Below are 72089 nucleotides of genomic sequence, written 5' to 3'. Positions count from 1 at the left end.
TAATTCCATGATACACCTCTTGCGGCTGTTTTTTCCCTGCAATAACGTGTCTCTTATGCCTTCCAACGTGATAATATGTTCTGTTACTGTGTTCATGTGGTAAAAGTGTGCAAATTGATTAAATCCTAAAATTAACTATTGATCTACTTAATAAAAACAAAGTGGTCCTCATGTGTTAATGCTCCTGTTGATGAAATGATCCCTGTCCATTGATGATTTTCGTAGCAAACAGATCCTGGAATGGAAATACCTCACCTCGTAACGTACTTGTTTTGCAAGTAGTGGCGACTACTCGCTCATAAATTATTTTGCAGAAAGCTTCGTCCATTTCGTGCTCAGGTGAACGCCAAGTCAAGTTACAAATGTTGTTTACATTGGTGCTCAGGTGTACTCAGAATACGTTACATTTCGTTTGAAAGAAGTGTGCGCAAGTTGAGAAAATGGTCTACTCCATTATTGTCAACTAGCTATAAAGTCATCAATTGAGGGAAATAATTACATTCATTGCTTTATTTTTTATCGTTGTTCTGCACAAAATCTCGTGAGACTTATTGTGATTACGTCGAAGCAATGTCTTTTTCCGCTTTTCATACACGATGCTGTTGGTGTACCCAGCACGCTATGTAGCACATGTTGGAGTGTCTTCCAGCACTCGTGACGTTGTAACAGCTCTCCAAGTGAAAGCGTCGTATCGTGACTGTGTGGGAGGCGGCTGAGAGCAGACTTGGTGCACTCCGTACGTGTCAGCAACAAACCCAGTGACAACTCAGGGCCAGACCGCTCACAGAAGGTACCTCCATGTTACTTTAACAAAATGTCTGTTAAGTCATCTACAATCACGGTAATCGATTTGGCATGTCGTGATAAAAAGAAAACTTTCATAATACGTTCAACTTTCTCACAGTGCAGAGAATAACTCTACTCAAGTCTATCAATGTGCTGCTTTCACAAAGTACGTATATTCTGTCACAATACAGTGAAAGAAAATAAAGCCAAGACGTTTATCTAAAACTACGTATGGTAGATTCTCGGATTAAATGACAAAGACTAACAAACATTTGTCACGAATATCGACATTGCAATTTAGACAGATGTGTCCGTAGTAACATGTCAAACAGAAAAATCATAATCGAAATTTGTTTTACTGTGCTAGAAAAGAAACATTAAAATACAGTAATCATTACATGTATAATGCATTACGAAAATATCAATAGGTAAACATTGTGTTGTTATGCAAGAGTACAATAGTGATTTCTGCAGAGTGCGTGTTTCTATGTACTCAAGTAAATGCGCCGAAGTATACAGGCTAAAGGAAAGGAACAATGTGTTGCTGCATTCTCTGTTGTCTGTCAGTCACAAAAAAAAAAGATAAAGCAAATGAAGATGTGTCCACAAAACCTTAACCTATGCACGTGCCAGTTACTTATAATTACCCCAAATGCAAAATTTAAGTGTTATCAAGGAGAGTACTTAATATCTATGAACAACTAAAGTCAACGTGCAGAATGAAAATAATTAAGAAATTCTTTTTCCGATGAAGTCGATTAAATGTGGGTGAAAAGTTATGATAAATGATATTATTCTGTGAATGAGAAGAAAATCGATTAGTGGAAGCAAAGTCACAAATTTCATCAAAGCAAGTAAATCGTAATAAGCGTCTTCAATCCTTCAGGTTGTTATTCCCAAAGAAAAACATGTAAATGTTTGAAAGAAAGTGTTTATCTTCCTGTAAATTCACAGTTTTGTCTTGCCGCTTTGTAACACCTTATCGCAAACCATTAGACATTCCAGAATGAGAGTTTCACTCTGCAGCGGAGTGTGCGCTGATATCAAACTTCCTGGCAGAGTAAAACTGTGTGCCAGACCGAGACTCCAACTCGGGACCTTTGCCTTTCGCGGGCAAGTGCTCTACCATCTGAGCTACCCAAGCACGACTCACGCCCCGTCCTCACAGCTTTACTTCTGCCACTACCTCGTCTCCTACTTTCCAAACTTCACAGAAGCTCTCCTGCGAAAGGCAAAGGTACCGAGTTCGAGTCTCGGTCAGGCACGCAGTTTTTATCTGCTGGGGAGTTTCATTAGAAATTCTATTCATCAGAGAAACACACCAAAACACAATCAACAAAGCATGCTCCAAAGGTTAAATCATCACGCAATACCTAATACTCCCAAACATCAGTGTGCCACACTTCATATTATAAATCATAAACATCTGCATAATAATCATGAAAAGTTCGCTATCCTCACTTCCTGTTGTCTCACCATATCTTTGTTGTAAAAATCCGTAAGTCATTGCTGCACATGCTCCATCTATAATTAATCCTTAAGTCTTCACATACGACGCAGAGTAAAATTCTTACAGTCAATGAAGAAACCCTGGTTATAGCTCAGGATTAGAGTATCCCAGTGGAAGACGAAGAAATTAAATATCTTCTCCGATAGTTGACAGTACGTGTCGAACCTGTACAAATATTCATACTCTACCTGTTTTATCAGTACTATCTGGAATCCGTTATCGCATACTTCTGTACGTTAGCCTGTAAGAGAAAATGCATTATGACGCGCAAAATTCGATGTTATTGTTTCTCACGTTGCTTTTATCTTTTGTGATGCCTTTGTCTTTGGCGAAAGAATGTTCGTCTTATTTTACGTAACCTTTGTTTTTAAAATGATGCACTGTAACGATCGGGGTCAGATGTTAGAACACGGAATGATATATATACTCTGTAACAATCATGAAACAGAGAAAATAAACATCCGAAATGGCTTGTGCTGTATGAGATAAAAATGTTATTGTCATGCACACATACATGTCAATGAAACTACGTACAAACGGTTGGCGTCATAGGGAAACGAAGTGTAGTATATCGGTATGGTGTTGTCTTCATGAGGAGTACAAAGTCAAACAATTACACAGTGAACGGTTTTGTATTGGTGATGTGATGAAGACCTGTCGAAGCTTTCGTTCTGAGTGTTTCAAGATGTCCTACGTTCCGAAGTGGGATTCGTCGATTCCGAAATGGTCCGTTATAAGGCAATGCAAATTTGTGACACCTGTTCTTTGCTTTACTAAGACAATGGGCGTGTTTAACCAAAAAATTACTGTCCAACTTGAAATTTTTTAGTGTGACTTACCTTCTGTTGTAAGCTTTTCCTCTTCTCAGCTGCCTCTTTTGTATTAACTGTTCCAGTGTCTGTCAGTTTACGATGACGTAGACGCTGTGACTTGGGGAGAGACACAAGTTCTTTTACTTTGTCTGGCTGATTTTTATCCTTCAAAATTAAATGTGGCGAGAGCAAAGTTGCATCAGTAGGGACAGAATTAGTGGTGATCTGAAAAATCTGTCCAATGGAGTGTGTTGTTTGGTTCATCTGTTGCTGCTTCACGACTGTCTTCCTTGGCTTTGATTGTCTGCGAAACGTCGAAATTTAATCCTTCATCCGCATTGACTGTGGCAAAATACGTGTCAGTTAAAAATGATGTGTACCATTGGTTATTTTTTGTGTATGAAGAAAGCTCTAATCTGTTAATTTCCCATTCGTGTATTGAAATGCTCTGCTGAAAGTGTAATGCATCTTCATAGTCCGAAATGGCATCATGTTCTGTTAAAAAACCCATACGCAGCTTAGCGTCAGTTTTTAAAAGTGGGACGATCCAAAATTCTGCGTAAATTGTGTGGCTGTGAACAGCAAATTTTAAGTGTGTGTGAGTGGTTTTTACATCTATTCTTTTTCCTGAAACTGCTCCTCTAACTTTAGTCCTTTGTAATGGGATTGTAGAGCAAGAATTATTCGCATTGTGTTTATTGCCCGCTGCATCACTAATCGATGTAACTGGAGATCCATAGTCAGTCAGTGTGGTGAAATTATGTAAGTCAGTTGGTATGCTTCTAATCGCATGATGCACATTCTTTTGTGGCTGTCCTTTTCCCTGCAATAACGTGTCTCTTATGTGTTCCAACGTGATGATGTGTTGTCTTACTGTATTGATACCGTAAAAACTGTAAACTGATTAAATCCTGAACTTTACTATTAATCTCTTTAATAAAAGCAAAGTGGTCCCCGTGTGTTAATGGTCTGCAAGTAATGCTGTTCGTGAAATGGTGCCTGTCAGTTGATAATTTTCGTAGCAAACAGATCCTGAAATGAAAACATCTCACCTCGTAATGTAATTGCTTGGAAACACAGTGCTTGGCTGCCGTCTGCGCTCCAGTTGCAAATTTCTGACTCCAGTGCTGAGGGCCCAGTGCAATGCTCCAGCCAGCGAGCAAACTGTTTTATACACACCACTGAGTGAGACACTGCTTTGAATAAAAATGGCTTGGACCGAGGATGTCGTGAAATATGCCTTTAGCAAAATGTTTTTACATTATCAGATATATTAATACCTGTATGCACTTCATATTACAACATTAACACTGTCAAAGGAAGACACCGATACCAAAATCTTCCTCCCACAAACGTCAGTGAAATAATTGACAGACATGAAAAAACCCTCAGAGTGAAAATTAAACATTCTTTAATGAAAAATCTCAATTTCCTTGATATGGCTGCCTAATTCAACAATGAAACTAATGTAACTAGCGCGACTGCAGTGCCACTAAATAAAAAAATGTTACCTTCATTCCTCTTCACACTCTCTTCTCATGTCCTTACACCTCATTTCATTCTGAACCGTTAATCGTATCTCTCTCCTCTGTTTCACAGCATTAAAACACAAAGCACTTTACTTAAACGCAGGTGCTCTTAACTTTACGCCTGCACTGCCCAGAGTCCCCTGCTCGGCGTCTCAACTCACAAGTACCCTCCTGGCGCTGGAACTCCAGCGCCCCTCTCTCTCCCCGGCAGCGACGACAAACACGTGGACACCCTCCAGTGACGCAGCTACTCCTCCCTTCTTCCGCTTGGTAGGTAAACAGACCTGGTTAGACACTGTTCATATGGGACCCTGCTGCCTCAAATGCTGTCTCCTGTTCCTTACCAGCAGGTTAATGAGCGCCACGTCGCTGCCGCCATTTATTCTGATATCGACTGCATTTTATTATTATTATTTTTTTTTTTTTTTTTCCAAGGAAAGATGCCCTGCCCTGCTCGAAAGGAGGCTTTTAAATGAAGAGAAATAAGTACTTCCTTCCAGCACTGGGTAAGTAATTACATGTGGTTAACATGTTTTGATATTACTCTCTGCAACGTCAAAGGCTATTGTCTACACCTTCCTATTTGGAATGTGGTAACGGGGGGTATTCTGCTGTTCTTTATCAGCATTTAGTCTACTCTGCCGACGACTGCATTTTATCTGCAAATGGAAGATGCCCTACTCGAACACTCTTTTTGAGAACATCTTTTTTATAACAAATTACATCTGGTTAACGTTTTAAACATCACATTCTGCTGCCTCAGGTGTTTTCTACAGAGCCCCACATGAATTGTAGTAATAGCACTGTTCTTTTCCAGCAGGTTATGAATGTGTTCTGGCTGCCACCATTTCCTCTGTCAACAACTGTGTTTTATTTGCAAAGTGGAGATGCCCTGCCCAAAAGCACGCTATGAAACGTACAGAAATCAGTACCTCCTCCTTTCATTTGGTCAGTGATTACATCTGGTTCACACTTTCAATACTACGTTCCACATATTGAAAATGTTACAGTTCTCTTGACGACAATGGAAAAGAAAAACGTTGTAATTTTATCTCACGTCACCAAGACCTCAGTGAGTGTCCCTGCAGTTTCTTTGCCTCAGTCTGTCATCAACTGGAGGCCGCGGCAGGCGCCTCTTGCTGACACACTGTGGTGACGTCACAACACCACCGCCACACACGCTGGCCCCGTAATCGAGTGAGCCTGGCCTTGTTGCCTCTCACCGGAACAACAAGTCAACACTTTAAAGTCTGGGACTCAGTATGACACACTAGCACGCCAGACTGGGGTCTTCTGTCGTTTTTTTAAAAAAAATCACAATTTACGAACGGTTACAGATAAATCGTTGCACTTTGTCCGTTTCACCCTTGTACATTAAACTTTAAAATGAAGTAACATGTTATAGTAAAAAACTCCGCTTAAATTTACACTGTTATCGCAAGTTTATAGCTGAAACAAAGAAAATAAAGTTTTTACAGTAGGGTTTATTATAGGTAGAATGAATATTGGACTTCATTCCATGTAGGCTTTCACGGCCGGCGTCTTTATCAGTAAACTCTTCCGGGCTAAGTTGCCGTGGTCGATCTGTAGAACTTCTTCTCCCTGACGTTTCGTTCTCAACTACGGAGAACATCTTCCGAGGTGAGTCGACGACTTTTATAAAGATGTTCTCCGTAGTTGAGAACGAAACGTCAGGGAGAAGAAGTTCTACAGATCGACCACGGCAATTTAGCCCGGAAGAGTTTACTGATAAATATTGGACTTGTTTATGTTTTATAAAAACAAACTGAAACGGGTTTATTAAAAAATATCGCAATACACAACTAATTACAATTTTTTATAAATAATTTGTATACGTAAATGGCTTTCGTGTTGTAATGGTTCTTTATTTAACTGACCATTACGGCACTCCAACTCCAGTTGTCGATACCAGTAATATCGTACTACTTTTCTGCCAAGTAACAGGCATATTTTTGTGACAATATTCACATTTTTTTTATTAATGTATAGCTACTCTGATGTATCGATATATTACAGTGATATGGTTCTTGTGTGTATTCTTTTCTGTGAGACTGTCATAATCTTTGACTTAATTGTAACCATTTTGGCGCGAATGCGCACAGAGCAGTCTTTGTTTCGCTTTGGCAGAAGTTGTTATTTCGCTTTATAAAAGAACAGTCAAGTCTTGTATTTCGTTAAAGTGGAAATCAAGTATACGAAGATTGATACAAAACTGTTGATTTGACAATTAAGAAGAAGTATATGTGAATTTACAAGAAGTTTAATAAAAACGTGCATCGTGAACATCAAGTTAAAAATTATTTCTGCCATACCATTATTGTGATCTGGTATTGTTTGATCATTAAGAACTTCCCCAAAAACGCATTTGTTAGGTCTTCAAATATTGCTAAAATACAGATCTGGACCTTCTAGCAGTCAAAGTGGAATCACCCTAGAATCAACAAGATGAACCATAACGAATTGGACGAAATCTACGTGGGAATCCATTCAAGGTAAGTGCCAAATTAATGACTCTTTTTGCAGTGACCTCATTATTTCCATTCTGACAATACCATCCACAGTCAATAACTTTGATGTTGCCCGATAAAGGGAACATATGTTGCGTGAGCAACATTATTAATCTGATTTCTAACTTACTTTGCAAGTGGTGGTATTGTGAAACGATTCAAAGCATTCTGACATGCACAGCGCAACATCACACACTGGACAACAGTGTGTTGATTCTTCCCTTTTCCACTCTCCAGTTTCTTTTTTAGCTTTGCTACCACACGCTTTACACCATCTCCACGGCCTCGCTTTGCTGTCAGTTGGAGGAAATTTTCTTCCAAAATGTCGCCCAGTTAGTCTGTCGCCTGCAGTCGAAGGCTTCGCCACTACTTGTTCCTTTCCAGCAACCGTGGCCAGTGTTTCTCCACATGAGTTTATCTGGAGGACATGGTTGCCTGTGTAGCATTTTATACATAACTGTTTACTATTCCCCAAATGAAAATTCTGTAGATAAGTAAGTCGTATGTAGGACTTGCCAACATGTTTTGTATTATTTACAGTCTGATATGTCACGTGAACGAATTATTTTTTTGAATGATGTAGTGAGAATTACTAATTATTCTTACAAGTTTCAAATAATTCAAAATGAAATTCACGCTTTATTTCAATCCTGTAGGTGACATTTGTAAATTAATTTTCGAACACCGGATTTTGCAAGATTCAGCCGCCACTCACTCGCGTTACGGAAGAAACGTCTGCGGTTAACCCACGATTTGCACCGAGCAATGAAATGTATGTTCACCGATGTTATGTGGAGGAGGTTACAATTTAATTTCCATTATCCTCCGCGAATTATTTTGGGACGAGGTAGACCTTTTACTTTCTCAATTACAGTGTCACGGTCGGAGAACCTGACAGGGGCTGCGTCGTAATCCTGCACAGTTACTCACAGCCCGCTGTGGTGTGGAGTCTGTCAGGCCTCGAAGCCGACACTGGCGAGACGTGCGTGCAGTGAGTACGTGTGGCGGCGCGCCGCTCAGCTACGGCTCCCGTGTCCAGACCTGCAGTCAGATTTTGCAGGGCAGACACAGAAGGGTGTCGCACCTTCTGAGTCAGTCGCCCTTAAAATACAATTAAAATGTCCTGCGCTGACGAAGCCGCCTTTTGCCTGTCTCAGAAAGTACGGGATTCTATCGCTGAAAAATCTTTCCCTTGGAGCTCTCTTGTTTGATGCGGAAGGAGTGCAGAGGTTTAGAGAGGTGACCACATTCGCAACGCCTGTCACAATGCGTCCTCCCTGCTCTTTTTCTGCATCCTTTAGTTACTGCGTTCGTGAAGAGTCACTCACCGCAAAAGGCCCAAAATCTGCATTACGAAACTCAGCACTTGGCCGGTGGCAACCCGAGCGAGAAGCAGAAGGCGTACTTCTGCGCATGCGCGGGCGTAGCGAATCCCTCTGCTGATTCTGTGATGCTGGCACCCTTTCTGCCTCCAGACGGCTGTCGCGCTGGACCTGTACCGTACGTTTTTGACGGTTCCGTCACTCTCTTAATAGTAACTGGTTCCAGAACAGAGGAGCGTTCCCTTCGCACAGCTAGGCCAACAAATTTAATTACCATCACTGTAAGGTACAATGATTGTCCCAATCTATCTGTGAAAATATATCATTTTAGATGTTTCAAACGGGTAAATGAACTCTAAACACAAAGATTAACAATCTTCAGGGCCAACATTTTAATCAGAGTCATTTGTTTTGGAGACAAATGACATATACAAATTAGATTGAAATCGGCCTGCTCTCTCGCAGGCGAATTGTTTGACGTACTGACTAGCCTCTAATTTGCATCGTGTAGCGTGTGCTTCACATGCACGTATTTGCCAAAAGACGTGGGACATCCTGATTAAAAAATAAACCGATCGTGCATGTGTAACGTCAGTCCCGCATGGCGGGTAAATATTTAAGCGGAATGTCTCAGCGACAGAACATGCAATTGCACGTCTGCTGGGATAAAGTTACACGTTTTCAGCTGTAAACCCATCCCCTAAAAGAACTGCCGTTGCGCTGTTTATTTCTGGATCGATAGTAATGACAGGTTGAAAGTCAGCGGATGTTCCTACACCTGTCATTGAGACTTGCTGCAAAAATAATACATTACATGTATTAAATCATCCAGAGCACTAATTGTAACAGAGGTTGTTATCGGAATAATGTTTAGTGTTGGTATATAGTGGACTACCATTAGACAGATGTATCGTGCTGTGACATAACTACGAAACTGCTGGTAGAGCGGAAGAAGATATCTTAGTAATATTGGAGCAGTAAATGGCAGCCGGACACCGGTGTCTGCGATCACCACCGACTTTGAAACTGTTGAGTACAACTGGAGCAGTAATCGCTAATCAGTATTACACATTTTATGCGAAAAGTGATCGTTCCGATTTAGTTTCGGCCCCCCTGTCGTGTGGCCGGTCTTTTCTCCGCCGCCGTGGTCGGACCGCCCCTACCGCCTGCTCCCGCCCCGCCGCTGCTTCTGCGCATGCGCGACCCTCTGCCGGATTCGCTGCCCGCATTCTGCGTCGCGCCCCCACCTGCGAGTTTCCCATCGGCGACTGCGCCGGCCGTCTGCGCGGGCAGTCTGACGCCACCTGTTGCTGTTTGCACGTGAATAACAGTGTCGTAAGCGTTTCTGCCTTACAGACAAGACCGAATGTTTACACAGCTTTCGTTACGTAGAGAGTAATGCAACATGTTACAGATATGGTGCTCTTTCCAGAAACAACTGTTTCTTTGGCGTCATTTTCATCGATGAAATTCGGATCTCGGAAATTCCTTTGTCATCTCGTGATCTGGCGTGCGCAGACGCGCGCTTAAACGGAAACAAGTGCTGTAAACTCATCGCTGTGAAACCGGGCTTGAAACGCATTTGGTCGGTACACACCCGTCTGAAGCGTATTTCACAATGCTCTTCAGCTGCTTCCACTGATACCCGCGCTGTTGGTGCTGCAGAGGAAAGGAAAGGTAACCTGAAGCCTGTTTCTCGTCGCTCTTGCTAAGCACAATAATATTCCCTATTTATTTTCTATTTATGGTTACGGTCGTATTGAGTAACCCTGTAACGGTCTTGGCATAGCTGATTCCCCGTTCTACCCTAACAGATTCGAAAAGTTCGGGTCTATTTGTCACTTGCAAGTCTAAGATGCTGTCTTCACGACTCATTTCTCAGATTAATGGCCCGAGGTAGTTTTTGAGTAAAGCACTTGTATCACTTTATCACGATTCCCTGGCCCTGCCAACAGTCTCAGCCACCTATGTCGCCCACTGCAGAGATGGAAGGTTAAAGGTTCCACCTAAAACTGTAACATGGCGAGGAAATGCACGCCAGATGTTCTCCGGGTTTCTTACTTTCCATTCAGAGCTCTTCATAGACGATAATTCTCGCATCGTCAGTGAGGACTAACCTGAGACGGTCTTTTAGTTAATATTCAACAATCCTCCATTCCGAAATCACTGATATCTGGGAAGCATGTCAATAAGAATGGCAAAATTTCAGCTCGGTTCTTGATTGGTGGCTGACTTAGAGTAAGCCTGGTTTGCGAAAGGACCCTGTCTGCTACTGTTCTGAGGCAGCTTTTAGGAAAAGCAGGACAATGCAATTTCACAACCAGTGTTTGAAAGACGTACTCGGCCCTTCTGCTAGTCTTAACGGGAACCGATAAGTTGAGCAAAGACACATCAAAACTGTTTATTCTTGTCGACGTGAAATTTTTCAGTCGATTGCAAACATTTTTATGAGAGTACAACAGGGACATGAAGCTCTATTTCAGTTTCTCTACACCTGACTCAACCGATATATTGCTACCTGCTACGCGCGTCTCGGTAGAAGGAGCGTGAAAGTAAAAATTAAGGAGGGAACGTGAAAGTAAAACTTAAGGAAAACCGAGGTCACACGGTGGCTTACCAGCAGTGTTTACACCGCGACTGGAACAGGAAAAGACCGAAACAGCTGTTGTACTCAAACTACCCTCCGCCAGACACCAGAATGTATCTGTGAAATTATCATTTCAGACTTTCCGAATCCCTAAATTATTTCAGAGAGGCGTTATCTTGTGAATTTTGGAGCAGTTTTGACACAAAGCGGGATGCGTTACATTTTATCTTCATTTGCACTATAAATACGGTAGCAGATCTGGTGCAGTTACTGTTTACAAGTCTGAAGATAAAGATTTACAATATTCAGGACCAATATTTTAAATTGAGTTATCTGTTTTGCAGATAAATGGTATGTATAAATTACATTGAAAACGACCTCCTCTCTCGCAGGCGAATTGTTTGATGTACCGGCGAGCCTGGATTTCGCATCGTGTAGCATGTGCTTCGGAACAAAATTTAATTTTTAGACTTTTCTGTCGCACTGGACTGAGATTTACGTATTTCGATATCAAAATAAATTTTAGCCATTTCTCAGATACCAACCACACACTTAGAAGCACTAGTTTAAATAAATGCGAACACATTTCAAAATATATGACGTCCGTTTCGACAGCGGATGTCTGCCGTGAGTGCTATTGTGTTTGACGATGCGAAGAACACAGATGGAGTTCTGGGCTGTTTTCGGTCTGCAGACGCGTGCCACACCGTTCCAAAGTGCCGTAATAGCAGAGTGCAGCAGGTGAATGGCGTTAGGCGCGATCCGAATTTTGGGGAGTCACCGTTTTTTTTTAGGACGCTCTAGCGCGGTCACCACTCGTTGTCAGAAAATCACTGCTGATTGCTGCATGTTGTAGAAGAGTGTGTCCAATTTAATTTTGTGTTGGGTTTTCAACTTTGAGAAACACGTAGTCTTTGTGAAATAAATGAAAATCTGAGAAAAGTCGGAAGATTTTGAGGCTTTCGTTGTGAAGCCGACGTACTACAGGGCAGGAAGCACGAAATTTGGATTTTGGAGCCCAAAACATATGATTATGCAATCGGTGAGGAAAGATCTGCCGCAGTTTCTTACCAATTGGTAATTTTGGTCATTGCACGCAAGGTGGCTCTGGATAGTTACTGCTAGATATTTTACGGTAGGTGACTTACTGTTTCCAGCAATTTGTGATCAGCAGTGTAATTGTACAGTAGTGAATTTCTATTCCTGTGTATGTACAGTATATTACATTTATTTATGTTGAGGATCAAGTGGCAGAGCCTGAAGTATTCATCAGTGCCGTGGAGGTCACTCACCAAGTCAATACTGTCTTCTGGCGCCGCTGCTTCCTCACAGAGAATGTTGAGGAGCTTCCGTGTGTAACGCCGCCACATGAGGGCCACAGAAGCTCTTGTTCAGAATGCAGTCTGCCACTTTGGTCGCACATGCACGCACGGGGATACCAAGTCTAATTGTATCACAGCAGACAGGGGAATTAATGTTCCAAATGTGGTCTGCTTCCAAAGCATGTACAGAGACGCAAAAGTGTACTTTGGGAAACTGCCGTATACTTCCAGTGATGGCTGCATGTCCCACGTGATTGTGTATAATTCCTTGAGAGATGGTAGTTTGTTCTGTAAGAGCAGCAAGGGAGGTGTTTAGGAGTCTAATGATTTTCGGTGGTTCTTCAATTCTCTTTATTTGAAGGTGAGCTGGCAAGAAGGCTGCAGATGGTGTGAGCATGATGTGGTGTGAGCACTGCTACCAATGTGACATTACAATTAAACATGAAAAGTACTTGTGCGGTACATGCACAGAAGTGAATTCAGTGTGAAATCTGAAGATACATTCTAAGTGAACAGCTTATATGGCAGTAATATGAGAATGGTGCAGTTCGCAGTGATGTGATGTAGCAACATAGACACTGCTAGCAAATGGTTTGCAGTAATTACGTAATGTAGGAGACTGGTGCAAAGAACTAACATTAACGCACAACAACCGGTATTCTCGCATTTGTGTCTTGGAAGAGATTGGGTGTTTACATTTCGAAATACAGGCGGTTGTGAGAGAGGTCGGCTGTATTCTTGTAAGCTGTTAGAATATTGTATGTGAGACGAGAAACACAAGAGAGGGAGGGAGAGAGAAGTGGAGTTTATGAATGATGGAGTATTTGTCAATTGTTGCTGAGCTTTTGCAGAAATTGCTTGTGAAATGTTTTACAGAGTGAATTCTGAAAAGGAAGGTTTGTCACGTTGGTTTACAGATATCTCCTGTTGTTGCAGTAGTTGTGGTGTTACTGGAGTAATTGTGTAGACTGCAAAAGATAGAAATGAATAGAGAAAGCGATCTTTTTTTTTCAATTTTTTATTTTAATATCCTGTACAATGAAGTACAGGATGTCATTTCCTCTAGTGGCGCGTACTAACGCCCTGTTAGCGTCTCGACGAGCTGGTGATCGTTGCACAGCCTGGCGTAGTCCAGGGGGGTGTTCCCACTAGTAGTCCTCACCCCCCTGTCAGCTCCGGCCTGCAGCAATGCAGCCGCCGCTTCTGCGTGGCCACTCCGTGCCGCCACGTGCAGCGGCGTCTCCCCCCCCTGATTCCTGGCGTTGGGGTCGGACGCTGCAGAGAGCAGCAGCCGCACCACAGCCGCGTCGCCTCCCCATGCAGCGCAGTGCAGGGCGGTCCCCCCGAACACCCCGCCCCTCGCCCCCACGTCCGCCCCAGCCGCGAGCAACGCCCGCACCTCCTCCACCGCCCCCTCCTCAGCCGCCTCTCTCAGCCTCCTGCCTCGCTCTGCATCAGAAAGGCTCCTGCACAAAACATCGACACACTTACTCTCTACTATCGAGACACACACACCAAATGAAAGAAACTGTAACGGCCACAAAACTGCCAACAATTCGGAATACACTTCTTCCGAGCGACAAGTCACAAATCTAGAAATCTCGCTTCTGCGATCCGGGTTAACCAGCGTATTACAGACAGATCCACAGCACTAGCCCATAATCAAAAACTTCACCCATCTCCCATTAAAAATAGGTGCACTCCATCCCGTAACAAATTCATTTGGCACATTCCCTCATAGTTCACTCCACAGATCCGCCTCCTTTCACCTCGGCATGCAGTTGCCACCCAACCCTTCATCTACATTCAAACACACCCCTAAAACTACCTTCTCTGGGTACCAATTCCTTCTGTCACTTAGGAAGAAAACACTAGGAACTAAACGTATCTGTAAGTACTGAAATACAATTTCCTCACCAGACAGCTAAGTGATTCAGACCAGTAACATGGAAATTTCCTGACATACCGATAAAAAATATAAAAGTCACTGCTTCGTACACAATAAGTCGGTCGACATATTTCAAATAGAACAAGGGCACCAGGTCGACTCTCCCTGACACACACACACACACACACACACACACACACACACACACTACCTGCTGCATAATAATCGTCACATGTGCTCATATAATCATGCATGCAACAAGAGATACATCCACTGGAACATTCATTTCCATCTACTTACGAACTTTGCAACCCACCATATGGTCTGTGGCAGGCGATATCCTGCACAACTACTATACTCAGTCATGTTAACTTTGTGCAACTTTTTGCATTTTCTGAAAATTCGGGACACAAAATAAGTTACACACCACTACAGAAGGCGTAAAACTTTACATTTATACTTAAAAAGGTCTAAGTAAACTTCAAGTGTACACCAGCTACGCTGCTTCCGAGTAAAATTTCTCTTTCAGTAGTAGTACAAACACTTAAACCGTAACTTTAGACCAGTCTCAAAAAAGTACTGTATTTCCTGTATCTAATGCAATGCATAAATTAGATCATGCCAGAAAGAAATCAGGTGCCTGTAAGAAATACAAACAGAGTGTTGATTCATTATCGCATGTTCACTTACAAATATCAAAATACTTGTATAGATCTGGCATTGCTGAACTTTAACCAATGTCGCGGGAACCTCTCCCCACAGCTGATGCAAGTTAAAGGCTAATCCCAAGCGAGAGAGCCAGTAAGAAGCTCCAAAGACAAGTGAAATACCAACTAGAAACTACAGACGTAATAAAACCGCTGCATTCAGTACAAAATAATCAATGTAGGTGGAGCAGCAACCATATGAAACAATAGTAGTAACTGGTACATATAAAAAGTTCTCAACTGACTGCAGTCATCTGCTTTTTCCGTTCCGCTCCCAAGTAGAGCCAGGGAGAAACGACTGCCTGTATGCCTCTGTACGAGCGACAACGCCTCTCACCCTATCTTCACACGCCTTGTCTCAAGTGTACATTGCCAGAACTAGAATTGTTCTGCAGTCAGCGTCAAAAAACAGTTCTCTAAATTTTCTCAACAGAGTTCCTCGAAAAGAACTTCGCCTCCCCTCCAGTGATTCCGATTCGAGTTCCTGAAGCTTCTGCGCAATACCTCTGCGTCACTCTAAACTACTAGTAGCAAATCTAGCAGCTCAGCTGTCAATCCTTTAGCTGTCTTTCTTTAATTCTACCTGTTGCCAATACCAAACACTCTAGCAGTACTCGAGAATAGGTCGCACCAGCGGCCTACATGCAGCCTCATCTACAGGCCAACCACTCTTTCCTAAAATTCTCCCAACAAACTAAAGTCGACCTCCCGCCTTCCCTACCACAGTCCTCTCACGCTCGTCCCATTCTTATCACTTTGCGAACTCTCGCTCAGACATTTACGCGACGCTTCTGTGTCTAGCGGAACACCTCTACTGTTGTTTTGTTTTTCCTACTCACCTGCATCAACTTACGTTTCTCTACATTTACAGCTGGCTGCCATTCGTCACACCAACTAGAAATTTTGTCCAACTCGCCTTGTGTCCTCCTACACTCACTCAACGACGACATCTTACTGTACACTAGGGGACAATCAGCAAACAGCTGCAGATACCTGTCCACCAGACCATTTATGTATACAGACAGCAACAGCGGCCCCACCACCCTTTTCTGGAGCACTCCTGCCTCTGGCGAACACTCGCCACTGAGGACAACATACTGGGTTCTGTCACTTAAGAGCTGAGGTCCACTCACATACATGGGAACCTATTCCACACGTTTCTATCTCCTTCAACAGTCAACAGTCGACAGTAATCCACCGTGTGAAATGCTCTGTGGACACGTACGAATATGTTATTCAGAGATGATCGACAAGCGCACCACATCACAGGAAAATCTGCACAATGCAAAGAATTGCGATCTTTGGGGTAAAAATGGCTCAGTCACCTCTGTTGCAATCACGGATTGTATTAAAGAGTCGGCACAGAGAGAACTGGGGGCTAATGTTGCCATTCTCAAAAAGAAAGGATTGTAGTTTACACAAAAGTCAGCCTTGCCGCTATTGGACGCATCAGAAAGGCGACCGAAAATAAACCACGTGGTTTGCCAGAACCGCCAAGAAAGTGCACTACGAAATTTGGAGTATAAATCCATCATTGCAAGCAGCTTCTCAAAATCGGTAATTTGATTAATCATAGGGACTTTTGAATGGCTAACAAGCAGTGCTGACATTACACAAATTAGTTGCCATAAAAACAAAAAAAATTATTTTCCTTCGAAGAAAGCTGTTTAGCGTAAGACACTGCATGAAATGCGATTTACTTGCAACAGACCTCTAAGTAAAGGAAACATCCCTCTAGAGAGAAGTGATGACTGACTGGCGATGCAAATACTTGATACAAGTCAGGAAATTAACAGAACTCTTTTCTATCGACGAAACTTGGGTGGTGAACCAACGACATTCCTCTTAGAAGATGTTGACAGGGTCGTGACATTGGCACCAAAATGGACAATATGACAGTCCAAGCAACAGCGGTGAATGTTGAAACCAATACTTGGTTTATTTATTAGTCTACATCAATGTCGTCTTCACCAAGATATTTCCCATTACATATTATACATTTATTCGTGTGGTTCTTCCAATGCTTAAAACTGTTCTGGAACGATCCTTATGGTAGCGTTTAGTTCTCTCAGATGTGCAGTTTGAATGTCATCTTTTATGTAAAAGACAGCTCTTTAAGGTTTGTCTTTATTTTTGGGAACAAAATGTCACATGGAGCGAACGTGGGGCCAAGGACATCACTACAGTACTGTTTCTAGCCAAACATGCACAAGCACGCAACGAACTGTGAGCAGGTGCGTTACCGCAGTGCAGAGACGGTGAACTGTTCCGCCACAAAGCCGGACACCTTTCCGTGTTGCTTCAAGCCATCGGGGTTGAGCTGGTGAGAAGATCTGCCTACTGGCCGTTTCATCTTGGGACGAGGAGTTGTGGTGCACTGTACTGTTAAAACCGAAGATTACCGTCAGACACGTAACATTCACATTTCACTGGTCTCGGCCATATGTGACCGAAACGATTGAGTGTTGGTTTACGCATCGTTTGGTTTAACTCTCAGTTCGTCTTCTATTATGACCTTCTCGTCATCCTCATCTTCATCTTCTTCGAAAGGTTTATACCAGTCGTAAACACCTATTTCACTCGCAGTATACTCACCAAAAGCAGTATATAATATTTATAAAACCACGATGCATTTTAATCCGTTCTCATAGCAAATTTTAGTACAAATGCGGTAATCCGTTTTTACAGTAATACTCATAAAATACCAGTAACCTTTCTGACACCTCACAACACACTAAATAACCGATACGCATAACGTTGTACACACAACGACAAAAAGGACGTATGAATCTGAGTAATAAAACGCGTGAAATGGAGAGTTTCCCGTTACTTCTGAGCACTACTCGTATCACAAGAATGGTTGCGCTTCAATCCACCCAATCAAGGCGAACTTTTACCTCTTAGAGCAAACACAATGGAAGAGCAAGTCTTCAGTTGTCCGGTATAATTACACCACATTTCGTTTATAATCGCTTCGGAATATATCCATCCATTTAGGAGGGAATTGTAGACGAAAATGCATTCAGATGAACAGCCATTCTGACGTATATTTGTAATAGATGTAGCAACCCTGGTTTTTTATTTCTGTTCCTGTGTGGATGTAATTCACTCCACAATGTTGCGTTTCGGGTGAGGTCTATCGACTGTTGTCTCGCAGTGGTGCCAACTTATTTACCTAAAAATGAACACTGCCCGGATGGGCCTGCACAGTGCGTCGCCACCGATTTAAGGCGCGCGCCGCGGAAACGCCGGCACGGCATTTCGGAACCGAGGCATATAGGAAAAGCAGGCAGGCCATTCCGGCCCCAAGCGAGTAAAAAACTCGCAGACGCCCTCTCGCGCCTTGACGTCACAGAGAGGAGAGGAGGCTGCAGCGCCGAGCATTCAGTTTTGAGACAGCCACGAGCAAGACTCGCTGTAAGTGTGCCGCGGCAACATTGCTTTAACGGTGCTCGGACGACGACGGACGTTACGTATCACGCTTTTCCCAAGGATGAGCACTTGCGACGTGAATGGATGGTTCGGTGCAAACGCAAGGACAAAGTGAATGCGGAAACTGCTCGTGTGTGGTCAGCTCCTTATCGGCCAGAAGATTGTGAACGGGATTTGAGAAATGAGCTTCTGGGGTTACCTTCAAGAAAGAAGTTATTACCAGCAGCAATCCCCTGCATAAACATTCAGAACTGGCGTGGACAAGAAATTGCGGAAAGCGGCGATGCAAACGAAAGGGTAAGACGTCTGCACATACACAACACTTTCAATAATTGAAACTGAAGAATTACCGTAATACAAACGAATTCACATAAATGCAATGCTTTTTGACGCATTAGTATATTGCTTTACGGGAGTGAATGACTCGCTATATTGTACAGGCAATAAATAATGTTGCTCAAGTGTATTTGCTTTTCCTCCTGGATATAATAGCTACATTTGTCTTAGAAATAGCCGTTTTTTTAAGTATTCTCGATATGTTGACTATTTTAAAGCTAGTATATAGTTCAAATGACAAAATCAGCATATTTCGCGTAATTTGTTTACATTTACTTCTGTAACAATAGCTGATGCTCACCAGTTGACTTCGCAGCGTAGTGGTATGGTTTCTGACTCCCATGTTGGAGGTTATGGGTTGGTATACCTGTATTTCCTCTTACATTGTATTTTTACATTTTATCAAACTAGGCTATTGTAGCCGCTCATGCCGGTGATATTTAATCGCTTTTATCAATTGATCTGATTTTTAGTGAAAAATTAATGCAATTGCATAGTACTTGGGCAAAAATTTTAGGAATAGTAGGCCTACTCGGTAAATAATTTTAGGAATAATAAAATTAAAATTAAATTCATTCCTTAGGGATTCGGAAGTCGTGCACAACGCTGTGGAGCAACAAGTTTGCAAAAGCGAGCTTTGACGGCTTTAGAAACTGTGTCACCGAAAAAAAAAGAAAGTCGACCGAAGCACATGTACAGATTGCGTTCATGCACCCACTGAACTAGCGAATAAGAATTTGGAAATTAAGGAACTGAGGGCCGAGACTGAATGCACAGAAAGAAGCGGCACCAAAAAAAATGTGATGCAGCCTTACGAAGTAAAACGAAAGATCTGCAACGTGTTCTTTCACTGAAGCGGGTAGAGTGGTCATCTGACGTGAAAGTAATAGTAAAATTGCACAAAAGTGTAAATAGTGTATTGTCAAAGTGTTTACACCGGCACAATTAAGATGCCTATTACACGAAAATAAAAGGGTAAAGTGGAATTCAGAGGACATAGCCCATGCATTAACTTTAAGAGCTCTGTCACCTAAGGCATACACTAATTTGCGAAAGCGAAAAATTCCTTTGCCGTGCAGGGCAACCCTTCAGAAATGGACAAAGGAATTTAAATGCAGACTTGGTATTCTTGAAGATATCCTGTGTTTATTGAAAGCCAAGTCACATACTTTTACAACTCGAGAGAGAGACAAGCTGTTCTGACATTTGACGAAATCAATTTTGATGGCCGCATATGTTACGATTCGTCTGAAGACGTAGTAATCGGACCACATTCCAATGTACACGTTTGCACGATACGTGGCTTGTGTAAGCAGTGGAAACAACCAGTTTACTATGATTTTGACACTGTGATTACCAGTAATTTGCTTCAGAGCATCATTAAGGCGGTTGAATAATCAGGAATCGGTGTTGTTGCTGTGACGTGTGATATGGACGGAAAAAATATAAAAGTTTGGAAGGAACTGTCTGTCGATACAGAGAGAACTTATTTCGTAAATCAAGCAGACGACACCACGAATGTATGGGTTTTCTTCGATGTACCACATCTTTTAAAGTTATTACGGAACCGTTTCTTGAATACAGGCATAACGCTACCTGATGAATCCAAAATATCCAAGGCAGCTACACAGGAACTTTTGAAGCATCAGAAGAGTGACTTAACGATAACACACCACATTACTGAAACTTAACTCATCCAGCAAGGCACAATGTACAGATGGCAGCGCGACTATTTTCACGACAAACAGCTCAGGCTTTGAAGTGTGTTCTTCATAAAGACGTTGAAAGTAATTTTATTGAACTCGTTAACGACATCTTTGATGCCTTGAACTCTAGAGTTCCAAAATATGAATGCCCATCCTTGTGCAGTGGGTTTGGAATTAATCTCTCAATTTGAGAAAATGCTTTGAACAGATTCTTAGATATCTATCCAGCAATGCGCGTTGGTGACAAAGAAAGAATGTTGCCTTTCCAAAACGGTTTTATAACTACAATAAAATCTCTCTCTTTGGTCTTTTCGAAAGTATGAGAAGTGTGTAAGTTAGCTGTATATTAACTTACAGACTGAATCAAGATTGCGTGGAAAGTTTTTTTCCTAGGGTATGAGGATTAGGTATATTTCATAACAATCCTAGACCTTTTGAAGGAAGGAACAGGGCAAGTCTCCTTATACTGACGGGTAATGCAAGTGATATTTCTCTCTCTGGGAACACGCCAGTTACTAAAGAATTAAACACGGAGTCTTCCCAGTGTGACGTCGACCCGGATCCTGCATCCCTAAGTTTCATTACCAGTGAGCTCTGTGTGTATGTTGTTGAAGAAGCGCCACTATGAGAAATCCCAGAAACTGTGAATGTGGAAGAAAATTTGGTGACATGTGGTAACAATGGGGGATGACTCTGTAATGTGAGATGTTCTTCCAGATGTGGTACAATACAGTACAGGCTATATTGCATTCAAGTGCCAGAACACTAGGCTTTCCAGCAGCAAAAAGTGAAGATCATGCTGCAGACTGGATATCAATTACGTCTCGTGGTGGTCTTTACACTCCAACGCCAGCATGGGATAACAACAGTGTTGCTGTTTGAAGAAGAATTTGCTGCTTTTCATGGGAATGGAGTGTGTAAAAAAAAAAATGTCTTAAAGTCTCTGTGCTCTATTACGAAACAAAAGTTTCCTGAGGTTCATGAACCAGTTATTACTCTTTATGTAAAAACGAGAACATTTGTAAGGATTATGCATCTCAATCAAGAAGCAAAGTTGGAAGCAATGAAGAAACGTGCCGCAAAGAGGAAGTAGTTATGGATTGCATCGTCGTCTGGTAAACGGCAGTAGAAACAGACTGCATTCGTATTTGCTTCTTCATCAAATGAGCGAGTTATTTTCCAACTTAATTATCATTTATTTACTGTTAATGTGTACAAAACCTGTCGTGCACCTTGTTTTGGCTTGTACAGATCGTATCGAACGAAAGCGAAAGTAAAATGAACGAGTAACATGGCACCGAGTCTGTGGTGCGGCGCATTTGCCGTGTAAGCATACGGCTGCGCCGCGCCAGGGTCCTCGTGACGTCACGGCGCTCCACCCAATAGCAAGCGTTTTCGCCTGAGTGCGCCCCCCCCCCCCCCCCCATGTTTCGGAACATTGCGTAGAAGCACCTCGTGACGTGGCCGGGTAGGATGGGCGGGCACTCACTAGCTCGCTCACTCACAAGGTTTCAGACACACGGTACTCCGCTGTAAGCAAAACACGGCCAGGCTAGGCTACGCCACTGTACCAGACCCCTCCACTGTTTACTTGTCTGCACTGCAGAACTACCAAGCAACTGCGTTATTTCTGGTACAATTTACGTTGCATGCAGACGTGTACACTAATGAGGCGAATTTACACTGCTACTTTTATATGGCGTGTGTCAAAGAAATTCTGTCGAAACAGGAATGTCTGTCCTTTCCGTCGTCGTTCATCCCGCCGGACCCTTGCACGCATTATTAGGTCAGCAGTGCGAAGAGGCAGCTTCGACGTCTCCCAGGGGACGAGGGCGAAGGCTGCAGCCGACAGGGCACTGGAGGAAGCTGCTCTGGCTGCGACGCCTATCCATTGGCACAGTGGCACCAGACGTACAGCCAAGGAATGAGGGGTCAGCAGACTAGAGTCACTCCCACCTCGCATTTACATTGATGCCACCCTTACCATCCGACACTCCAAAGGGAACTCCTGACGACGTGATTTTGGACGTGGCTTAAAATTTTGTCTTTCTGCGCTGCAGTGCATGGCAGACGATTCTGAAAATCGCCTCATCAGGTAGAATACTAACGGTCTTGAATAAACCAATGTATGATTTGGCATAATACTAAATTACATTGTGGGACCTCACTTCATCTACAGGGTGATTAAATGGAAATACGTATGCACATATTCTTACTAACATCCAGCCTGTCCTTCTAGAGGTAGTTCCGTGGACAAGCGACAGTGTATTTGGATTGAACACGGCCGCTGCCCAGACCCTCCCCTGCTCGAAAGTGACCAATGAATGGAAAGTTTCCCGGCCGTTGTATGGGACGGAATGCTGTAGTACAAAGGCCAGCCAGGTACTCTCATCTGACTCAAATGGATTTCTTTCTACGGGGAGCACTGAAAGATAGAGTCTGTCATGAACCCCAGGTATGTCAGATGATGCGCGCCAGACCACACAACGACGTATCATCCAATGTAGCTTGTCCAGTTCATCTCCCTCTCTCAAACAGCCATTCCAAATGTGCCTAGCAGTCGATGGTGTGCAATTTGACTATATTCTTAATTAAAATGTGAAATCACACTTCACTAAGGAAAGTATTTAGTTTGTGGATGACAAGGCATCAGTTATTTTGAATAAATGTTCAGCCTATTTAAAATCTATTCCGTCTACGTACAATTTCGAGTAGTTTCTGATTTCTAATTGACAGCAGGTCTCTTGCGCTGTAGAACCACCCGGGTGCTTCCAGGCAGAGACAGGCTGAGCTGACAGAAGGTCATGGGATAGCGATATCTACACATACAGATGGCAGCAGTATCGCGTATACAAGGTATAAAAGGGCGGCGGGTTGGCGCCGCTGTCACCTGTACTGAGGTGGCTCCTGGGAAAGGCTTACCGACGTCTTGATGGCCGCACGACGGGTTTTAACAGACGTCGATTGCGGAATGATAGAGCTTGCCTATGACTTGATATGTTTAAAATGTACAGTATCCAATGTATCGATATTTAGTAAAATACCGTTATCTGCTCCCCATGTATCGAGGAAAGTATGGATATATCAGCGCCAAATCATCAACGTGCCTGCCTATAAAAATATGGGCTGCACGTTGTAAGTACACTGCCGGTTTTAGAGCTGTTCGTTGGAGTATTGATTTATTATTGGATACTCTGTACATCAACAAGCTATCCCCCTCAGAGCAAGAACTGAAAGGAAAACGACGGATGTTCACGCCTCCCGACAACCACCGTGCAAGCTGCGGTAACTGCATGTAAGTGGCACACTGAAAGGTGTCTCGTGGGTCCATCGTTCGGTTTCGTCACGTATCGGATTTGTCCGCAACACTTCACGTCGACTTCCCTGCTTTTTCATTTCTGCAAACGCCATCGACCCTGCAGCTGTAGCGCCAGAACTGGGTCGTGAATCTGAAAGTTTGCCGTTTCTGTTGGTAGCGCTGGGCGCCGATTACGCCAGCAGTTCCCTCAGTCCACTGCAGCGACCAGTTTTGTCGTTTAGATTTTTGTTCATTTTCAACGTCTGTTTTTGAAGAATGTCGATGTGAAGAAAGAGCACACTAGTTTCGATAAAAATTGTGTAACGCAACTGGTGTCCTGTTTCTTCGCATTTGATATTCCATTCAAACCACCCCTCCCCCCGGGGCAATGGGTGTCACATATACTTGCCTCACATAGTCAAAATTAAACACTGGACCTGATGAAAGTTCAAAAAGCGACAACACTCCTTTACACAGTGAAAGTAAAATTATGCCTCAGTACAAATTCAAAAAAGCAACTTCAATATTTTCCGAAAACTGTGAAAAAATCTAAATTAGGAGGACTGTCTTTAGTTGCCGTGGCGAGAAGACGTATTTCTAGTGATGCAGAATGTTGTCTGAATAATACACCACTGGCCATTAAAATTGCTAAACCACAAAGATGAAGTGCTACAGACGCGACATTTAACCGACAGGAAGAAGATGCTGTGACATGCAAATGATTAGCTTTTCAGAGCATTCACACAAGGTTGGCGCCGGTGGAGACACCTACAACGTGCTGACATGAGGAAAGTTTCCAACCGATTCCTCATACACAAACAGCAGTAGACTGGCGTTGCCTGGTGAAACGTTGTTGTGATGCCTCGTCTAAGGAGGAGAAATGCGTACCATCACGTTTCCGACTTTGATAAAGGTCGGATTGCAGCCTATCGCGATTGCGGTTTATCGTATCGCGACATTGCTGCTCGCGTTGGTCGAGATCCATTGACTGTTAGCAGAATATGGAATCGGTGGGTTCAGGAGGGTAATACGGAACGCCGTGCTGGATCCCAACGGCCTCTTATCACTAGCAGTCGAGGTGACAGCCATCTTATCCGCATGGCTGTAAGGGATCGTGCAGCCACGTCTCGATCCCTGCGTCAACAGATGGGGACGTTTGCAAGACAACGACCATCTGCACGAACAGTTCGACGACGTTTCCAGCAGCACGGACTATCAGCTCGCAGACATGGCTGCTGTTACCCTTGACGCTGCATCACAAAATGGCTCTGAGCACTATGGGACTTAACTTCTGAGGTCATCAGTCGCCTAGAACTTCCAACTAAGTATACCTAACTAACCTAAGGACATCACACACATCCATGCCCGAGGCGACCGTAGCAGTCGCTCGGCTCCAGACTGTAGCGCCTAGAACCGCACGGCCACCGCGGCCGGCGTGTTTGCATCCCAAACATTTCCCCACTTCTTACCTTTCCAAGTCTTGCATCTCATCCTGGCGTTCTATTTTTTTCTGCTTTGTTTCACATTCTCTACGGAGCATACTGATTTTGATATCAGCATGTGCTGCATTATTAATACTATTATCCTGGACACTAAGTATACAATTCGACACTATCAATGATGTTTTCAGTGTGCATGTAATACATGTAGGTGTTTGTCATCTTATATTGAGCGTTTTTAAAATTTTTTACTTGTAGGTATGTACTTCCTGTACTAAATTACGCGTTATTACCCGCATGATTTGTATGCACGAAAATTGAAAAATTTCTGTTTGTTGCCTGCCCCTGATATAATTTCAACACTAATTCTCTGTGTCTTCCATGACTGCGAGTGGAAATGGGTGTGCTTCTGTTGCCTGCCTGAGGTGCAGGAAGGTTTTAAATGTTCACTGGATTCCAAAGTCGATCAAATCTGCAGCTGATTATCTTGGTCAATCAAAGCAGAAAGTACTTGAATCTCTATACAGGAGGGAATCAACATCTACATCTACATGTTTACTCTGCAATTCACACTGAAGTGCCTGGCAGAGGGTTCGATGAACCTGTTTCATACCATTTCTCTACCATTCCACTCTCAAATGGCGCGTAGGAAAAAGGAACACCTCAATCTTTCCATTGGAGCTCTGATTTCTCTTATTTTATTATGTTGATCATTTCGCCCTACATAGGTGGATGTCAACAAAATATTTTCCATCGGAAGAGAAAGCTGGCAACTGTAATGTCGTAAACAGATTTCGCCGGAAAGAAGACAGCCTTTGTTACAGCGACTGCCACACCAACTCGCGCATCATATCAGTGACACACTCACCCATATTGCGCGATAACGCGAAACGAACTGCCCTTCTTTGCACTTTTTAGCTGTCCTCCGCCAATCGTACCTGGTAAGGATCCCACACAGTGCAGCAATATTCCAGCAGAGGACGTACAAGTGTAATGTAGGCTCTCTTTGGTAGGTTTGTCGCACCTTCTAAGTTTCTGCCAACAAAGCGCAGTCTTTGTTTCGCCTTCCCCACAATATTATCTGTGTGATCTTTCCAATTTAAGTTGCTCGTAATTGTAATTCCTAGGTATTTAGTCGAATTGACAGCCCTTAAATTTGTGCGATTTATCGTATACCCAAAATTTAGCGGATTCCTCTTAGTACCTATGTCGATGACCTCGCACTTTTCTTTGTTTGGTGCCAACTGACACTTCCCGCATCATAAAGAAATTCTCTCTAGATCATTTTGTAATTGCAATTGATCGTCTGATGATTTTACTAGACGGTAAATTACAGCGTCATCTGCAAACAATCTAAGGGGACAGCTCAGATTATCACCTAGATCATTTATGTAAATAAGGAACAGCAGAGGGCTTACGACACTACCTTGCGGAACGCCGTATATGACTTCTGTTCTACTCGATGATTTGCCGTCTATCAGAATGAACTATGACATCTCTGCGAGAAAATCAAGAATCCAGTCACACAACAGAGACGATACTTCATACGTATCAAATTTGATTAATACTGGATGTATACGTGGACAAGGAAAAAATTCCCGGATTTTTCCCGGATTTCCCGCTTAAAAATACACTTTCTCCCGCGTGAAAACACTTTTTCCGTCTTCAGTGACAGTATATTTTCCCTTGGAAGTGCAAGAAATTATCAATCCTTTGAATGGTTATGGTTTTGGACATGGGCGTAGAATTTCCTGGCACTTTAGAAAACGAAACTCAGGGATAAAGATACATTTTGGAAATATCTTTGATGTGCAGCAACATGTACGTTGCGTATTTTCGTATTACGACAGCACACACTGGAATTCCACCAAACACCGCATGTTACTTTCCGAATCACTGAAATCGAGATTGTGATGCGCTTTTGTAAGCCAGTCACAGCTCATGTCACGTGATCTCGCCAGCTCATGACAGCGAGTATTCAGGGCATAGGGCGCGTGACATAGTCAGCCAATAGCAACATCCCTGCTAAGCAGCGGTAACACACGAGTTAATGGCTTACATTAATATACATAGTGTTGCTACAAGAAAAGCAAAGCTTCCACATATAATATTGGTCACAAAGGTTAATAAGCTGCAAGAGAAGCTAATCTTTCGATATAATGTTGATATTTTGCGCGTGTTACACTTTAAGATATATCACACAAATGTGGCAGTAAAATTTTCAATAATGTCTGATCTCCAGGGTTCGAAATTCTTCTACATGGCTTGTCATCAAAGAGTTGATTTTTAAATGGAGTCAAACACTCCGCGATTTAAGAATTCCATGGTACATCCTCGCGCGTAGTCCAACTTACGTTAAAGGATATTTACTTTGAAAGTAACGCTTTTCAAACCAGCATTAGCAATATTTTTCCACGACCTGCTGGAAACAGGTTGGTTCCAGCAGCTGCCGGAGAGCGCCAGGTAAGAGGCGCCCCGCGCTTGCGCAGCTAACATGACGTAGGAAGCCCGTATGTACGTACATGTAAAACATTAAAAGATCTTACATTACGTTGTAAAAGCAGTAAGACGTCCCAGGGTACTCCAAGAGATCAGAACTTCGTGAACCATACTAAAATGTGCACATTTAAACTGGTACTTAAAGCGCACATTCGTATGTCCAGATTCACATGTAAATTTTCTTGGAGTACCAGTACTGCATTATCTAATGTTTGGTTCTTTATTATGGCATAATGCCATACGTGCTAGAAGATGAAAACTTGCACTTGAAATACAGCGACTAGTTGAAACTAGCCAGTACTGTGGAATTAAAAATTTCGTTTCAAATACACTCCTGGAAATTGAAATAAGAACACCGTGAATTCATTGTCGCAGGAAGGGGAAACTTTATTGACACATTCCTGGCGTCAGATACATCACATGATCACACTGACAGAACCACAGGCACATAGACACAGCCAACAGAGCATGCACAATGTCGGCACTAGTACAGTGTATATCCACCTTTCGCAGCAATGCAGGCTGCTATTCTCCCATGGAGACGATCGTAGAGATGCTGGATGTAGTCCTGTGGAACGGCTTGCCGTGCCATTTCCACCTGGCGCCTCAGTTGGACCAGCGTTCGTCCTGGACGTGCAGACCGCGTGAGACGACGCTTCATCCAGTCCCAAACATGCTCAATGGGGGACAGATCCGGAGATCTTGCTGGCCAGGGTAGTTGACTTACACCTTCTAGAGCACGTTGGGTGGCACGGGATACATGCGGACGTGCATTGTCCTGTTGGAACAGCAAGTTCCCTTGCCGGTCTAGGAATGGTAGAACGATGGGTTCGATGACGGTTTGGATGTACCGTGCACTATTCAGTGTCCCCTCGACGATCACCAGTGGTGGACGGCCAGTGTAGGAGATCGCTCCCCACACCATGATGCCGGGTGTTGGCCCTGTGTGCCTCGGTCGTATGCAGTCCTGATTGTGGCGCTCACCTGCACGGCGCCAAACACGCATACGACCATCATTGGCACCAATGCAGAAGCGACTTCATCGCTGAAGACGACACGTCTCCATTCGTCCCTCCATTCACGCCTGTCGTGACACCACTGGAGGCGGGCTGCACGATGTTGGGGCGTGAGCGGAAGACGGCCTAACGGTGTGCGGGACCGTAGCCCAGCTTCATGGAGACGGTTGCGAATGGTCCTCGCCGATACCCCAGGAGCAACAGTGTCCCTAATTTGCTGGGAAGTGGCGGTGCGGTCCCCTACGGCACTGCATAGGATCCTACGGTCTTGGCGTGCATCCGTGCGTCGCTGCGGTCCGGTCCCAGGTCGACGGGCACGTGCACCTTCCGCCGACCACTGGCGACAACATCGATGTACTGTGGAGACCTCACGCCCCACGTGTTGAGCAATTCGGCGGTACGTCCACCCGGCCTCCCGCATGCCCACTATACGCCTTCGCTCAAAGTCCGTCAACTGCACATACGGTTCACGTCCACGCCGTCGCGGCATGCTACCAGTGTTAAAGACTGCGATGGAGCTCCGTATGCCACGGCAAACTGGCCGACACTGACGGCGGCGGTGCACAAATGCTGCGCAGCTAGCGCCATTCGACGGCCAACACCGCGGTTCCTGGTGTGTCCGCTGTGCCGTGCGTGTGATCATTGCTTGTACAGCCCTCTCGCAGTGTCCGGAGCAAGTATGGTGGGTCTGACACACCGGTGTCAATGTGTTCTTTTTTCCATTTCCAGGAGTGTACATTGGATGCCTCTGCAGAAAAGGTTAATAAAAGCCAAATTTCTTTAGCAAACAGACAAAAATAACTTATTGTTCTGCAAGGCGATTAGTGCTTGACTGTCAGAAACTTGGAAATAAAGTAAAGTCTGAAACTAATAACGTATATCAGCCTTCGGTAATTATGTGAATGTATTTTAATTCACTTGATACCTCCCGGCCAAAGATATCCGTTTTGCTTTCATTTGACGCGAGAGTAAACGGAAGGAGAAAAAGCAAAGTCACTGAACGTTAACACGGGCCATGTGGAGACTGCCCACTATAAATCAGATTTCTCTGCGCATCGGCCTCGGATCTACTATATTTGCAAACCGGTCAACACTAAAAAAATCGAATTTTCAAAAGTACCCTAGGGCATCTTGTAAAACACATCATTCTGAAAAATTTGAAACAAAAACATACGTGTTCGAGAAAATATACGACATGTTATTTGGTCTTAAGTGTGCCGAAGTGCAGTGCCACGCCTCTTCACACAGCACTCTCTTACTGCACTGCACATCACTGCACTTCGCACTGTGGGACTCAAATGTGTATTTTGTAACGGATGCCATCGAACTACATTCAGGACAGCGGAAATTAAAATGTCCTTTGATTTTAAACAAAATAACCTTGCAATTAATACTGAATGGAATTATTTGTAACCGGAAGAAGAACTCTTCAGAAAATTTGGATTCTTTACTGCCTAATAGCTAATAACTTTCTGTTCTGGGTGACAAAATGAAATATAGGATACACAAAACCAGGTAAGACAAGAAACAAGCAAGACAGTACATATTTCTTCAATCCTTGCGTTCTTTTCTCACTAATCTAGGTGCTTTGTGAAACAAGGTTATTTTTCCTAAACAATATGAATTCCCCCCCCCCCCCCCCCCCCCGCCACAGAAATTGGAGCCCGGTTCAGATACTCTGGTTTGCTGCGTGCAGAACCAACAGCAACATTTGTTTCCAGAAGCGGGAGAAGGTACTACTCAGAAGCGACTCTACTGCGCATGCGCGTGATTCCGCTCGTAACTGCTTAAATGAATCTAATGTAAACAGTTGTGACTTAACGCTCATCAGAGGTAATTTGTTGTTACGAAGCACTGCATTGTCTTCCTACAGCCTTTCACACATTTTGCTGTTGGCAGACACTTGTATGAGCACTGTTTCGTTTATATATAAAGCATCCCCTCGTTCATATTTTGTTGCTGCAGTATTATTCTCCAGCAGTGGGATACAGTAATGTCCTTAGTTAGAGTATCGGTTATTAACAGTCACAATGACAAAAAATTAACTGAAAACTACATCAATGAAAAACTCCCAGGATTCTAGAAAATTCCCGTTTTTCCCAGTTTTCTTGCGGATGAAAAAATTCCTGGGTCTTTCCGGGATCTTCCGGGCCGTATACACCATGTAATAGTCTCTTGTTAGGAATGGTATCAAAACCCTTCTGGAAATCTAGGAATATGGAATCGATCTTAGATCCCTTGTCGACAGCACTCATTACTTCATGGGAATAAAGAGCTAGCTGTGTTTCACACAAACGATATTTTCTGAATCCGTGTTGGTTATCTATCAGTAAGTCATTTTCTTCGAGGTGAGTCATAATGTTCGAATACAGTATATGCTCCAAAATCCTACAGCAAATTGAGGTCAGTAATATGTCTCTGTAATTCAATAGGTTACTCTTATTTCCTTTCTTGAGTATTGGTGTGACCTGTGCTACTTTCCAGTCTTTAGGAACAGACCTTTCGCCAAGTGAACGGTTGTATATGATTGCTAAGAAAGGCACTATTGTGTCTGCATACTCTGAAAGGAACCTGATTCGTATTCCATCTGGACGAGAAGACTTGCCTTTCTTAAGTGATTTGAATTGTTTCACAACACCTAATATACATAATTTTTCGTGAAGGAATTAAGGAAAACTGTATTTAGTAACTCCGGTTTAGTGGCACCATCACTGAGGAAACTGCTGTTGGGTATATATAAAACTGAAGTATAAAATGGTCCATACTTGATACTGAAATCCACAGGCTATGAAGTCATCTTGCAAATGTATCAGTTCACTGTGAGATGTCAATATATTTTTCAGTACGACCAACTATCTTTGCCCACGTCAGTTGCTCATTTCTGAAACTAGAAGTTTACTATACCATGCAATTATGCAAAACTTCTCCTCTGTGAATCAAATCCACTACTCATCACACCTGGTGACCTCCATCATCCATCGAATACAGGAGTTTGTTTACGAGTGACGAGCCATACAGTGCTGTACGCATCTCCACTCAGCCACACCCACTGCATTTCTCACTTCTCGAGAGCAGATACCTCAACCATTAGACCAGCTGATGCGTTTGCTGGCGTAGATGGAATTACCATTGTGGATCATGTTTTTTACCCATGGTTTGCAAACACTACCGCCAGAGGTTCTCATGTACATCCTCTGCAGTAGGGTAACATCCACCGATTCGATTTCCCTTTTGCTACTCTTTACTCTTCCCACAAGTCCCTCGGGACTCTAGTGCAAGTGTCGATGAGACACTGAGTCAGAAGTGGAGGTGTGCTCAGGCAGCCGACTGGTCACGGAGACTGCCTGCAATAAGCAGCAAATCTGAGTTCCTGTTCCAGTGCGGCACAGATTTCCAATAGTCACTACAGATGTAACTCACTAGGGAACCATTTAAGGAATATTCGAATTACATTTTAAGACAAACCCGAAACAAGCTGCATCCTCATACCGGTACTAAATAATAACTTTGTAATTATTACTTTTATTTCTGTTTACCTTTCTTTCGTCATTTCTTCCCGAGTGTCTTCAATAACTTATATCTACAACCATTCACGTAAGTTTTGTTGAGTGGAATTGTGTGAAACATCCCGTTTGCATACCCATTTAATTCAGAATCAATTTGTAAGACACACAATCATCACTAAAAACAAAATCTAGATTCAACACATCAATATATAAAGAATCTTTGGAAATGGGTATGATTTGTATGTGACACTTCCTACGTAGCTAAAGTTGAGCGACTCTGAACTGAACTTAATTCTCACGGCAAATACAGAGAGCGAGAAATCTTCTGCACATGTGCTCAATCTTCAAAATATCATAGCCAAAAAAGTGAGAAATAAGTAATGTTTAATGGCAACTGTAACCTCTATCCAAAAACTGAAGGAATCTGTATTTTATTTTATTTACTATATCAGCTGATTAATGCCAAAATAAGCAGTACTCTGAGGGTAAGACTTGGGGACGTGTGGCAACACAACTCACCGGAAGCGCGAGACGGCTGCGTCATCAGGTGGAGGGGTGTGTCTGGCAGACGTGGGAGGCGCAGCTGCAGCAGGAGTCCGGCTGTGGCCGCTGTGGGGTTGACGGTCAGAGTTGGGGGTGGGCCCGCCCCCTGTGGCGGTCGGCGAGCTGCACAGAGAAACACTGTGTGGGTGGGCGTGTTCACACAGGGGCTCACTGCAGGCGGTACAGCTGAGGGACTGTCCACCGGGGCAACAGGACACACAGTGCCAACAACACCAGCCTGTCACTTAAGGTGACTGTACCACCAATTAACTGGTCTTTTTCTGCACTACTTCTGCTATATACCCCAATGGCATAGCTTAAGATGCAAAACAACAAATTGTTCACAATGAAGCACAGACCAAATCCCAAACATCAGGGCCAACAATTTTGCTGCCCTGACAGAACAACTATCAGACACAATTTAGAAGCAGTTAAAGTCATCTGGCTGCTACTTTTGGTTGTGAGGTGATTTGAAAACTGATATATGGATGCTGAATTATATCACTGGAGGAAAGAGAGATATATATAGAGAGAGAGAGAGAGAGAGAGAGAGAGAGAGAGAGAGAGAGAGAGAGAGAGAAACTGATAAGTTGGGGTATCAACTTACTGTTTAAACTATATGGTCATGGATATGCAGGCACTCTGATGTGAAGCCCGAGGGAATGAAGAAGATGGACAAGAATTACAAGAGTTATGCTATAAAAGTTATCGAGAGTATATTCAAAATTTGCATTTCAGTAAAGCAAATAGAACTGTATATACGCATGTAATGTCTCCACAATTCGATTCCTTGAAAAGACAGCAGTGATGATGTGTTTCATAAACAACAATTTTCGTGTTGAGCAGTTTGCAGTAGAGGCCACCATTAAAAGAAAAAAATGGATTACACAGTGTATGCAATTTTATCTGATGGACAACGTTTACAACTTGCGAAGTAACCTGTAGTCTACTGAATATGGATTTTTTTTTAAATTTAAAAAGAAACAAAATAGACTTGTCTGGAGCATATGTATCCGAGAGAGAGAGGCAACAAATGATAGCTGGATGAAAACGTCACATCAATACTGACATTGTGGGAGATATGTCGTACACCTGTAGATGAACAGCGAATATAATCTGCTGTATGCCCGTAGCAGGAAACCTGATAGGATTCCCTGGACGACCTCTGGTAACGCCACAAGGAACTTCAAAAAAGACAGGGGGCAGAGATTTCCTGTCTGCTTTGTTAAAGGGAATGCACGGAAAATATTCAGGGCGATAGCTGAACAGAGACGAGAAGGAAATGTGATTGTAAGGCACAGCCTTGAGTGTGACAATGTTACTGTACTGGCTGGAGTATTCTCTTCTTGTTTGCCCCCAGTGTGCATGAGTAGCCCCAGTGCTCATAGCTCCTGCTTGACTGGATATCTCAGGGAGTCACACCCTGCTCTTTGGGGCCAGTCACCCAGGGGTAGCGTCTTTTTTAGTAATCAGGAAAGTCTTCAGTCCCAGGTTTGAACCTCACCATCACTTTAATTTTGAATACGAATCATCAGCATTGGTGTCTGAAGACTTCCAGCATCAGGTGTCGCCCTCTTTCAGCCAACAGCCTTTCCAAAGAGGGCGGAGGGGCCGACAGAGGTTCAGGGCACTCTCTTTCCCTTGAGGTCTGAAACTGCTCCTAAATGAGGAAGAATTGGCAATGATCAAAGGTTGAGTAACCAACGAAAGGATAACGTTCTATGATTCTGGAGCTGGAAAGTTAGGAGTTCGAATGTGGTTGGGAGCCAGAAAATAAGAAACGGATTTCTGGTCACATGAGAATAGGGTAGTAGCAACAGCAGTAGGATTCAGTATCAATAGAAAGGCAGGGCAGAAAGTGAGTATAGATATGTTCTCATGAGAATCAAAAGCAAACCAACAACATGCATAGTTCAGGTATACATGATGACGTTGCAAGTTGAAGGTGGAGAGAGAGAAAAAGTGAGGATATTGAACAGGTAATTCAGTACTATGTAATAGTCATGGAGGGACTGAAACGCGATCATAGGGGAAGGAGTAGAAGAAAGGGTTACACGAGAATATGTACTTGATAATAGTAATAGGAGAGAACAAAGGCTAGTTAAGTTCTACAGTAAATTTATCGTAGTAATAGCTGGTATAGTCTGTTCAAAAATCACTAGACGAGGAGGTATACTTGGAAAAGAACCGAAATATGGGAGGTTTAAAGTCACACCATATTATTGTCAGGCAAACATTTTGAAATCAGATACTGGACTGTAAAGCATACCCAGGAGTAGATATAGAGTCATAACAATTTAGCAGTGATTAAGAGTAGGCTCAATTTTACGAGACTCGTCAGGAGCAATCGATGTACAAAGAAGTCGAATACAGTAGTACTAAGGAAAGAAGAGATGAGATTTATGTTCTCTGAGGCTACAGTTACTGCAATAATAAGCAGCTCAACAGGTAGTTCAGTTGAAGAGGAATGGATATCTTTAACAACGACAGTAACAGAAGTTGGAAAGAAAAACGTAGGTACAAAGAAGCTAACTGCGAAGAAACCATGGAAAACATAAGAAATCCTTCCGCTGATCAATCGAAGATATAAGTTCAAAAATATTCAGGAAAATTCAGTAATAGAGAAATATGTCACCTAGGAATGAAATGAATAGGAAGTGCAGAGAAGCTAAGGCGAAATGGCAAGAAAAATGTGAAGAAATCAAAGAAGAAATGATTCTTGGGACGACTGACGCAGCATATAGAAAAGTCAAAGCAATCTTCCACAGAATTAGAAGCAAGCGTGGTAACATTAAGAGCACAATGGGAATTCCAGTGTTAAATACAGAGGCGAGATCGGATAGTTGGAAAGAGTACACTGAAGGCCTCCCTGATTGGAACAACTTGTCCGATGGCGTGACAGAAGAAGAAGCAGGAGTCGGTATGGAAAACATTGGTGATTAGGATCAGATTTTAAAAGCGGTTTGGAAAATTTAGAATCGAAGAAGGCATAAGGTATAGACAACATTCAATCAGAAGTTCTAAAATCATTGGGGGAGGTGCAAAAGGTCTATTCTCACTGGTGTGTAGAATGTATAAGTCTGGCAATATACAATCTGACAGAAATATCATCTGCACGAATTGGAAACCTGCAAGAGCAGAGAAGTGTGAGAATTATCGCACAATCAGCTTAACAGCTCAAGCATCCCAGTTGCCAAGAAGGACAATACACAGGAGAATGGAAAAGAAAATTGAAGTTCCGTGACAGTCATAGGATTTGTGGTCCTGGAGAAAGCGTTCGGCAATATCAAGTGGTGCAAGATGTTAGAAATTCAGACAAAAATACATGTACGCTATAGGAGATGTCAAGTAATTTGCAATATGTACAAGAGGCAAGAAGGTAAAATAAGAGTGAAAGACCAAGAATGAAGTACTCGGATTAAAAAGGGTGTCGGACAGGGATGTAATCCTTCGCCCCTACTGTTCAGTCTATACATCGAAGAAGCGATTACGGAAATAATGGAAAGATTGAAGAGTGGAATTAAAATTCAGGGTGAAATGATATAAGATTTGCTGATGACTGATTCCCTCAGTGACAGTGAAGAAGAATTACAGGGTTTGCTGAATGGAATGAACAGTCTAATGAGTACAGAATATGGAATCAGAGTAAATCAAAGAAAGGCGAAATTGATAAGAAGCAGAAGAAGAGAAAACAGCGAGAGACTTAGCATCGTGACCGACGATCAGTAAGTAGATGACATTAAGGTCTTATGCTATGTAGGCAGCAAAGAAACCCACGACGAACAAAGCAGGGACGAACAAAGCAGGGACGAACAAAGCAGGGACGAACAAAGCAGGGACGAACAAAGCAGGGACGAACAAAGCAGGGACGAACAAAGCAGGGACGACGTCAAATTCACACTAGCACTGCCAAAATGGGAATTGTGCTTACCTGTCTTCTGCTGGTGGCCCTCCGACCATACTGCTGACTTCAATGACTTCTTGCGGGTACTCGAGCACAGCGTCCGCCCAGCCCCGCGTGGCCATCACCTGCGGGTGGTCCTTTATGAAGGCGACGGCAGCCCTGGTGGCGTCCGGGCACGAGTGCCTCACTGCCGTGACGGCCGTCGCCGCTGCGGTCTCGACGGCCAACTGCGAGATCAGCTGCCGCTCGCAGGCAGCCTTCAGGGCCGACAAGCCGTACTTGTCGGCCGCCGAGAGCAGCTGGGCGGCCGTGTCGGGCAGCTGGGGGGCCTGCAGGGTATACGTGTAGGCGACCAGGAGCCTCAGCACCGGGCCCTCCACGTCGTCGATGCTCACCTGGCCGCAGCTGGCCTCCAGCATGTCGTGCGCGAACATCGCTGCGAACACGGGGCTCGCGGCTGCCAACACGGCCCTGTGAGCCGCCACCCTCGTCTCGCCCGCCACCAGCGTCACCAGGGCGCCGTCACCCCCGTCTAGCAGGGCGGCCAGGGCCTCGGTTGTGGTGTTCTGAACCTCCGTAACTGCCGACATGATGGGTGGTCCTGAAACACAGTACCACTGAGCAGCCCTCACACTGCACCCTCAACACTTGTACGAGGCGCATGCATACCTGTATGAAACAGCAGCTGTGAAAGTGTTGTCCACCCTAAATCAATTGCAACGTCACCAGTTTCCTTCAAATGACAAGGGCCCGTACTGCTTCGTGATCACCTAAGGTTTGTGACTACCAGCGCGGTGCTACGATAGACTGCTTCCACCTTCTAAAAATGTTATCGTTCTCAGTCAAAAGATGGTTTATTGATGTCATAGCAAAAAAATTGGCAAAGCAACAAACTTGTTTCAGCCATAAAGTTACACGACTTATATTTAAATCCAAGTTGGTGGCACCTCTAACTAGGAAAAATTTTCTTCCTCCTTATCTCAAGTTCCTCAGATCCGTGACACCTGATCAGAAGCAATGTACATCTAATGCAGAAATCAGTTTCCTCGGTGAATGTCTCAGGGTAGGCACGATTAAACTTGACCGGCCACCGTGGCCGAGTGGTTCTAGGCGCTTCAATCCGGAACCACGCGCCTGCTACGGTCACAGGTTCAAATCCTGCCTCGGGCATGGGTGTGTGTGATGTCGTTAGGTTAGTTAGGTTTAAGTAGTTCTAGGTTAAGTCCCATAGAGGTCAGAGCCATTTGAGCGGTTTTGAACCACTAGTCTAAATTCATTGGTATGTTTAACTCTCCTTTGAACAGATTGATACCTGCGTCTTCTTTCTTCAGAAAAAGATGCAGCGCCCACCTCCGTGGTAAAGAATGCTGCATAATACAATCATAAATCATGTCGCCATTTTATCCGATTGTTGCGAGCTATGGTGTACCCAGGTATTTCCAGGTTGAGCAGTTTAGGAATGAAACTCGTTGCCTCCATTTCCAGAGCATGTGTTGTGGAACTTCCGCACAAATATAAATTTGCATCTCCTTTTGGCGTGGACGTGTTTGTATAGCATCTTTGCCCCACAGAACGTTCGGGTACTTATTAGATGACACATACGTCATGGCTAAACCAAAGTAAGCTCCATCACAGCTCTGACATCACTCTTGACTCTCCTGGTCGTATGAGGGGGCAAACGACGGAGTCAGTGAAATAGTTCCACACCCTACAGTGTAAACTGGTTTCCGAAATTCAGACAAGTGGGTTTTGCGAGAACGGCGTCCACTTTTTTCGAAACGTGCCGAATCTCCATTCCACCAGCGTAAGACGTCTGCCGGATCGTTACGGTTCCGGGAGAGCGCCTAAGAATTCGTCCGAAGGCTTCTGTCGCGCCCACCCGACGTGGATCGAGACGCCGAGGCAGTGCTGTACAGCGTAGCGCCGGACGCCAACACACGGTCGCAGGCCGACACGTACACTGCAGGCTTCTGGAAGCCACCCGACCAACCCGAGTCTTCCTTCCCCATCCCTCGTTAGTTGTACATTTGCTTGCGTTTTATATCGCTTTGCGGTTTTTTCGCCTCCCCATACAAAGTATGCACTCAATGTTATAGGCTCAAGACTCTTGACACTGGCGTTGTAATCGCATAATGAACGACTTTTTACTGTTGTTTACAGGTACTGTGACCGTATTTTCCTACATCCAAGTGGTGCTGCATGTAAATAAACGAAGCGGTAAAAGCTGTAAAGCCATTTACATTTCCATACAGTCTTCGAGCATCGACATGTTCCTCGTCTAAGAATCAGACGTCATTGTCTTATAAATGTTTAATGTATCCTGAGATCAGTGGTGTAGTATTCTACTTTATTGTGACACTCGCAATGCGACAGTAGTTTACACTGAGCTTCCGCAGAGTTTTTCACTTAAACGGTTTTCTAGGTCATCACAAATTTGCCGAGATACTGAGCGGGATCGTGTCTGAATTATTAGTAGACAGAGAGCCATGGTCCCCATCACCTTCAGCATATTTTGGAGACACAATCTTCGTACGTGACTGCGCCATGTAACCGGCAGAGAAACGTGCGTGAAATGCAAGTAGTGGACTGGATATGCAGGCCGTGGCGGTGAGACACTCTGGACTCACATTCGGGAGGACAGTGGTTCGACCATACACCGTGCAGTGGTCTGCAGCAGGTCTGCAGACCAAGGGCGAATGAGTGGATGTGGCTGCTTGTCATTTGTGTCTTCTGCACGGGTTTTCTGTTTGCTGTCCACCCACACAGGTTTTTCTTCATAGAGTCTCTCTCAATAGGAGTGCCGTGATGGTGCCCTAGGAGAGGCATGACCTTTAAGGCAGCCCTACCGGTCTTCATTACCGAATGTTCCACAAATTGCAACAGGTATTTAGCTGTCTGTGTCTCATTTCCCAGGAAAACCGTGAGGAAGTGGTCTCATTTCGTCCATCATTAAAGTTGTTTACAAGCTTTCCAATGAGTACGACTTGCATTAAACTACTTTTCAATATTATATAATTTCCAATGGTGGTCATGTTTTCTTCTACAGAGTAATTTCCGTGTGTGGGTCTCACAAGTCAGAAACGATTTCACGGTGCCATCAATTTGGAATCATTACAGTCGCCTCATCAGTATGAATTGCAGACTTCACTAAACATTTGGCTGAGCTTTTGATATATTATCACTTTCTTCCACCCCAGAGAGGCGTTTTTGATGTGATGGGGCCTTCCACTGTAATTCCACATGTCTGATGGCATCTGGTCTTTATCAACCAACTGGTCTAGAAATAGTCAAATAATCGACGAAACTAGTTTTTCAGACAGTATTTTCTGAATAGACAGCCAACCATGGTCCAATATTTCTAAGACAATATATCGTAGTCCGGATAGATTGTTAGGTAACAATGTCTTTCTTAGTTTTTCTTAAGAGGTGACTTCTTTCCACGTTGATTAAAATGAAAATTGGAACTCGTAATCTCTGGTTCAGGAAATAATTTTCCAGCTGATGGGAATGGACATTAGCAACTTCCAGAGTCGTTATGAGAGAACAAGGTTCGATCCGAGCACATTTTTATTTGCCAAATAATAGTAAATATTAGGACTATATAGTATGTCTCAAATAGTGAGGTGCATTATGACTCCTAACATGTACACAATTATCTTTCATGATTCAAACCAACTGTTAGGAGTGGTTAAATTGTGCTCTGTGCAAAATTCTGCCAGGCAGCTTCCCCTTTCATTCCCTTAATTCAATTCATTTTCCTCCAACTTTCCTTCCACTTCGTATTCCGACTATCGATTTCGAGTGCCGCATCACAAGTTTTCATCTCGCTTAAAGATCTGAGCAATTTCTCCTCTCTCAAAAAGCATTTCCTTAATCTCTTCGTCATTTTCGGAACTAGTTGACGTGCAAGCCAGTACTTCTGTAACTGGTTTGGCTGTGTGTCTGTCCTGGCTGTGGTAGCGACTTCACTGTGCTGCTCAGATAGCGGTAAGATGTTAGTGTTTTCGGCCGAGAACGATATTAGATTTCCAGTGACCTCAGGGAGAAATCTAAGGTGGAGCTATTCTCAAACACACGGATTTCTTGCTACCAGATGCTGAGAAGAAGACAGGCATTGTGAAGAATCTAGCCACATCAAGATCAAGGACCCAGATTAAAATACGTAAGCACAATCATCGTCCAACTGAGCTACTTATAAAATTACGGGGGCGTTCGATCTGCAACGCTACACTTTTTTCTCGGCCAATTTCAGTTGGAAAAATGCGAAATTTTGTGAGACATCGTGGAACATTTCTGCTTCAGCCCCTACAGCTTCATGGAATTCCATCAGCTGACAGCACCATATGTAGCCTCCAAAATGGCGTCCGTAAAGGAGGTGCGACCCAAGCAGAGAGCTGTCACTGAGTTTCTTTCGGATGAAAACCACAGCATCGGAGATCTTCATACCCGCTTGCAGAATGTCTGAGGAGATTTGGCAGTGAACAGAAGCACCGCGAATCACAGTGGGAGGTGTCTGTCAGCGTCAGAAGAGCTTACTGGTGATCCACGCCTGGCCTAGCAGCGCCATCGTCGCAGCAAGGTTGTGCACATCTGGCCGACCTCCGCGTGTCGGTCAGCTGCAGACGGCTGTGACTCCTGCGATGTGGGGACGTGCTCTCATTCAGGGTGACCGGTGGATCACTCAGAGCTGAACAACCCGCATCTCGCACCTTCCGACTTCCGTCTGTTTGGTCCAACGAAGGATGCACTCCACGGCAAGCAGTACACGGATGATGGGCAGGTCACTGATGCAGCAAGACGTGAGTGGCTAATCAACTGTTTACTCACTCGGTCAGTTTTGTCAGTTGAATGAAACAACCAGATGAAACTGGCCATGTCAGCTATATGAACACTTTTTCAACCACACTCTCGGTTTTCAATGTAGCTAATTATTACGAATTGTCATCTTACATCGAAAGCGGAGCTGGGAGGAGAGCAGAATTTTGGTTCTCACGCTGGCACAGCTGATTTCAAGTGAATAACTTCAGTACTTTCGGAGATATAAATTTTTACCTAAGGGACGACTGTGATGGATTCATCTATAGTATCAATTGAAACTACAACCAGAAGTACAGGTCCATAAAATCTAATTGTCCGGAATTTTCTTTCCTTTCATTACCACAGATTTCTGACTAAATAAAAAGTACTTTGGAAAATTATTATCTGAACGTGTTTCGGCTACGCACGTGTTTCGCAGGGTCTGAAGAGATACGTTGAAATTTTATGGAAATTAAGTAAATGTATGTGTGAGAACGTTTCTTGTACAATAGTGGAATTTGTGGCGTATGCCCGACTTAGTTTGGTTTTGTAAAAGGCATCCAGAAGGGGAGTTGAGTATTAAACTTTTAAGTAATTTATGTTGCGGAATGCAATCTAATTTTGTCTTCATTAAATTTTATTTTGTTTCAGAATTACGCGATTTCTCGTCTAAATTACCTGCAGTAATCTGACTGGCTGTTATTAAAAATACCTGAAGTATACAAGTGCTCGAAATGATCTGATTGGCTGTTTAACATATTAGCCAATAGGAATTAAGCATATCCCGTGCGTACGAGTATGGCTTTGTGCCTCCGATCTAGGAGCCGATTAAGTTGTTCGGGAACCATCTTCTGGTAAACGCCTGTGTTAAATCGCGCTGATCAAATTTATTCCGAAATAAAGAAATTTGCGCGTTTTATTGCTTCTGCTGCCGTTGACAAAGAGCGACTACAGTACTGAATATTTTGTGAAAGCCTGAGATTTGTGAGTGATTTATTTTAGGAGATATTCGCATGTGAACATTTTATTTCGTACACAAACACTGCGCGGCGTGTTTCGTGCCGATTACGTGACATTATATGCATTATAGGAATGTTTCTATACTGCGTCTGGGTGAGTGATTGCCGCAATTCTTAAATCAGCCCAGAACATTGCCATTCTGCATGCTCATCGAGGAGCTAAGGACTGCACTGAGTACAGGTTATTTCTGGAGGAGACAATATTCCATAAAACCACATTTAGAAAGTATGTAGAACCAACGTCAAATCCTGACTCTGCGAATACATCACAACTCCATTCGTATGGCTCTCGCACAGATCACGAAGACAAGTTTAGACTGATTACTGCACACACAGAGGCACTTTAATGATTCTTCACACACCCCTGAACGTGAATGGACCATGAGAAACTCTTAGTAAGTGATACGATGGATGTACCCACTGCCATGCACTTCACAGTCGTTTCAATGGTGTAAATAAATGAGACTCAGTTTGGGAGGAGGAAGAATCACACTACCTATTAAAAGACCGTAACTGATTGGTTTCTCCAGTAAATATAAGAGCCTTGCTGCTCTCACACGTAAACAACTCGGGTGATACATAACGAGTCCGTAATTATGAGCAATACATCATCCATCCGCGGTAACTATAGACTTTGCATTACTGTACTGAAACTTCCTGCAGAGCTGAAAGGAACATTTACAACTTAACGGTCGTTAAATACTGGAAGAAACCCATAGTGTGTGGCGTTTTCAGTCCTTATTACGACCATGTGCTCCCTCTGAACGTCATCACGTCATCAGCGCACACAAATGCAACTGTGAGGCTACATAAATGGACGGCTGTGTGTCTACCAAACGTCGGTTTTCGTCATTTGGTTTTTTTTTTCCCTGTATGCAGACATCGTGAAGTGATCAATGGGCAGAATTACTCACAACAGAGTCAGTGCCCATACTGACACATACGATGAGTTTCATTATGCACTTAGTCGGGGAACTGCGATTGTGCAACACTATTGCATTGTCGGTAACATATGAGACACTTCGCCCGGCTAAAAACCAGGACGCCCTTCCTGCCGAAAAAGAGACACGCAAGATTCTCCTGTCCTCCGGCAAAGTGGCTCTGCTTCCCCACTCAAACCACCAACCTCCGAAAACCATGCAGTCCTTAAAGGACTGCTTAAAACCTATTCGTGGCTCAAAGTCAGATCCCTTATCAGCGAAGAGCCGTCGAATGACATCAGTTGAGTGGAAAAAGCTAGTCAAGAGGTATCGATTATATTTATCACATCACCCACCAAATGTCTGAAGTACGGCAAGCTGCAATCATTCTGGAGTGTTCTACATGGTAGAAACAGATTTCCTCTGGAAAAAATTAACAGCAGCTACTGCACCTTACAAACACATTCCCGCTGGGAATCGAACCCGGGACCCCGTGCGCGGGAAACGAGAACGCTACCGCAAGACCGCGAGATGCGGACACCTCTTCACTGTGCACGCAGCAGCCGCTTTCCACCAGCCTCGCCGCGTGACGTCACCCGCTGACCCTGGACTGGCGACCCGCAGTTGTCCGCACTGCGCGGACGCCCGCTTCCCGCCCACAAACCGCTGTTCCGCAGCGCCAGCGCGTATCCTCGAAGCTTACAGGCTTGCAGCGAAATGAGGACGACGAGAAAAATCGAGAAACTGCGGCCAATACAGACGCCTTACCGAGGATCACCCTACCCACGCGCCATTCGCTAGCGTAACTGGAGTGAAAAGATAATATCAAGAGAAATGTTGTCGAGATCAGTATCTTAGTTGCCACTAATGTCCGCTGTGATACTATCAGAAACCGACAGGGTCCCCCCACCGTTGGTAATTGTTACAGTATTACATCGGCTGCATTCTAGGGCAGGACCAGAAATTCGAGGGTATTTTAGTCAGCACGTACTCCAAACTATGTTACCTATTTCATCGTCAACACTGTCATAGTTCGACTTCTTAACGTACAATAACATCTGTTTCGTAAAAAAGCATTCCTGGGGGAACCCGTATTTCTCTCTCGTTTCTGTTCTGCCACTTAATAGCAAGCTGAATCTATCCTACCTACATGACCTGTATAAAGGTCAAAGCTGCATGTCGCTGCCTCGTGGTATCACCGAAACAACGAGAAAACTCGTTCGTTCTGAGATTAAACTGAGCACATAGAATAGTCGCCCAGAAGAAGGTTGCAACCCTCATTTTTACAGAAGTTGGGTTTTGCATGGAAAAAGGTTGTTAACAGTAATTGGCGCAAGGTAGGGATACCGGAACTGTCTACCAACTCTTGTGTTGGCGTCAGATTGCCAAGTTTGCGTTGCACAGAACGAGGGTGTATCCATACGCAAGATGGCGGACACAGCAAGTACCGGTACACTTATTACGGTCAGTACTCAAAAACCGGTCACCTCTATACAACATGACTGTAGAGGTCTGGTCTCTTGAGTATGGAACTGTAGCGTGTCTGCCGATTCATGTGCTTTGCATCGTCCGCCATGTTGTAGTTCGGCAAACATATTTCCATCGGTCCCTACGTGATAAAGAATTGCAGACCCATTTCTTGTTTTGAACTTGATGTCAACATGTGATGTAATAGCCTGATGTGGAAGCAGACTCCGGAAGTATTTTCTTTTCGTGTTCTACTGACATTTCCTAGCAGCCATGTTGCAGTTTGGCAAGAAACGAAATACGAGCACCTACGGCTGGCACGACCTGACAGCTGAAGTTCAACATGGAGGAAGTACAGAGATGACCGTGAGGAACACACGAACAGAGGCAAACAGTGTAAACAACGTGTGAGTCGGTGGCGTTACGTGAAGCGTAAACGACTCACGGCTGCTGGAAAACGATACACTACTGGCCATTAAAATTGCTACACAAAGAAGAAATGCAGATGATAAACGGGTATTCATTGGACAAATATATTATACTAGAACTGACATGTGCTTATGTTTTCACGCAATTTGAGTGCATAGATCGTGAGGATTCAGTACCCAGAACAACCGCCTGTGGCCGTAATAACGACCTTGATACGCTTGCGCATTGAGTCAAACAAAGCTTGGAAGGTGTGTACAGGTACAGCTGCCCATGCAGCTTCAACATGATACCACAGTTCATCAAGAGTAGTGACTGGCGTACTGTAACAGGCCAGTTGCTCGGACACCATTGACCAGACATTTTCAATCGGTGACAGATCTGGAGAATGTGCTGGCCAGGGCAGCAGTCGAACATTTTCTGTATCCAGAAAGGCCCGTACAGGACCTGGAACATGGGGTCGTGCAGTATCATGCTGAAATGTAGGGTTTCACAGGGATCGAATGAAGGCAAGAGCCACGGGTCGTAACATATATGAAATGTGACGTCCACTGTTCAAAGTGCCGTCAATGCGAACAAGAGGTGACAGACGTGTAACAAATGCCACCCCATACCATCACGCCGGGTGATACGACAGTACGGCGATGACCAATACACGCTTCCAATGTGCGTTCACCGCGATGTCGCCAAACACGGATGCGACCATCGTGATGCTGAAACAGAACCTGGATTCATCCGACAAATGACGTTTTGCCATTCGTGCACCCAGGTTCGTCGTTGAGTACACCATCGCAGGCGCTCCTGTCTGCGGATGCAGCGTCAAGGGTAACCGCAGCCACGGTCTCCGAGCTGATAATCCGTGCTGCTGCAAACGTCGTCGAAGTGTTCGTGCAGATGGTTGTTGTCTTGCAAACGTCCCCATCTGTTGACTCAGGGATCGAGACGTGGCTACACGATCCGTTACAGCCATGCGGATAAGATGACTGTCATCTCGACTGCTAGTGATACGAGGCCGTTGGGATCCGGCACGGCGTTCCGTATTACCCTCCTGAACCCACCGATTCCATATTCTGATAAAAGTCATTGGATCTCGACGAAAGCGAGCAGCAATGTCGCGATACGATAAACCGCAATCGTAACAGGCTACAATCCGACCTTTATCAAAGTCGGAAACGTGATGGTACGCATTTCTCCTCCTTACACGAGGCATCACAACGTTTCACCAGGCAACGCCGGTCAACTGCTGTTTGTGTATGAGAAATCGGTTGGAAACTTCCCTCATGTCAGCACGTTGTAGGTGTCTCCACCGGCGCCAACCTTGTGTGAATGCTCTGGAAAGCTAATCGTTTGCATATTACAGCATCTTCTTCCTGTCTGTTAAATTTCGCGTCTGCAGCACGTCATCTTCGTGGTGTAGCAATTTTAATGGCCAGTAGTGTACAGAGGTATCAAAGAAGGGGTGTTAATAGTGGCAAAATCACCAGATGAGGTATGTAGAGCAAGATTATTTTTCAAGTACATGTTTTTTAATCTACATGTGACCCTTACAAGTGCTTGTTAGTCAAATAACGAGGTCAGTACACTTGTTTCATTGTAACTTTGTCATTCGTTGTATAAACCTGTGTGCAACAGAATGTTTCCTTCTTCCTGAAAAAGGAATTTAGTTTTGTCTGTTACAACCTTGTTCTGGGCGGCTATTTAATTGTAATAGTAGTCTCTACTTTGCCGCTCTTTATACTGAATTCAAGGTATTACTACCGGCAACAACTGCAAAGTAAAGCTTACTCACTTCATAGAACAGTACGTATGTCACTGGATACGCGATGTTCTGTGGCTGCAGGTCCTAGCGGATTTAGACGAGCCTCGAAATAAAACACGACGCTGTCTTCAGCTTTAGAAATGACTTCCACAGCTCAGGGACATTACACAGCTGAGTGTACCTGGCGTCAACATGACAGCGACTACATTCTTAGACCCAAATCCTACGGATTAGATCGCATGCATTACGACAATTCCAAGCGTAAGAACTAGGAAAAACAAATAAAAGGTAATTGTCATCGTCAAACAGGAAAGCGGGACTATGACATACGACATATTTCTTTTAACGATAGCTTACTCACGACCATTTATGCTTCTGCTCTCTCTCTCTCTCTTTCACACACACACACACACACACACACACACACACACAGCATTAATAAACTAATTATACAACAGTCTTCACAAATGAAGTAGTGGTCGGTATTATTTCGAAAGTACGAGTATCGTGAAAGTCTGTGGTGATTTGATGTATTTAACTTGTTGAACTGTATTGCCAATGAAGGCAGATCTAATTACATGGCGATGTCTTTCGAACGACGTGATCTCTTCCTCTCACAAAGCACAAACGGCCAGCTGCCGTATTCCTGTCGCGCGCATTATTCTCAGCTCACTGAGCAATGTGTTGTCACCTTCTCAACTGTTTACTTTTCTCAGCAACAACCGTTTTATTCGCGAATCGCATTGTCAGTTTGCAAGCCGTTAAGTCAGTAAGCAGTATATAGCATGTCCGTCTCGTATTGCCCGACGGCTACGCTCGTCATTAGTTTTAATACTCGTCAGATGAAGAAAAGGAATAAAATACTTTGTAAACTTTCCATTCCAGTCGCTCAGTGTTAAAAATACGATGGGTTATGGGATTCAATCACAATTCCAACAGCATTGGCGGTTTATTTTTGTGTCAATTGCTAACCTTTCCTAATTCGAAGAAGCATCACTATTTTGTGAGTAACGGTCACATTCGTCTTGTTGACCGGTTTAATTGTACTTCTTGCCAAAACACACTATAATTTTAACATTCATTTTTGGAACAGCTACTGTGAAAGAATTCTGAAAGTGTCTCATTAAACAAGTATTTGGCGACCAGAGAGCTCAATAGCTTACGAAGAACCTCGTTGTGTCTACTTGTGGTATAGTTCAATTCTTTTATCTCGGCGGCTCGCGCATGCCCGCCCAGACGCGGCAGATTGCTGCGTTGCCAGTTGCACGCGCCAAGAGAAGCAGCGCCATAGTATAGTATAGTTCGCAAACTTACGTTTATGGGGGAGCGCGCAGTTTATGAAGTAAAGCCGCCACAGCCGCATTAACCCTTTCGCTGCTACAGAGACGTGCTCCCCGCATTCCGCGCTGTGCGCGATTTTGTCATCACTGCACTGCTCGCCTGTGCAGACACATGGTGTTCCCACTGCTTTGACACACTTATTCGATTTCACATAATCTATCTGGCCCAAAAATTTGATTTTAACACATCATCTTCACTGATAACTTCCCCCCGTAACTGACGATTATGTTTCGATGTTCAACGCAGTTATTGCGCAGATTAAGTGTAGTAAACCATTGCACGAAATTTTGAAGTGTTTGCAGAGGCAAAAGTCCACACCGTATACTTTCCGTATAGTCGATTTTAGTTGCCACTAGAAATTTCAAATAATTACATTCAAACGAATGAAATTCATGAAGACACTTCGATATTGTTTTTAAATAAAGGAAATATTAAACACCGCACAATGTTTGAACTCAGAACCTTTTGCTTAGCAGCCAAGCACCTTCACCATTACGCTAACGCAGCTCGTCATTCAACATAATTCCTGGAGGACTTTAAAGTATCACGCAAAATACCGTCAAACACTGTTGGTATGACTATGAATTATTCACGTTTCATCCAAGTACAATAGGAAATAGCCGGCCGTGGTAGCCGAGCGGTTGTAGGCACTACAGCCTGGAACCGCGTCAGCGCTACAGTCGCAGGTTCGAATCCTGCCTCGGGCATGGATGTGTGTGATGTCCTTAAGTTTGTTAGGTTTAAATAGTTCTAAGTTCTAGGGGACTGATGACCTCAGAAGTTAAGTCTCATAGTGCTCAGAGCCATTTGAACCATTCTGTAATTTGTGAAAAAATGTGAAGTCACTTTAAAGCAGAGTCAACAGTTAGCAAGCTACTAAAGCTACCTTAAGATTTAATTGAAACAAAAATAGCTCTTTTAAGCAATGACACTTTACGGTGTGTGGCGGAGGGTACTTGGGGCAGGAAGGCCATTCTGCGCTCCGTCGCCACGTCAGCCTTGCTGCCGCACACTCCTCTCCCCCACAGCAACAGGTACTTTTTTTCCGCGGGTGTGGCCGCACTGCGCCAGCTGCCCGGGGAAGTCCCGGCCTCTGTGGAGCCTGGGCTGGCCGCGGCGGGCGGCCGCTCCCCGGTGGCAGACCGCTCTCTCTCTCTCTCTCTCTCTCTCTCTCTCGCAGTGGCTGTGCGCCTCCTCAGTGTTTCAGCCTCGCAGCCGGAGTATTTGCCTCCGCGCTTATCAGCAAAGCATCAACCACACCCGCGTATTCAGGCTGTCGAGACGTTTACGCCCCACATGAGGATGCTAACGTGGAAGCTTCACTCTTGCCAGCTAAGGTATCCGCCCACGCCTTACGGCAGAAATTTCAACATGTCTAGATACGCAAGCTTCATCCATCGTGCTTCACAAAACTAAAGTGTCAGCAAGTTTTACAATAGTATAAGCAACCCGGCAGTGGCAAAGATTCACTTTAGGTTATCTCCTTTATACAGAACATGTGCAAGCGTAACATCTGACACAATAATGAAAAACTTACGAAATCGCCATTTATTCTGCTTTTTTCCCGATACACAAGTTGTTAGGGCTTGACAAACATATCCCTATATATAAAGGTAGGTTCGTGTAGATGGGAAACAAGTTTTACATTTATTGGGTACTGTATTCGAATTTCGCGATTCCGGACTGACCGCCGCTGTTTGCGAAACACGAAAATTTGGGCCGGATCTGAACTCTAACCCGAATGCCGCACAAACTTCTACAGCTCACGTCAATCCGGGTTCGTAAAACGCGAAACCATTTGGTAATGTTTACCACAGCTGTAATCGTGAGAAGAGTGTGTCTGCATGTGTCAAGGGCACTGAAGTGTGATCCGGAGATGAAATTAACACGTACATTGCAAACATGGAGTTGAATTTATTTCAGAACTACGTATCACTGTATTTCGATTTAGAATCTCGTTGAGTACACTGGAATATGCAATTGGAATTATCGTGCATTGACGGAGACTAATGGGTTACGATTTCCCACAATACTGTTGTCACGGCGTAAGTAGGAGACTGGAGCTATGGCTTGGCCCACTTTAAAAGTATGCTCTCTTCTTCATCAGCGGTAGGATTAGCTTCCGTTTTGTTTTGCAAAGACGCAGTTTTATTTCTTGCACGGAAGGACGTTTCTAAGGGAACCTGTAGTTTCCTTTCATTTCTATTCCGAGCTCATCAGCGAACTGCAATAGCGAGTGACGTCGGCACGAGAGTTTCCTGCAGCACATTCCTGTCTTCTGTTATCGCGAGATCTCAAAACGACGTCGTCCTTATGTGTAAAACACAGCCGGTATCGGTAATTTCGAAATTTGTCTGTGTCCGTACCTCTTCAAACTGATGTCAGCATATAACTACCAAAACCAGGTATCACGTTTTTGTGAAAAAAGCTAACGCACTCCAGAGAACAAGACGGGCTGCATGTCGTGCAGACAAATATGGCCGCCGATATGCGGCAGTCGGTGTCGGCAGCTTCGGCAGCCTTTAGTGCGCACCGCGAATACGGCACGACGCTGCTTTCAGCTGCAGGGACAATCTGTGTGCGCCTCACGCCGCCCTGCACGGCGTGTGGAGCAGCCACCAACGACGCTCTTAAAGCCCAACTCCAGAAAATAAGCTGCTTATGTGTGAGCAGTAACGAAGAGGAGATGAGGTTATTATAACATTTTCAACATTTCGCGGCCCTGTCAGCAACTGCATAAATATTAATTTGAAATTGACAACAGCCTCAGTTGCAATGTTTACCTAAATTTACCTAGGTTTCAGTTGGGACAACCCAACCATCTTCAGAATAAAAGGAACTACGATTTGTCCATACTGGTCAACGTCAGAAACTAAAAACTATAATAGAGAAATACGTCGCCACGTTGTAATAACTTACCCGGGAAACAGCCACGGCCCCACTCCGCGACCGCTGTACGGCAGCAACGGACGTTGTACTGGTACTGTCCACAGCCTCGAGAGCGCATGCGCGACACACTGTGTTAACACTCGTACCAACGTGTACTGCTAAACTTAAAATTTTATGAACAACCAGGTGCGGCTAACGAAGTTGACGTACACGTTGTCCAGTAAGGAGCACAGACAAAGCGACTGTCTTAACATTTGTAATAATTTGTTGGACGTCAAAAGTGAAGGGACCAATGCGTTTACTGTTTTAAGCCAGCCTAGCATATTTGGGCTAAACATCGAACTTGACCGCATGGGGATAACTACGGGTTTGAAATACCGGATAATCCCAGCTATTCGGCAAAACGGGAGTGCTAAAACATGTTGATTACTCCCTACGATTATGGCGGATGGAATAACGGTTGAACACCTTCAAAAAAGTTTTTGCTTCGCAGCTGCAGCTGGTCGTTAAGAAGGTTATTTTTTGTCATGTAGTACGTGAACTTCGCAATGCAAGAGCTGAGTGTTATTCGGAGGGTTGGGTGCGTGAGCCGTTTGCACCTAGAGTTCAAGCGTATGTCGAACCACGCTTGCCATCCGCAACTTTAGGAGGGATAGGCTCCTTGTATCTCGTTAGTAAGGCTCTTCCTGTTTGGCCGATGTAAAATTTCGGACAATTGTCACATGCAATCTTGTAAACTCCGGATAATGACAATTTAGGCTTTTTTAAAGTGTGAATCAGGTTCTTCTGCAGCCTACTATTAGTAGGCAAAATTGTCTGGAACCCCTGGTTCTTTAGAAGACGCCCTATTTAATATGAAACTTTACCTATGAAGGGACTGACTTCCAGCACGATAACCTAACGTGGAACTTTTATTATTATCATCTACTTTCCTGTCTTAGAGCCGTCTCTTTATTTCAAGCTCGTAACCGTTATTTCGGGCTGTTGTTTCCAGGGTTGCCAGTTCGTGTTCCAAGGCTTCTGCGGATGGGGGAATGGATATCGCTCTATGTATACTAGAACGAGAAAGTGCCATTTTATGCGCCAGCGGGTGTGCAGAATCGGCAGGTATGACATTCTCAGAAAACTTATGCTTCCTGGAGATGAAGATGTCACATTCTATGTGATCATGGACTACAGATAACTTAAGATCAACAGCGTCATACTGGGTGACTCGCTTTCAAGAGTAAAAATTTTCTCGTGGAGATCGTTGAACAGTACAAGTATCTCATCTATGTCTTCTTGGGATGAGTCAATTACCAAGAGAATATCATCCATGTATCTCGGCATACAACTTTATTTTCTCCGCCATCTATATATTACTAACAAAAAATTGAGATTCTATCGTATCCATGAATATATTGGAAAGAATCCCTGCTAGAGGGCTACCCAATGCTAACCCGTACGGTTGTGAGTATATTTTGTCTTTAAAAGAAAAGTAATTGTATTTCAAAACAAGGCGCGGGAGATTCATGAGCACATCAATTTCAATATCTGACAATTTCTTATGGACGTGTAAGTCCGATCTACAGGTACGTTGGTGCGGAGGCTGGAAACCTCAAAGGGGGCCAGCTCGGATGTGGCATGGCAGATTACGTTATTCAGTTCATTTACCATTCGACAGAGTTTCTGAAAGTAATTTTTCTGGAAAGCGAAGTTGTCCTTAATTTTGTAATGTAAACAGACAGCCAGCTTGTGGTACGTACTATTTGTACTGTCCATGATCGGACGTATCGGATGGAAGTTTTTGTGAACTTTGAATTGTCTCGTTAGTATGGGAGGCTTCGGGTTCATATTCAGGAGTCATTTCTTTAGAAACACTCCTATTAATTTATTGGTTTTCTGCGAACTTGTTCTTATCTCTTTCTGTAACGCATGAGTAGGATCTGATTCGATGGAAGTAATGCCATTTTGATCGAAAAATGGCTGTTTTTCTATGTATTCCGCTTTGGAAGCTATAATTAACGAGTTCCCCTTATCGGCTTTCGTAACGAGGGCGCCATTATTCTCCAGTTTACGATTAATACTTTTCACCGGTCTATAACGTAATGCTTTGATTGAGCGACAGATCATTCATTTTCTAAGATTTTACCGGATTAGCCAAACCGCGTTTGAACATTCTTTGGCGTTTTGGTACACTCCAAACCTAATTTAAGGCCTGCTATGAAATTGTCTACCACGTGTGGTTCTTTAATCGCAGGTGCGATATTGAATTTCAGCGCTTTGGACAGTAAGTGGGTCTTAGCTGTTGAAAACATTATAGAAGTTTTATTAATAACACGTTCAACAGAACGTGGGTGTGAAACCTGTATTATTGGAACATCCTTGTTGGTTACCTCTGGTAACACCCTTGGACAAATTTGACAGTTTTTTCGCATGCCTTGCAGCGTGTTTCTTCTTTCTGTTTGGCAATGACATCAGTGGCCTGTGCCCAAAAATCATCTATTTGATAATTGGAAGACTTCGAATAGTGCATCAATATTTCAAGATACAACAAATAAGCTTTCTGGTTTAATTAATCTTTCTTTGTATGCAATTCCACAACCACAATTCTGTTATTGAGGATCTGAGCTATGAATTTCTTTTTGAAAGTAGGCGATTTGTAATATAATTTTCCTACATAATTGTAAGTACTAGCATGGTCATTTCATTTATTAACAAGTGTAAACAGAATAACGTGACCCCAAAGTTTGTCAGCGGATATTCCATGCCGCAAAACACAATGGTTGTTTCCGTTGAAGGGACAGCACGGCTCTTATCAGAGACCCATCTGAGAAGAAATTCGCATGTTCTAGGTCAAAATGCGAGTAGATTTTTGTTTTGTAGAACATATTCACATCAGCCCCTCGCCCCCCCCCCCCCCCCCCCACACAGACAAAACGCGACGTTGTTGAGGCGGTAACGAACGGAAGAATTTCGAAACACTGACTACTTCTAGCAGGAAAGAGAGGTGGTGAGCCCCACACAGTGTATCCTAGACAGACTCGTGTTCACGGTCGGTGCAGCAGTGTCCGCAGTCTGTGTTTAGCGTCCCAGGTTCGATTCCCGGCCGAGTCGCTAATTACCTTCTCTCGGGGTCTGGGTGTTTGCGCCGGCCCCGTAACGTCGGGTCATCTCCACCGCCGAGCAGATCGGCCAAGCCGAAGGAAACGTTCTTCTGCCTGAAAACTTCCTGTGGCGTACACATTTTTTGCGCGCCAATGTTTTCCGGCTCAGCGTGAAACATCGCTTTCAAACGATATGAAGCACACAAAATGCACCGTCATGAATGTACCTTTATACCGTCATGGGCATTATCGTAATACGTTACGGTGCTCTTTTCCAACACACTTCTCGTGTATCAATCAAATCTAAACCTAAAGCACCACAAAATTAATATCGTGATGGGGCATGCAGTAAAACTAAGTAACCACCTACGGATCCAAACTTGAGACGACTCTGCGGAATGTGGTGGTGGGTACTTTGTTCACCGAAGCCGTTCTTCGCTGCGCCGTGACGTCATTGTTGCTGCAGCCGCCGCCGCCGCCGCCGCCGCCGCCCCCCCCCCCCCCCCGCCCCACACGCCAATGTGCTCGCAGCAGCCGGTCACCACCAGCCTCGCCGCGTGACGTCACGCGCTGACCCTGGACTGGCGACCCGCAGTTATCTGCACTGCGCGGGCGCCCGCTTCCTGCCCACAAACCGCTGCTCCGCAGCGCCAGAGCGTCTCCTCGAAGCTTCCAGGCTTGCAGCGAAATGACGACGAGAACAATCGAGAAACTGCAGCCAATACAGACGCCTTACCGAGGATCACCCTACCCACGCGCCATTCGTGGGCGGAAGAGGAACCTAAATTTTTCCTGTGTGTTCCCTTGTGCTGCGCCGAGTACGCTGGCCGGAACTTATTCTGTGGCGGCTGTTTTTTTTGCAGTAACCCTTATATATTTGCGCTGGTCACTTTCAACAGTTCCCAGTAAGTGGCTGTTGTCTGCGCTCTGATTCGTTGATGCAGAGGAGACTGACCGGTCGCCGTATTCGGTTTGATACTACCGGAGCACTGGTGCCACATTTAGTGGCTTTGTATTGAACAAAGAGCAAGGAAAAAATCCCTCGAAATCTCGTAGCTACAGGTACGAATTCTTACAATATAATCGCGCAAAATATCGCTATATGACGTCATCCCCGCAAACTGCACTTACTTTAGATTCAAATTAATTTAATTTCTGACGCTTCAAACTAAGCACAGTAAGAAACTAACTACAGTAAGGTCCGCACTGTGGATCACCACACAAAAACTGGTAAGCGTTGACGCCATCGTTTTCTTTAGTCCTGTCTGAAATATTTCGGTCGAGAAAAGCCACGTTAATAAAGCTTTGCGTGAGTTTATAAAAACTGCACCGTCCATGATGTAATTAATATATTTTTGAAGCACCTACAATAAAGAGGCTACCAAGATGGCAGTAATTATCTTTTAGCCAAATTAGAGACTAACCGTCCATAGATATAATTTTCATGTTTTACGTCCGTCTAGGTGGTAATGATTATTTGCATATTTTTATGTAAATAAGTAAAAAGAGGGAATAATTTGTACACGCAGTAAGTATAAGTAAATACGCAATACTAATTTCTGTAGGAGAAAAAGAAAGAGAAACAGCTGTTTGAAACTCCTAGATAAGGAGACAAAAATCCCTGACTTGCCGGTCGTCTTGTTTCCTTGGAGTTGGCAAAATTTACACGACAGAAGAAAGAAGGCATGAAGGTCGGGGACATATTTTGAGAAACAGTAAGGAGAACGATATTTGCTATCAGCAGATTTGCCCAAGTATTAAGCATTTTAATCGTAAATAAACGAGAGACGGAATTATTCGTGAGTGGTAACGAAAATTCATTGTATCAGCTGTGTAACTCAGAGACAAGCAAAGGTCCTGCAGTGCTTTATAGAGGACGTTACTTCACCTACTGTGGCATTTCGTAACTTGTAATCGCAGTTTTACGTACGGAAAGGAACGACGCTTCAGTGACACTGTAAGTGAACTAAGGGTAGGTAGGGCGTGAATTACAAGTTAATGAACAGCAACACTGACAGCTCACCATACACTAGGTATTTACGCGTTAGAAAGCACTTGTGTATAAATTTCTCAGCATTATTTTGAAAGAAGAATAAAGCCATTGGTGCAGTGGTTTTCCGTACTTGGCTCTCCACATAACGAACTTCTACATCCAATTTTAGAATTCAAACACTTACACTCGACGTATCAACGATACCCGCGTCTTTGTATAAGTCCGTTACACGTGGAACTGCATCGGTTACATGTACGTACATAATTAACTTGTGTACCAGAGAGGAGTAATATGGGTTCAGTAGAAGTAGGCATATACTTATAATTTACGTACATTATCTTTCGCTGCTTACGGAAAGATTCCCGATACTAAGGTACACAGTGTATGTACTGGGATTAAAGTCAGCACGTGAAGTGTAACCACGGGTGTTCAGAAAGTACCAGATTCTGTGAATTAAATATTAGGCGCTGCAGTGGTTAATTGTAGGAGCACAGAAGTACTTTGATGATTAACATTTCGCGGGTGTTCCTGGAGGCACATTACGTGTACAGATATTATGTACGTTATTGAAATAATCCGTAAATGCAATCTTGTCAACCAGACTGACTAAGAATTTAAAGACTTCTTGGCCTTGTGTAAAATGAGCAAGGGGATCGAGATCATGAGTTGAGCTGCTCAGTACCGTATTGGTGCAGAAACTAAGGACGACGGGTAAAAGGCGAGACAGAGGGCTACCATCAACGATTCACTCGTTTCCAGAATTCACATTTTTCCGAAGTATTAAGTGTACGAATATGATTGTATGCCATTACGAATTCAGCGCCTTGCCAAAATGCCGACAAGGCAAGACTTTTCATGTGTTGGAACGTGCGAGGTATTTGACCAAATGTGGCAGCTGCAAAAAAACCGTTTAAGGGGTGGGGGGGCTGAACAAGATTTCTGTACGCAGTCCACACAAGTCAACAGCACGCAAAAGCCACGAACTCTGAACACCGCAGCAAAGTGTGTGGAAGACAGTGCGTCGGCGGTTACACTTCAAACCGTACCGTCTGGATCCCTTACAACAATTAAAAGCGGACTGTTACGGCCGGCGCCTTCAGATTTGCGCCACATTGCAGGGATCAATTGAGGATGGACATTTCGCCCCCACGCTGATATTCAGCGACAAAGCAACTAACACTTTTCTGAAAAAGTTTAGATCCGCAATGTGAGAGTGTGCCGTACTGAAAAGCCTCACCAAATTTCGGTGCATGTAGGAGATTCGCCGAGGGTTAATGTATCCTGTGCAGTGTGACTGGCGAAGCTGAATGGGCCGTTTTAATACTGTGAGACAACTGTGGCGGGTACATCTTACCTCGATATGTTGCACTTGTGGTTGTTTCGACTACTCATTCCTTCAGGGAGCATCGATGTTTGTTGCTACCTAAACGACGAAATTTGGCATCGCTGGATTGGCCGTAGGCGGTTAACGCAAGTACTGACCAGCTTGCAAAAGCACTTAACAATGGATGTTTGAAAATCTGAAACTGGTCACGGGTTTGTGTAGTTAAACTGTGTGTGTCGTAATTGCGGTTGTCTCCTATATTTAAGTCATAATGTTTATAATTCTAGTACAGCCCTGTTTCTCTTAATGTTTATTTTCGAAAATCTAGCGATTAAAATAGGGTTTCATTGCACTGTGGTTGACTCAAATGAACTTGAAATATTAGCAGAAGGCCACTCGATCACTGATTACACAAAGTAGAGGCCATACTGGATGTTACCGAGAACTCGCGTCACAGGTATGTATGCACGATGATCTTCAGAGCCATTTTGTTTCTTTTTAGACCACTCGGCCAATGGGCTTGCGAAAATTTGGAAGGGCGCGAAACACAGGAAAGTAACCGTGAGACGTGGTACAAAAAACAGACAAAAAACACCGCGGGCGGGAGAGCGCGGTCTGCACTCGTCCGGAGAGTGGGGGCTGCCGCGGGGCGCCGTGCTCACGTGTCGGGGGCGTGCGCGGCTGGCCGGCTGCACAGACTGCACAGGCTGCGTGCGTCTCTCGCACACGCAAAGTTGCACAGGTGTGGACCTGCCTCCACACTAGGGACAAGCGGTGCCCAGCACTGAACCTGCCGATTCAAACTGTGCGTCACCAAAACGGACATACAACACTCTTCGAAAGCTAACATGCGTGAAATACGTGCCACACAAAAATTGTTACTGTAACATTTCATTTCTTTGGCTCCGCTGAGTGACAACCATACTGTAACCTGACAACCTGTACCAGAACTCTGGCTAAGCAACGGACCACTTCTCCACAACACACTTTACAAATAATATAGCAGCCACGCGTTCTGTTGTATCCGTGTGACGTCACGCAGCACACCATTACGCAACGGGTCAATGTCGACGGCCGCTATCAGCAGCTGCGAGCTGCTCCAGTTTAGGCAGCCGTCTGTACTGGAAATACGGGTACTTGCAGAGCCTTGATGCTTTGAGAAAAGTGAAACACACGACGGAGGTCTGAGAAAATTGCAGATTTTTTTCACTGATTAACTACTAAATGGTTTATGACCACATGGGCCACCAAGGCGACAGCGAAATTTTCACGAACCGTTTTTTCTCCGTCTGAGACATTCAAGTACCGGGTGCTTGTAAGTAAAATGCAGCTACTGACCCAAGTCCACTGTGGTCTGAGTATGGTAAGGCAGCGAAATACTGTAGACATGCTAATGCGTTAACGCGAAACCAGTTGGCGCCGGAGGAAATCAATTCCAATACCAGGTCCGAATCTGTCACTGTGCAACACCTCGCGGAAGTCTCCGGTGCTCATACTGAACAAGTTCTGCAAGTGGCGGCTAATAATATCGACATTCTGCCTCTCTCACTTGTTTGTCCCTTCCTGTCCACATTCCGTTCCCAATGCATTAGATATGGGAACATTTCTTTCCAGTGTAAATCGGTTCCCCAAGGGCGCATTAGCATACCAAGTTTCGCTGCGATACAGCAGTCACAGCCCACGATGGAGCTCTGCGAGTGGCTCAACTTGAGACTGCAAGCACCCAGTGGTACAGCACGGTTCCTCCTGCACGCAGGCTACCCTCAGCCACGTGTCAGGGCGACAGCTCGCCACCGTCTCCACGTTGAGTCACGTTTACTGCCGGCCCAAATATCCTGCGAGACACCACAGTGTGAAATTTTATGCAGCTATCACATTTTGCTGGTGGACAGAACACCTAATGAATTGAAAGCACCCGGAAACATCCTACACATTCCTAAGTCACGAGTGACCTTACTCCCTTATTATTGGATATCTGTGTGTGAGCTAAAGAGCTGATTCCACACACTCGCGATTAAATGGAGGCCTTTTTAGGAAACTGTTTTGGCTGCCGCTACTGTTCATCCGTGAACGCCACAGTTTTCTACAATTCAGCAAATCTTATCTCGCTACACACGACACGTTTTGAACAGGTCTTTAATACGGCGTGCATGAATTGCGTTGTATATTTTGTGATAGGCGAGTATAAATACGAAAACCACCACACATAGTTCCATGTCACAGAAGTGAAGGGCATTTACAGCACTGATTCCGGGTTACTTATTATACATAAAATTCGTGCAACTTTTATCAAATGATCCTGTCCCTCACGTGTGACGACAGTCACTTTTCTGTGACGTCACGCGTTCTTTGCTGGCAGTGGATTAGGGGAGCACACTGAACAGTCGTCGTGTTGATCTACCTGTTTCCGAAGATAAAATTGTCAATTTTATGGTTTTGGTATTCAAATTTGCGTTTTACGACGATGTGTAGTCTAACTGACACATGGCATTTTTGAACTCTTCAAGACGGGTCGTGTTCAGTATTTTGTCATGCCGAAGTGTCTGTAAATGCGACGTCAGTGGCCACCCACGATTCCGAAACTGGGACTTACCATCAATAACGGGTAAGGCTTCTGTAACAGTATCTGGCTAAACGAAATAATGTTTACTGTAGGTTTCTGTCAAACATAATTAGCAAATGCCCCCACAAATAATTTTGACGTGATTCAGCCCTATGACGGAAACTAAGAACAAATCTACCTCGATTGTCGCAATTGTTGCACTGGAAATGGCACAAATTAAATCTAGGTTCTCCCGCCATTAGTGCCTGCACATAGAAATCTACACTGCACTTTAATCGTGTAATTTGAACGTGAAATGAAGAAGCTGGTAAGTGACGGCGTCAGAATCACCGACATCCATTCTTCCCTCACATAATATACGACTGAAGCGCAGGCCGCACACAACACGGCGCGTCTCACAGATCGCTGACGCGTTGCTTTGTCGACACACCGGGCTCTCTCATCAGACAAATAGTAACACGAGAACAGCCAAACAAAGCGATGCAGCGTTGTAGAGTGTAAAAAAAAATTTCATCAGCAAATCACAAACGAGGAGACGTGACAGAGCGATAAAAAATACGAAATGTTTATTTCGTGAAGCACAAACATTACGATAAATTCCCAAGAATTCGCCAACTACTACGCAGATGGTCGCCTCTGTGTAATGAGGGTGTTGGGGAAAGCTACAGATTGCTCGTTGACCATAACCTTAATTCCAGGAAATTGTGAAAATACGCAAATGAAGGCGAGTACTGCGTCTCATCGCCACAACCGCGTCGGCGTCACGCCACGAGTTGCGATTCGCGAACGGATTTCAGGATCCGCAACGCCCACGCACGAAACAGCTTCCGACGTCTCATTACTTTGCACACGAGTTTACGTGTGTAATATCTGATGTTAAGCATGTAAGCGAGATAAAGTTTAGAAACGGTTTGAAATTGTTCTTAATGTGTGTTCGAAAGCAAGTGCTCATTCTGAAATACTGGGTAAACATAGTCTGCTTAATTTGCGCTGCTTTTTAAAGAAAAGCCCGTTTATCGCGCGTCTAAATTTTTGACACGTCATGTCTACTGATGTGTGGGCCGTACGACGATGTAATTTTTGCAGATACCCTACAGGGTGTGGGGATACTGTCTGCAAACTGCGTCGCGAATAGGTAGGTACCGATAAACTACAACGATACGTCTGATGTCTAAGTTGACTCCATGAACAGCGACAACGTGGCCGGGGGGTAGCGGAAAAATCTCTCCAGTTTTTGTAGTCTTGCGTGCAGCTTCTTGGAAGTCGGTAACGGCCCTCATTCTGAAATACTGTCTGACTAACGTCCGCGTATTTCAGCGCCCTTAGTCACGTTACCTCGCGACGCGCAATGTTTCCAACTTCGGTACTTCTCTTACTGTGTGACAACCGCAATTTAAGATTATACCTCTGAATGAGTACATCTTGACAACATTTCAGATGTCTGAATTCCGCCACATTACGCGAAACATTAAAAAATAAATTTCTGCCACGCCTGCAAGCCGCTACACGCCTTGTCGCACTAAAACTCGCTTACTGCAAAGTTCTGCGTTTGATGGTTTTCGTAAACTTGCGTCCTACGAACATAATCAAAAACGCGAGGTTTTCATTTTAAATGCCTGTTCTACGTGAATTCTGTGAAAATCTACACTGGGACATCGACACACTACCCGACTGAATGTGGGGTTATTTTCCATTCGTTCCACGTTCTTCTCGCTCAAGTTTTCATGGACTGGAGCAAGGCCATAAGTAACGACCAATAAATCACTGAACACTCAAGACGGTAATATAACACACTGTTAGCCACCCCTTTGTTCGTAGCGGTCGTAATTTTTCAAATTAAGACAAGTATTCGACAAGAGCAGTGAGTGAGTTACGCGATAAAAACCACACAAAAGCGTGCAGAACATCCGCCGCTCCCATAAATTCCTGCCTTACCGATCTGTGGTATTCCCGTGCAGACACAATATACACAAACTCTGTCTGGGCAGGCAGGACAACGTGGCACGCTGCTTCCCTCCAGGCTGCTGCGTCACAACTGGACCGCACAGACAGCCCGCTGCCCCACCCAGCGCTGACGTCACGGGGCGGCGTTGCCAGCTCGCGCGGCAGGCGAGGGAACGGCTGCAGCAGGGCGTCTACGTCTGTGTCGGCACTGCCGGACCGCCTGCGTCCCACCCACGCCGCAGTCAGTTATCTCGAACCGCGCTATACAGCTGGCAACATCCCCACCCCCCCTTTCGCCTGGCGCCCCAAAAACCGGATTTCCTAAACCGATTTCCCAGTACCGCTTTTGGTGAACGCAAAGATGGAACAAACACGCTGCATTTTGGTCACGGGACGAGGAGAGGTGTGAACACAACATCTTCCGTCATCGTGCTGAGTGCCAGTGACTTACGCGCGAGCTTCGCGATTCGTATCGATCATTTCCTACTCCAGAAATGACGGACGAGTGTGACAAGTTTTCGTTAAAGAACGTTACAGGGATATCAATGCTGAGATCATCGGTGCCTGGGCTCACGTACTACTTTAACTTCAAGTTACACTGAGGACGACACATTTACCCTCAACGTGTGGACCAACTGAAATCTTTCTGTGATTTCGTTGATACTGGATACGGGAAAGTTCTTGGTAGTATTAAAACTAGATGGTTGTCATTGTTGCCAGGAGTTACAAAAGTTATTGACATGTAGTGAACCTTTGAAATCTTGTTTTCTATCTCAGAATACATGTCCCACGTTGCTGAAACAAATTTTCGAGAACCGACAGTCACTTCTTTGGCTTCATTTCACACAATGCCCATTGAAAATGTTTTTTTAAATTCAATCCAAAAGTTGGAAATAACCACAGTTTCAGCTTGCTTCAAGAAATAATACCATTTTAATTAACTTGGAAAAGAAGGTACTTTCACTCAGTCAAAATACGAGCCTTTTACCAATTCTATGACACTTTTGTGACTTGTTCGGAAAAGTAGAGTTCTCCACCTCAACCTCTGAAATCATCTCATTGGATAACAAAAAAAAAAAAAAAAAAAACTGTTTCTTGGGCTGAACTTTTAAATTTTCTGATAATTCTTAAGGCAGTAGACTAATGTGCAACATTTCAGACGAGATACGATGCGTGAACATTGTATCCCAGAAATTTGAGGAATTGGAAAAAGCTAATTTGGAAACAGTTAAGAGACTGTGTGATATATTCCACACACTTAAAAGTACAGGTACTTCATGTAAAAATATAGACACGCTTGTGAATTTTGCTCCTGCTGTACTATACACAAATATTGTTGTGGAAAGAATATTTTCAACTGTGAAGTCCCTTTGGAGGGTGGAATGTGTAGTGCTAGAACCACTTCATTCCCCACACGAGTTGTGTGTCTCATATTAGAGGCCAAAAACGAACATAAAATTCTTTGTCAAGTACAGAGTAGAGGTGCTCTTATTCAGTAATTGTACTGTCTAATTATTGGATTTATAGTGAATTCTTGCAATGGGCCTTTGTCCTCAGAAGTTGACTGCCGAAAGTAGTTGCTCTCTGTCCCAGTGTACTTAAAAGCAGAATAAGCAAGCATTCTTCAAAACTATGTAATGTATGGATGGTCAGTGTCTGCATCAAGTAAATCCTACCCCATATTTAGCAGATTGGGTTCCGCATTTGGAGGCTGCATTCGAGAGAGACGTACCATATGTCGAAGTTTAAGCACCATTTAATATTTTCGTGTGTTTTAATTCAGACATAAATGTCGAGTGGCTCTTTACATACCACCTCATAGAGCCACTCTGCTTCCTAGTCAAGCTCCCTCAAATCATTCAGTTCTTATCTTCCCTTAATAGCGATCAATCAATAAAATTGTAATATGTTGTCTTGTGTATCCAGTACGAGGATATTTCATTCCTTAGCTCATACAACAGCCTGACACGTGGTGGTTTTCTCGGCTATTTTTCCAGTACATGAACGAATTTCAGCCACAATCTAAGTTTGTGTGTCTGGTGCGTGCTCAATGAAATGAAAATAACCTCTGTTTGCCTGGTGGCTGTTGGTATTTGAAGTCAGCAACAGGTTTCATTCGGAACACCGACTTTGCCATTAAATCTGAATTTTGCGGACAACAGGTAGCCTTCATAATGGCGAGACCCTTTTGCACAGGATTTCGGTCACCCCAGGGATCTTATGTCGATGCTGTGACATTGTTAGGGTGTACTAACATGTAAATTTTATTTTCTACAGATCTCACACAATTACTTCATTGTGGTTGATCAGCGTTGTTGCTTGCTTTATGAAACAGTGTCGTCTTTGATGCCTGTTTTGAATTTTGTGTGAAGTGTGTTTATGGTACTTTGGGAGCTTTTCGTCGTAATCCTTTTCATTGGGGAGTTTTTTAAATGTAATTAATCCTCGGTGTGACAATGATTTTGCGCTGGGAATTGCGTGTGAAGCTCATTTTCATTCTATCAGGTTGCTTGTGATGAATACTCTTGTTTAGCCAGTGTGATGAACTTAATAAAAATTCAGCATGTTATTTAAGTGTGTTTCAGGTAGTGTTTTTTCTGTATAAGATTTTCATTTGCGTTATTCGAAAATAGTTACGTTAGTCGCTCCAAAAGCAGTACGAGGAGAAAAGAAAAAAAGGTGGTGAGGAGTCAGTATGCGAAATGCCCAAAAAAAGAGACTGCGAAGGTACAGAGACGTGTAGGAGATAGATTCTCCCCAATTTTAGCCACGAAAATGTGCAAAATGAAACAGTAGGTTCCTCCGATGCGAGAGAAATGAGTGAGCCAGACTTCAGTGGTGCAGCGGAGATGTTTAGATTTAGGACGTGCACAGCCTGTTCCACTCACAGCTAGCAGTGTTTCGGGTCGAGTGCACAATTTACTAAGTGTGAGTGCGGGCGAGGCTGAAGCAACGATAAGTGAACAGAGGGCAGCAGAGCATGTAGCTCTGAGCAGAACATGATTGGCCAATTTGGCCACGCTGATAAAAAGAATAAGCACACAGCGAAGAGTTAAAGGCAGACTGCAGACTTGCTGGCGTCAAAGGAGGAGCTGAACTGAGATTTAGTTGCCGAATATGGCACCTTAACGACTACAGTAGAATCACTGAGCTCAGAAATTGATGATGATATGGAAGAAACGTTCAGAACTTAAAATCAAGGGCGACACTGCGCAATTTGAAGAAGCTAAGGCCATCGGTCTCTAGACTTACACACTACTTAAACTAATGTAAACTAACTTATGCTAAGAACACACACACACATGCCCGTGGGAGGATTCGAACCTCCGGCGGGAGGGGCCGCGCAATCCGTGACACGGCGCCTCAAACCTCGCGGCACTTGGAGAGGCAGGATACAGGTTAAGTGGGATAGAAGTAGAACAGAAAAGAGTGAGCGGGAAAGGCTGGTTGCCAGGTGGCTAGAACAGGAGCATGGGGGATGTGACTGATGGTGATCATAGGGAATTCTTTAATCTACTAAAACGAATGCCCATGTTCACTGGCAACATACAGGGTGGCGCACGAAATGTGTTACCATTTTGTTTTTGAATATGAACTTTGTCATACGATCTGAAAGGAACATATACTACAATGAAGAGCCGCCCATGGAGATTTGTTCTAACTCAGCGCATACTGAATATGTCCGCCAGTTCGTTTCCGACCTTCCTTCAAACGAATACTGAAGTTAGTGATTACCTACGGCACATGTCTTCCGCAATTTCAGTGCAAGCTTGAAAAATAAGTTTTCTGAGCTCCATTAAATCAAGTGGACGTTTCGGGGAAATTTTTTCCTTTAGGTACCCCCAAAGAAGAAAGTCACATGGATTGAGGTCTGGACTATGAGTTTTTACACGAGCATTTCGACGTACAGATCATTTCACTCAGGCTTCCAGCTCGCTTCAATGACGGACAAAATTGGCTCCACAATGGCGGACATATTGAGCATGTGCTCAGTTAGAACAAATCTCCATGGACGGCTCCTCATTGTAGTATATGTTCCTTTCAGATTGTATTGACAATAAAGTTTATATTCAAAAACAAAATGGTAACACATTTCGTGCGCCACCCTGTATGTAAGCCAAGTACGGACATTATCGAGACACTTTGGAGGGAATAAACAGCAGGAGTTTTGGAACTGGAAAGTACAGTTAAGGAAACGCTCGATGATGCACAGAAGCCTTAGGCAAATCATAACAAATAGCTACAGGCAATCCATTTACACTGGAATCATTAAAATTTTATAGGAATCCACAGTACTTGCGAGCTGAAATTAGAAACAGCATTCGGTAATTTTGAAAGAGAAAATGGGAGCTCAACTTGGAATCGACCGAAGTACAAGTAGGCACAACTGTGGATGAATAGGCCGGCTCGAAAAAGTGCAGAAGAAATCTGCAGCAGAAATCCTGCGTCTGTGATGTAACGAAAACTAAGATGCAATGCGATGAAAAAAGAAAAGAAAATGAGAACGAGAATTACCCGAAACTACGGAAGACGCTGTGATAATACGATGCTAAACAGCATCTTCTACATTTGCATCTACATCTACATCTACATGCTCTGCAAACGACCGCGGCAGAGAGTAGGTCCCACAGTACCAGTTGTCAGGGTTTGTTCCTGTTACATTCACGTATGGAGCGCGGGAAGAATGAATGCCTCTGTACGCTTAGTGCTTACTGTAATCTTATCCTCACGATCCCTATGTGAGCGGTACGTAGAGGGTTGTAAGTATATTTCTAGCATTACCATCTAAAGGCAGTTCTTGAAACTTTGTTAATACACTTTCTCGGGATAGTTTGGGTCTGTCTGAGTCTGGAAGTTCAGTTACTTGCGTACTTCCGTTACACTCCTACGGGTCAAACAAATCCATGACAATTCGTGCTGCCCTTCTCTGTATACGTTCAGTATCCCTAGTTAGTCGTATCTGGTGCGGGTCCCACACACTTGAGCAATATTCTAGAACCGGTGGTACGAGTGGTTTGTAAGCAAAGTCCTTTGTAGGCTGACCGCTCTCCACCAGTAAACTGCAGTCTGTCACCTGCTTTACCTACAACTAAGCGTATGTCTTCATTCCTTCTCATACCAGGTACTTTTTATGTGTCGGCCAACTCCAACAGTGACTCCATGATATAGTCGTAGAATATTACTTTTTAGTTTTCTGGAGGCACAGTTTTACATTTATGAACATATAAATCAAGTTGCCGTTTTTTCACCGCTCTGAATTCTTATCAAGATCTGACTGAATATTTATGCAGCTTCTTGCAGACAATACATTACAGATAACTGGATCATCTGAAGAACTCTGAGGTTACTATTATTATTAATACACTAATGGCCATTAAAATTTATTCACCACAAAGATGACGTGCTACAGATGCGAAATTTAACCAACAGGAAGATGCTGTGATATGCAAACGATTAGCTTTTCAGAGCATTCACACAAGGTTGGCGCCGGTGGCGACACCTGCAACGTGCTGACGTGAGGAAAGTTTCCAACCGATTTCTCATACACAAAAAGCAGTTGACCGGCGTTGCCTGGTGAAACTTCGTTGCGATGTCTCATGTAAGGAGGAGAGATGCGTACCATCACGTTTCCGACGTTGATAAAGGTCGGATTGTAGCCTATCGCGATTGCGGTTTATCGCATCGCGACATTGGTGCTCGCGTTGGTCGAGATCCAATGACTGTTCGCAGAAAATGGAATCGATGGGTTCAGGAGGTTAATACGGAACGCCGTGCTGGATCCCAACGGCCTCGTATCAGTAGCAGTCGAGATGACAGGCATCTTATCCGCATGGCTGTTCGATCCCTGAGTCAACAGATGGGGACGTCTGCAAGACAACAACCATCTGCAGGAACAGTTCGACGACGTTTGCAGCAGCATGGACTATCAGCTCGAAGACAATGGCTGCGGTTACCCTTGATGCTGCATCACAGACAGGAGCGCCTGCGATGGTGTACTCAACGACGAACCTGGGTGCACGAATGGCAAAACATTTTTTCGGATGAATCCAGGTTCTGTTTATAGCATCATGATGGTAGCATCCGTGTTTGGCGACATAGCGGTGAACGCACATTGGAAGCGTGTATTCGTCATCGCCATACTGCCGTATCACCCGGCGTGACGGTATGGGGTGCCATCGGTTACACGTCTCTGTCACCCCGTGTTCGCATTGACGGCACTTTGAACAGTGGACGTCACATTTCAGATGTGTTATGACCCGTGGCTCCACCCTTCATTCGATCCCTGTGAAAGCCTACATTTCAGCATGATACTGCACGACCGCATGTTGCAGGTCCTGTTCGGGCCTTTCTGCATACAGAAGATGTTCGACTGCTGTCCTGGCCAGCACATTCTCCAGATCTGTCACCAATTGAAAACGTCTGGTCAACGGTGGCCGAGCAACTGGCTCGTCACAATACGCCAGTCACTACTCTTGATGAACTGTGGTATCGTGTTGCAGCTGTACCTGTACACGCCATCCAAGCTCTGTTTGATGCAATGCCCAGGCGTATCAAGGCCTTTATTACGGCCAGAGGTGGTTGTTCTGGGTACTGGTTTCTCAGAATCTATGCAAATTGCGTGAAAATATAAGCACATAGCAGTTCTAGTATAATATATTTGTCCAATGAATAACCGTTTATCATCTGCATTTCTTCTTGGTGTAGCAGTTTTAATGGCCAGTAGTGTATTTCATCTTCCGTAGAGTTAGCGCTGCGGTGTGATCTTGCAGCTGTGTTAAGGGCAACCTACAGTTCACAGGAGTTTCTGCAAACGTGACGTTATTTTGACGCCCTAAGTTTTGCATTCATGTCGACCGGGCTGTGGATAAGGGAGAGATTATAATGTTGGCAAGAATTAGCTCCGAAACTTACTGAAAAAGTTGTGCCAACTGCTTTTGCTAATACGCCTACATCAACACCAACAGTGAGACCAATAACGGATTTACAAGCAAAAAGAATCTTAAGCCAGCCTGCACAGATTCCAATATTCTGCTCATTCAAGTTTTTCAAGAAAATAAAATTTTTAAATCATCTGAAAACTGATGTGTGGAGTTGGTCCGTAGTCAGAAAAAAAAATGGGGGCAGCCATTCTAACAAGTGAGGTAAACCATCCGCTCACTTGCCTTGTGTCCAGTAAGTAAAGCCGTTTCGAAACAATATAGCTAGTACCTCTCGAAACACGTCACTATCTGTAGCATTTGATGTAATAAAATCAAGAAAAGCGTAATGTAAGTGGTTGAAGAGTTACTTTAATGGGAGATTTTTGTCTGAGAAAGAAGTGGCCTAGAAAAACTAGCCGGTAAATTGTATTTTGTACACTTCACATATGGCTAAATTTTTTGTATAGCTGAGACTACGCCACCTTTTTATTGTTGCAAATGTGTCAGTCAGTTCTATGCTTTTTATTTTAAATGGTAATTAGCTTTGCCAGATGATCAACGTGTGAATATTTGTTCGCATTTGCGAGTTTCACACTTAATATGTAGATTTGTAAATCATTGACAATGACAACGCAGACATGATACGCACACGTCCGGAGAGAGAGGGGAATGATTCAAATGGCTCTGAGCACTACGGGACTTAACTTCTGAGGTCATCAGTTCCCTAGAACTTAGAACTACTTAAACCTAACTAACCTAAGGACATCACTGACACCCATGCCCGAGGCAGGATTCGAACCTGCGACCACAGCGGTCACGCGGTTCCAGACTGAAGCGCCTAGAACCGCACGGCCACTGCGGCCGGCAGAGAAAGGGAACTACTATATGTACAGAATATCGAATATTTAAGGACTAACTGCAATTAACTTAATAAAGAAGTCTCAGAACCTTTGCAAACGTGAAGGTGAGATGGTAGGACGCGAGTCACCTCCGTAGCCACCCTCTGCTCTGTAACTCAATGCTTACAACCGCTGGAAGATCAGCCCCCGCACCGTAAACTGAATGTAATGAAGACTGATTATAGCACCTCCGAAAGAAAGTGACGTTTTTACAGATCTTCCATGTACAGTTGCCCTGAAACGGTGCTGTTTCATAATACGGAATTTAGGACCTCACGTCCAGTAGCAGCCATGACAAATGGCAACTTTTTTCATGCATAAATAATTATAACAGTCACGTGCAAATGTCAACTCACAGAGTAACGGTGTGATAAGTTTCTTTTTTTTTTAACCATTCTTGACGGCCCACGTAAAGTCTGGTCTTCCGCCATTTTCTTTGTTTGTCTTTACAGGAACACAGCCGACCAAGCGAGCAGAACCGTTGTTCCAGCTCCAAGTACTGGAGACGCTGTCCAATGCTCGTACTGCATGCCTGGACTGCACACTTGCGAAGGGCGTTTCAGTTTTCCAATACCTATGTACCCTAAAATGGATCACAGAGTTTCGTGGTGTGCAATTTAATAAATAATGACTCCGAAATGCACCACTTACGCTTCGCGGAAACTGAATATAACCTGGTGTCTACTACGACTGCTGTTTCCCACCAACCACAACACCACACAACTGAAGTCATGAGAAAAGTTACTGATGTCTAACTTTAAGTGACGGGAAAATTCTCCGTGCAACTTCGTATGCATTACATAGCTAAAAATGAAATTTCCATCCCGATGACAAATTTATTACTGTCTTCATTTGCATACTGACGAGTGAACCATCATCTGAATTCTGAGTTCCGTATAACACTTTACAGGTTTGCATCAGAAGATCACGTGATCAGAAACACCTAAAGAGTGAATAGTAAAGATATTGTTTTCCGACGCAGACTGAATGCACATTTAACACCACATGACTAATCTTGCTGCACGAATTTCGTGAAAGGAAATACGGACCAGTACTCTACGAGATGTGTCCACACTAGGAATAAGAAAACACCGCACCTGTTGCTACCGCTGCCCATCATCTTTGACCGACGACGAAAACGCCGGATAAACCACTCACCAAAATGCAGTATGCGTAAAATACGTGTAGTGACAAGGACTATTTAGTTTGTTTCCATCACAGCACATTCATACACTTCACCAAATCACAAACTGCCCTTTCAGTCTCAGCTGCAGAAACGTGTCAGCACACCCTGCCTTCCAAGCAACAACGTGGGAGGGAAACAAAGGTCAGTGTTGTGTTCTGCCTCTGTACTGAGAGTAGAGAGAGAGTCCCGTGAAACTACGACACAGGTCAAAGCCAGTGTGTGGCATAGCTAGGTCACTCGGTGGGGAGTCTTGTTTTACGGTACGTGGTTGTGCCCTAGCAGTTTAAGATTTTAATTTGGAAGGCATGATATATACGGCAAAGTGCGTTGAATATATTGCAAATGTGGGCATCGGCCTATAGTCCGTTCATCACAATAAACTTCATGTAAACATTACACTATGTACTCTTCGGCGTGTTTGCTGGAACCTGTTTGGATTTAGTTTCAGGTGGACCAGATGCCAAGCGGTCACCAGTGCAATCAAGTACGATGATGAGGGTTCGTTTTATGCTGTGCCTATCGACTTGTGCTGTAATACGGGGCAACAGCTTTACCGGCGCGTTTAGCTTTGACAGCCCTGGCCGGGCAAGTGGTCCAGCTAACGTGCACTGGTGTGAGCAGTGGCGGTTCAGACGTGAACAGAGACGAGCAGAGGACAATACAGCTTTGGATGTGAATTTTTAAACAGAAGGAAATAATATATTGTAAAACTCGGGTGATTTTCTCCTTAGGTGACCGGACGGAAAATATAACATGCCATCGATATTAGCGAACATAGTATTTTAATTAAAAGCAGGAGTGATAAAAATTCGTGACTAAGTAATTTTTCTACATGAGCTGTGTGTGGCGTAAAGGTGCACTGTAGTACCGCAATGTAGTAAAATAT

The 72089-nt window shown here is 44.0% G+C and overlaps 1 protein-coding gene across 1 annotated transcript; it reads right to left on the bottom strand.

Moving 5' to 3' along the window:
- Positions 1 to 13471: 13471 nt before the first annotated feature.
- On the bottom strand, positions 13472 to 62422 carry LOC124741135 (BTB/POZ and MATH domain-containing protein 4-like). Its single transcript, XM_047248663.1, has 4 exons — positions 62190 to 62422; positions 36698 to 37271; positions 32743 to 32889; positions 13472 to 13862 (listed from the first exon to the last, which is right to left on the bottom strand). The coding sequence occupies exons 2-4, from the start codon at positions 37258 to 37260 to the stop codon at positions 13472 to 13474; spliced, it is 1101 nt and encodes a 366-aa protein (XP_047104619.1). The 5' UTR covers positions 37261 to 37271; positions 62190 to 62422.
- Positions 62423 to 72089: the final 9667 nt, after the last annotated feature.

The sequence above is a fragment of the Schistocerca piceifrons genome, unplaced genomic scaffold, assembly GCF_021461385.2.
Source record: "Schistocerca piceifrons isolate TAMUIC-IGC-003096 unplaced genomic scaffold, iqSchPice1.1 HiC_scaffold_1872, whole genome shotgun sequence".
Taxonomy (NCBI): Eukaryota; Metazoa; Arthropoda; class Insecta; order Orthoptera; family Acrididae; genus Schistocerca; species Schistocerca piceifrons.
The sequence above is the reverse complement of the archived record's forward strand: the minus strand, read 5'-3'. Positions and strand labels throughout refer to the sequence as shown.

Bases quoted from the DNA above. Each gene is read 5' to 3' on its own strand.
- LOC124741135 (XM_047248663.1), bottom strand. From the start codon at position 37,260: ATGTCGGCAGTTACGGAGGTTCAGAACACCACAACCGAGGCCCTGGCC. The intron at 32,890-36,697 runs GTAAGCACAATT...TTCTCTGTGCAG, and splicing joins GGGCCACCAGCAGAAGACAG to CTCGCCGACCGCCACAGGGG. The intron at 13,863-32,742 runs GTGAGTTGTGTT...TGTTTTGTGCAG, and splicing joins GCAGCCGTCTCGCGCTTCCG to GAGCCTTTCTGATGCAGAGC.